At 41.0% G+C, this 71,292-nt stretch overlaps 2 protein-coding genes and 1 long non-coding RNA gene across 7 annotated transcripts in view; all 3 read right to left on the bottom strand.

Annotated features, from left to right (window-relative positions):
* Window positions 1-35,198: 35,198 nt before the first annotated feature.
* RPP21 (ribonuclease P/MRP subunit p21) lies at window positions 35,199-37,863 on the bottom strand. Its single transcript, XM_045500613.1, has 5 exons — window positions 36,776-37,863; window positions 36,603-36,703; window positions 36,425-36,507; window positions 35,489-35,614; window positions 35,199-35,342 (listed from the first exon to the last, which is right to left on the bottom strand). The coding sequence occupies exons 1-5, from the start codon at window positions 36,830-36,832 to the stop codon at window positions 35,245-35,247; spliced, it is 465 nt and encodes a 154-aa protein (XP_045356569.1). The 5' UTR covers window positions 36,833-37,863; the 3' UTR covers window positions 35,199-35,244.
* Window positions 37,864-37,989: 126 nt separating this feature from the next.
* Window positions 37,990-54,738, bottom strand: LOC123609548 (E3 ubiquitin-protein ligase TRIM39). 5 transcript variants are annotated; one of them, XM_045500612.1, is made up of 8 exons: window positions 51,263-51,357; window positions 48,791-49,250; window positions 47,514-47,609; window positions 42,637-42,867; window positions 41,428-41,450; window positions 40,730-40,845; window positions 39,829-40,013; window positions 37,990-39,530 (listed from the first exon to the last, which is right to left on the bottom strand). In XM_045500612.1, exons 2-8 carry the CDS (start codon window positions 49,241-49,243, stop codon window positions 39,459-39,461), a joined length of 1,176 nt encoding a protein of 391 aa, XP_045356568.1. In that variant the 5' UTR covers window positions 49,244-49,250; window positions 51,263-51,357; the 3' UTR covers window positions 37,990-39,458. The 5 variants fall into 5 exon arrangements, with proteins under 5 accessions (XP_045356568.1, XP_045356565.1, XP_045356564.1 ...); XM_045500609.1 differs by having other exon boundaries at window positions 37,990-40,013; window positions 50,806-54,738; XM_045500608.1 differs by having other exon boundaries at window positions 37,990-40,013.
* Window positions 54,739-67,506: 12,768 nt separating this feature from the next.
* The window catches only part of LOC123609550, an 11,351-nt gene continuing 7,565 nt past the window's right edge, over window positions 67,507-71,292 (bottom strand). Inside the window, exon 3 of the long non-coding RNA XR_006717820.1 lies at window positions 67,507-67,519. This is a non-coding gene — a long non-coding RNA (uncharacterized LOC123609550). The remainder of the gene's footprint in view (window positions 67,520-71,292) is intronic.

Below are 71,292 nucleotides of genomic sequence, written 5' to 3'. Positions count from 1 at the left end.
AAAGAGATATGATGGCAGAGTCAGAAGTCAAACTGATTTGATCATTGACTCCAAAGATGGAGGAAGGGGTCACCAGCCAAGAAATGCAGGAGGCCTCTGGAAACTGGAGAAGGCAAGGAAACAGATCATATCCTAGAGCCTGCAGACATCTTGATCTTGGCCCTGTAAAACTTATTTCAGAACTCCAGAACTCCAGAACTGTAAGATTATAAATTTATGTTGTTTCAGGATGCCAAATTAGTGGTAATTTGCAGGACAATAATACCAGTCACCATCAAAGTTCTGAGAAGCTGAAGTGGGAAGGCTAGGGAAGCATATCCTGAAGGTCTCAGCCTGAAGCACTAATAGGTGATTCTCAAAAGCTTTCTGGGAGATTGATATAATTCTTTAGAACCTGTGAGAAAGCTCCCACCCCTCATCTCAGACTGCACAACCAAAGCACGTGGGTCTCAAGCCTAGCAGAGAAGCTGCTGAGAATCTCGCATCTACCTACTCATCTGGGTTCAACCACTTGTGATGGATAGAGGGTTCTCCCTCTCTTCTGGACCCCAAGTCTCATGCAAGTCTCTCCCACTGGAAAACTTGAAGTAGAGATACACAAAGAAGGGGATTCTGGGAGATATTTTTCCTGGGTTCTTTTTTACAGAGGAGTTGCTAGAAGATAAGATATAATCCTGCACATTAAAATTTTTTTAATGTTTTTTTATTTATGAGAGAGAGAGAAAGAGAGAGAGAGACAGTGTGTGAGCAGGGGAGGGACAGAAAGAGAGGGAGACACAGAATCCAAAGCAGGCTCCAGGCTGTCAGCACAGAATTTGACGCAAGACTCCAACTCATGAACCGTGAGATCATGACCTGAGCCGAAGTTAGTCGCTCAACAAACTGAGCCACCCAGGTGGCCCTAGTCCTGCACGTTAGTTAATAATGGCAAGTGCAGGAGAGGTGGCTGACCCCTGGTCAGGAAACAAGGGTGCCATAAGCTAATGTAAACCAGTGGTGTATTTAGGGAAGTCATTTAAACTCAGCAAAAAAAATTTTTTGGTAGCATTGAAGCGTTGGGTGTTGTGCAAAGAGTGAACATATGGTTTGCTCAATTTGGTCTAGTAAAACTCAAGAATGGTTCTGGACGACCATTGTTTTAGCCAGAACAGGACCACATATTTAATTTGAAAAAGTTGTGTTCTCCAATTCCTAAGGGTTCACAGGATGCAGTCTAGGATAGACTAACTACAGCAATTCCTAGTTAAGCCAAAAGTTTGAAATGAGTTCAATGTTTAGGGACAAAATTCTGGTGAGAGGTACAAAACTGGAAAGTGAGTACTTTCCATGTTAATCAAACCAAAAAACATTTTTCCAAACATGTTTCTTTTTCTTTTAATTTAAGTAATATTTTAGAGATGCTGTGGAGAAAGGAGTATAATTGTGGAGCTGAGTTTTGTGAAGCATAAAGGTGGCTATGAAAGGGAAGGAGACAGCTCCAGCATCCCACATAGTCCACTAAGTGCTCTCATTCAAGATCCTGATAGCAACTGCTGCACTCAAGGAGAAAAAAAAGGGCATCTGAGGGGCAAATGGAACTATATCAAGAAAATGAGTATAGATAACACCCCAATGTTGCTATCTTGAGGTTAATAGAGAAACAGGGTAAGAAGAAAGTACCTAGGTATCAATAAACCTATGAATTAGAAACTTGAAAACCTTTTGAAGCCCACTCTCATACATCTGCCAATAGGCCAAGTCTTCAGTGGAAGTGGGTGACTGGGGTCCCAGTCAGTCCTATAGAGTTGGTGTAGCTCAAAAGAGAGAAATAAACACACACAAAACTTTGCCTTCATTGTTCCCACACTGTTATTGTTTGACTGTATTTTTGTGTATTTATGTATTTATTTATTTATGAGCTAGAGTGTATGAACAGAGAGGGGGGAAAGGATGAAAGAGAATTTCAAGCAGGCTCCACGTTCAGCATGGAGCTGATGCAAGGCTCAATTCCACAACGCTGGGATCACCTATCAGCTGCCTTTCACTTTTTCCCTTTTTGGTCTATATCGTGTGAGTCAAGGCAGAGCACTTTGCCTCTCTGGGTCTCCATTTCCTCATTTATTTTATATGAATTACTATGTGGACAAATAACGATCAAGTACAGAGTATGTTTAAGGGAAAAATAAGTAATCCAGTGTACCTGTCTTCATTGAGCCTGGTGTTTAGAAGAGAATATGGACAGAAATGCAGCTGACTGAAAGTCTAGACTTAAGAATTCCTACAGGAGGACCCAGAAACATCTGACAAGAAAGGGAAATGAGAAGCAACAAATGCTAGTGGCTGATGTGAGAAATGGAAATAGCGGGATATTTAAAGGTTTCCATAATTTACTCTTCAAAAATCATTGATTAATGCATCAACCATAAATTAAATCCCAAACATTTATTTGATTTCCTCTAGATACAATAATAGACTATGACAATATAGTGGCTCAAAGAGGCTTTGATTGCATCAGGGAGAACCATCCTTTAACTGTAACTGGGACTGTGGCCACAGAGAACCTTGAGGCAGTCTTCACTAGAGCATAGCCCCATGGATCCCACTGGAGCTGCCATTGTGCCCTCAACAATGAAGGGCATGCCCTTATCCTGATTTTAGTTCATGTATTCTGGGATTTGATATCGATATCTTTTGATTGAGTCATCTTTTTTTTTTTTTACTTCGTTAACTTTCTAGAATGTGTGTGTGTGTGTGTGTGTGTGTGTGTATAAAATTTGTTGTCAAGTTAGCTAACATACAGTGTCTACAGTGTACTCCTGGCTTCGGGAGTAGATTCCCGTGATTCATAACTTACATACAAGAGCTCATCCCAACAAGTGCCCTGCTAAATGTCCATCACCCATTTTCCTCGCACTCCCCTCCCCACCCCATCAAACCCTCAGTTTGTTCTCTGTATTTAAGAGTCTCTTATGGCTTGCCTCCCTCTCTGTGTGTACCTATTTTTTTCCTTTCCTTCCCCCATGGTCTTTGTTAAGTTTCTCAAATTCCACATATGAGTGAAAACATATGATATCTGTATTTTTCTGACTGACTTATTTCACCTAGCATTGTACTCTCCAGTTCCATCTACATTGTTGCAAATGGCAAGATTTCATTCTTTTTCATCACCGAGTAGTATTCCATTATATATATCCATTCCAATCCATTCTTTTTCATTGCTGAGTAGTATTCCATTATATATCCATTCCATTCTTTTTCATTGCTGAGTAGTATTCCATTATATATATGTGTATATATATATATATATATATATATATATATATATATATATATCCATTATATATATATCCATGTATCTTCTTTCTCCATTGATCAGTTGATGGACATTTGGGCTCTTTCCATAATTTGGCTATTATTGATAGTGCTGCTATAAACATTGGGGTACATGTGCCTCTGTGAATCAGCACTCCTGTGTCCTTTGAATAAATTCCTAGTAGTGCTATTGCTGGGTCGTAGGGTAGTTTTATTTTTAATTTTTTGAGGAACCTCCACACTGTTTTCCAGAGTGGCTGCACCAGTTTGCATCCCCACCAACAGTGCAAGAGGGTTTCCTTTTCTCCACATCCTACTCAACATCTGTTGTTGCCTGAGTTGTTAATTTTAGCCATTCTGACTGGTGTGAGGTGGTATCTCAATGTGGTTTTGATTTGTATTTCCCTGATGATGAACCATGTTTAGCATCTTTTCCTGTGTCTGTTAGTCATCTGGATGTCTTCTTTGGAAAAGTGTCTATTCATGTGTTCTGCCCATTTCTTTAATGGATTATTTGTTTTTTGTGTGTTGAGTTTAGTAAGTTCTTTATAGATTTGGAATGCTAACCCTTTATCTGATAAGTTATTTTCAAATGTCTGATTCCATTACAGTTGGTTGCCCTTTAGTTTTGTTGATTGTTTCCTTTGCTGTGCAAAGGATGAGGTCCCATAGTTTGCTTTTGCTTTTATTTCCTTTGCCTTCAGAGACATATCAAGTAAGAAGTTGTGCGGCTGAGGTCAAAGAGGTTGTTGCCTGTTTTTTACTCTAGGATTTTGATTGTTTCCTGTATCATATTTAGTTCTTTCATCCATTTTGAATTTATTTTTGTGTATGGTGTAAAAAAGTGGTCCAGTTTCATTCTTTTGTGTGTTGCTGTCCAGTTCTCCCAGAACCATTTGCTAAAGAGATTGTTTTTTTTCCATTGGATGCTCTTTCCTGCTTTATCAAAGATTAGTTGGCCATACATTTTTGGGTACATTTCTGGCTTCTCTATTCTATTCCATTGGTCTATGTGTCTGTTTTTGTGCCAGTACCATACTATCTTGATGATTACAGCTTTGTAATAGATCTTGAAGTCCAGGATTGTGATGCCTCCAGCTTCAGTTTTCTTATTAAGGATATCTTTGGCTATTTGGTGTTTTTTGTGGCTCCATGCAAATTTTAGGGTTGTTTGTTCTATCTCTGTGAAGAATGCTAGTGTTACTTTGATAGAGACTGCATTGAATATATAGATTACTTTGGGTAGTATTGACATTTTAACAATATTTGTTCTTCCAATCCAGGGGCATGGAATATTTTTCCATTTTTTTGTATCTTCTTCAATTTATTTCATAAGCTTTCTATAGCTTTCAGTGTATAGATTTTTCACCTCTTTGGTTAGGTTTATTCCTTAGGTATTTTATGGGTTTTGGTGCTCTTGTAAATGGGATCGATTGTTTGATTTCTCTTTCTGTTGCTTCATTATTATAGAAATGCAACCGATTTCTGTACATTGATTTTATATCCTGTGACTTTGCTGGATTCATGGATCAGTCCTAGAGGTTTTTGGTGGAATCTTTTGGGTTTTCCATATGGAGTATCATGTCATCTGTGAGGAGTGAACGTTTGACTTCCTCTTTGCTGATTTGGATGCATTTTATTCCTTTGTGTTGTCTGATTGCTGAGGCTAGGGCTTCCAATACTATATTGAATAACAGTGGTGAGAGTGGACATCCCCGTCGTGTTCCTGATCTCAGGGGGAAAGCTCTCAGTTTTTCTTCACTGAGGAGGATATTAGCTGTGGGCCTTTCATATACGGCTTTTATGATGTTAAGGTATGTTTCTTCTATCCCGACTTTCTTGAGGCTTTTTATTAATAAATGATGCTGTATTTTGTCAAATGCTTTTTCTGCATCTGTTGACAGGATCATATGGTTCTTATCCTTTCTTCTATTAATGTTATGTATCATATTGATTGATTTGCGAATATTGAACCAGACCTGCAGCCCAGGAATGAATCCCACATGATCATGGTGAATAATTCTTTTAATGTACTGTTGAATTCAATTTGCTAGTATCTTGTTGAGAATTTTTGCCTCCAGGTTCATCAGGGATATTGGCCTGTAATTCTCCTTTTTAGTGGGGTCTTGGTCTGGTTTGGGAATCAAAGTAATGCTGGCTTCTTAGGATGAGTCTGGAAGCTTTCCCTCCATTTCTATTTTTTGGAACAGTTTGAGAAGGTTAGGTATTAATTCTGCTTTAAATGTCTCCTAGAATTCCCCTGGGAACCCATTTGGCCCAGGACTCTTCTTTATTCCTTGGGAGATTTTTGACAACTGATTCAATTTCTTCACTGGTTATGGGTCTGTTAAAATTTTCTATTCCTGTTTGAGTTTTGGTAGTTGTGTGGGTGTCTAGGAATTTGTCTATTTTGTCCATATGGTCCAGTTTGTTTGCATATAATTTTTCATGGTAATCTCTAGTAATTGTTGCTATTTCTATGGTGTTTATTGTGATCTCTCCTCTTTCATTGGTGATGTTATCCATTTAGGTCCTCTCTCTCTTCTTTTTGAGAAGTCTGGCTAGGGGTTTATCAATTTGGTTATTCTTTTAAAAAACCAGCTCTTAGACTCATTGATCTGTTCTTGTGCTTTTTTGGATTCTATATTGTTCATTTCTGCTCTAATCTTTATTTCTCTTCTTCTGACGTCTTTGGGGTTTCTTTGCTGCTCTGTTTCTAATTCCTTTAGGTGTGAGGTTAGATTCTGTGTTTGGGATTTTTCTTGCTTCTTGATATAGGCCTGGATTGTGATGTATTTTCCTGTTAGGACTGCCTTTGCTGCATCCCAAACAGTTTGGACTGTCGTGTTTTCATTTTCATTTGCTTCCATATATCTTTTAAGTTCTTCTTTAATTTCCTGGTTGACTTATTCATTCTTTAGTAGGATGTTCTTAAACCTCCATGTACTTGGAGGCTTTCCAAAGTTTTTCTTATCGTTGATTTCAAGTTTCATAGTGTTGTGATCTGAAAATATGCTTGGTATGATCTCAATCCTTTTATATTTGTTGAGGGCTATTTTGTGACCCAGTATATGATCTATTTTGGAGAATGTTACATGTGCACTCAAGAAGAATGTATTCTGTTGCTTTTGGGTGAAAAGATCTGAATATATCTGTTAAGTCCATCTGGTCCAATGCGTAATTCAGAGCCATTGTTTCCTTACTGATTTTCTGCCTAGATGATCTGTCCATTGTTGTAAGTGGAGTATTAAAGTCTCCTACAATCATGGTATTGTTATCTATACATTTATTTATGTTTGTGATTAACTGATTCATATATTAGGGTGTTCCATGTTGGAGACATAAACATTTACAATTGTTAGCTGTTCTTGATGGATAGACCTCTTAATTATTATATAATGCCCTTCTTCATCTCTTGTTAGTCTTTGTTTTAAAATCTAGTTTGTCTGATATAAGTATGGCTACTCCGCTTTCTTTTGACATCCAGTAGCATGACAGATCATTTTCCATCCCCTCACTTTCAATCTGCAGGTGTCCTCAGGTCTAAAATGAGTCTTTTGTAGGCAGCATATAGATGGATCTTGTTTTGTTTTGTTTTGTTTTTTACCCATTCTGATACCTGTGTCTTTTGATTAGGGCATTTAGTCCATATACTAAATGAGTGATTATTGAAAGATATGGATTTAGTGTTGTTATGTTATCTGTAGGTTTCATGCTTGTGGTGATGTCTCTGGTCCCTTGTAGTCTTTGCTGCTTTCCACTGACAGAATCCCCCTTAGGATCTCCTGTAGGGTTGGTTTAGTGATCATGAACTCCTTTAGGCTTTGTCTGGGAAAGCCTTTATCTCTCCTTCTATTCTGAATGACAGTCATGCTGGATAAAGGATTCTTGGCTACATATTTTTCCTATTCAGCACATTGAAGATTTCCTGCCACTCCCTTCTGGCCTGCCAAGTTTCAGTGAACAGGTCTTCTATTCCCCTTATATGTCTACCTTTGTAGGTTAAGGCTCATGTGTCCCTAGCTGCTTTCAGAATTCTCTCTTTATCTTTGTATTTTGCCAGTTTCACTATGACATGGCATGGTGTTGACCTGTTTTTGTTTATTCTGAAGGGAGTTCTCTGTGCTTCCTGGACTTGGATGCCTTTTTCCTTCCCCAGATTAGGAAGTTCTTAGCTGTAATTTGTTCAAATAAACCTCTGCCCCTTTTTCTCTCTTCTTCTTCTGGAACTCCTATGATACAAATATTTCATTGCATTGAAACATTTAGGTTTCTGAATCTTCCCTTGTTGTCCAGTAATTTCCTTTCTCTCCTTTTCTCAGCTTCATCGTTTTCCATAATTTTAATCTTCTATTTCACCTATTCTCTCATCTGCTTCTTCTATCCTTGCTATCACTGCATCTAGTTTATTTTGTATCTCATTTACAACATTTCTTAATTCATTGTGTCTATTTCTGAGTCCTATGATCTCTGCAGCAATAGATTCTTTGCTGTCTTCTATGCTTTTCAACCCAGATATTAGTCTTATGACTATTATTCTAAATTCTTGATCAGATATATTGTTTATATATTTTTTGAACAATTCTATAGCTGTCATTTCTTCCTGGAATTAATTTTGAGGAGAGTCTTCCATTTCATCATTTTGGCCAGTTTTATGTCCTTTATGCGTCTTAATAGCTTGTTCTGTGTCCTGCACCTGTGAGTACTACAATATTAAAAAATGTCATACCTTGTCAAGGTCCTAACACCTCAGGAAGTGTTTTTATAGTGTGTTGCATGTACTCTGTTATTGTGTCTTTGGCTGCTTTATCTCATTACTTGTAGCAGTGGATTGGGCCTTCCATCAGGTGTGCTTTGATTTATTCATTTAAGTAACCCTGGAAAAAAAAGAAGGTTGGGGGAGGGGGAAGAAAACTTACCCCAAACAGAGAAATGACAAGGGCTGAACATAAGACCAGGCAGAGAATCAAAGAAACTATAGGGCTTATATGAGAAAGAGAGAAAGAAATAAAGAAGAAGAGATACAGAAAAGGTGTAAAAAGAATAGAGCAAAAATGTCTGATTAAATAAACAACCAGAAGAGATAAAAAAATAAAGAAAAAATATAATAAGAATTGACAAAAAATTAAATCGGAAACTATGAGGAAAACCACAGGATAGTTTTCTCTTGGTACCTTGGAACCAGTGGCTGTGCTGGTCTGGAGGAGAGGCCTTTCGTTTGGTCAGTTTCAATCTTCCTCCAGTAGATAAGCAGTTATCAGGCTTGGAGATCATGATCTGAGCTGAAATCAAGAATCTTATGCTTAAGTGACTGAGCCACCCAGGTACCCCAACACTACCTTCTCTTCTGACCCTTACTCTTCTGCCTTCTCTGATAAGAACCACTGTGATGACATTGGGCCCACTATGAAAATCTAGAAAATCCTCTTCTTAAGATCTTTAACTTCATCACATCTTCAAAGTCCTTTTTGCCACAATCACAGTTTTGAGGGATTAAGATATGATTAGAGGCCAATATCCAGACAACTATCAAGAGTAATTTGTAAGTAAAATTATGACAGAGAAGCAAATTATTTACATCCTAAAATTTACAGTGCAATGTTTTTTATTGTACATTTGACATGCATTTTCTGCAATTAAAGTGCTTTAAAGCACTACATATTGGTAGCTTTTGCTTTATTTGTACTCAAGACTTGGCATGCAATTTGGGGCTATGTTTTCTAGAAACATACGTAGTAACAGGGTATCTGAGTGGAATTTGTACAAGGAAAGAGATGAAGAAAATAAAAAAATGAAGCAAAAGCTAAGAACTCACTATATTTCTAGGTTTTTCCAACATCTTTTACAAATATAACTCATCCAAAGTTCAAAATTCTTAGGGGCGCCTGGGTGCACAGTCGGTTAAGCGTCCGACTTCAGCCAGGTCATGATCTCGCGGTCCGTGAGTTTGAGCCCCGCGTCGGGCTCTGGGCTGATGGCTCAGAGCCTGGAGCCTGTTTCCGATTCTGTGTCTCCCTCTCTCTCTGCCCCTCCCCCATTCATGCTCTGTCTCTCTCTGTCCCCCAAAAAAATAAATAAACGTTGAAAAAAAAAAAAAAACAAAGTTCAAAATTCTGATTAGGCATTTTCTTTAACAATGCAATAGAAAATTTGATTTTGGTACACTCTTACAGGATTCATTAAATTCTATCGAAAAAAGTACACATTACGACTTTCTCAAAATATTCACAAGATGACTGAAAATACCCTAATACTTAAGTTGGGTGAAGGAATATGGTGTTATTATGGGAAATTGCATTTCCTTATCTGACATACATTATGATTTATGTTTGGTCCATAAATTGGCAGTATGCTTCCTCCAATTCTTTCAGTTCCTTCCTTTCCCACTCCCCCACCTGTACTGGATCAATCCACCTCTTTAGGACTGAAGGAAATATGATATTGCAAGTCATGATGTCTGGCTTCCTACATGGTTGCTGAGAGGCTGGGGGTAGAATCAAGTTTCCTAGTAGCCACTAAGGGGTGAATGGCACAAGGAGAAATGGAATTTAGAAGGGATATGGACAAACCTATCCCTCCTTCTTTCTGTCTTTTGTGGACTATAGTGAGCTGCTCTTCCATCTTGCAGTCCTCCCAAACAATCCCTGTATGCAGAATAAATGGGTCAACTGAGCTCAGTTGTCATCTCAAGGCTTGTTCTGAGGCAGAGACAGAACAGTACTGCATTTCTTTGCATTGTGCCACATTTTCCCTTGACTTAATTCTCTCTTCTATCAGCCTTCACAGGCCTAGGCCTGTTATTCACAAACAATTATTAGTATCTTAAATTCTTGACTCAGTCTCTGCTCTCTAAAAGACCCAGGTTAAGACAACTGGCATTGTAAATAGTCCTAGAAAATGAATTCTTGGGTTGCCTGGGTAACTCAGTTGGTTAAGTGCCCGACTCTTGATTCCGGCTTATGTCATGATCTCATGTTTTTTGGGATCGAGCCCTGGGTCCCACTTTGTGCTGACAGAGCCTGATTGGGATTCTCTCTCTACCTCTGTCTCTGTCCCTCCCCCACTTGCACATGCGTGCTCTCTCTCTCTCTCTAAAAATAAATAAATAAACTTAAAAAAAAAAAAAAGAAAATGAACTCTCAGGCTAGGATTTTGGAGTAGATGGCTAAATTGTCTGCAAGCAATAAGAAACTCTTTGCTGGTGTTAAATGGAATAACTCTTGTCATGAAAAAGCAGTGTAATTAGTTATTCTTTTGCCTGTAGTTTATTATGATGAAGTAGAAGTGGAGAGCATGGTGGGTGGTCATATGTTTATGGCACTTAAGATGGAAATAATGTTACTAATGAAGATTTTGGAATAGTCAAATTATTAAAGCTTTTTGGAAATATGTCTTTTTTATTGTGGTAAAATATATACGACATAAAATTTACCATTTTAACTATTTTTAAGTGTACAGTTCTGTGGTTGTAAGCACATTCCCATTGTTGCATCCATCCATCACCACCATCCATCTCCAAAAACTTTTTGTTCTTTTTTTCTTTTTTCAAAAATTAAAAAAAAAAATCCAGTTAGTTAACATATAGTGTATTATTGTTTTCAGGAGTACAATTTAGTGATTCATCACTTACATATAACACCCAGTGCTCAATATAACAAGTGGCCTCTGTAGTACCCATCATCCATTTAGTCCATCCCCTAACCATCTCCTGCCATCAACCCTCAGTTTGTTCTCTATCATAAAGAGTCTCTTAAGGTTTGTTTCCCTCTCTTTCTCCCCCTACCCATAAGTTCACCTGTTTTGTTTCTTAAATTCCACATATAGTGAAATCATATGGTATATGTCTTTCTCTGACTAATTTCGCTTAACATACACTCTAACTCCATCCATGTCATTTCAAATGGCAAGATTTCATTCTTTTTGATGGCTGAGTAATATTCCATTGAATATATGTACCATGATTTTCTTATTCATTCGTCAGTCAATGGACATTTGGGCTGTTTCCATAGTTTGGGTATTGTTGATAATGCTGCTATAAACATTGGGGTGCATGTACCTCTTCGAATCTCTATTTTTATATCCTATGGGTAAATACATAGTAGTGAAATTGTTGGATCATAGGGAAGTTATATTTTTAACTTCTTGAGGAACCTCCTTACTCTTCTCCAGAATGGCTGTGCCAGTTTGCATTCCCACCAACAGTGCAAGAGTGTTCCTCTTTCTCTGCATCCTTGCCAACACCTGTTGCTTCTTGTGTTGTTAATTTTAGCCATTCTGACAGGCGTGACGTGCTATCTCATCATGGTTTTGATTTGTATTTCCCTGATGATGAGTGATGTTGAGCATCTTTTCATGCGTCTGTGAGCCATCTGGATCTCTTCTTTGGAAAAGTGTTTCTTTGCTGGATCTTTATAGATTTTGGCTACCAACCCTTTATCAGATATGTCATTTGTAAATGTCTTCTCCATTTCCATAGGCTGCCTTTTAGTTTTGCTGATTGTTTCTTTCACTGTGCAGCAGGTTTTATCTTGATGAAGTCCCAATAGTTCGTTTTTGCTTTTGTTTCCCTTGACTCCAGAGATGCGTCTAGTAAGAACTCGCTCTGGCTGAGGTCTGCCTGTTTTCTCCTCTAGGATTTTGATGGCTTTATGTCTCACATTTAGGTCTTTCATCCATTGTAAATTTATTTTTGTGTATAGTGTAAGAAAGTGTTCCAGTTTCATTTTTTTTACATGCTGCTGTCCAATTTTCCCAACATCATGTGTTGAGGAGACTGACTTTTTTTTTCCATGGATAAACTTTTCTGCTTTGTTGAAGATTAGTTGACCATATAGTTGTGGGTCTATTTCTGGGTTTTCTATTCTTTTCCATTGGTATGTACCTGTTTTTTTGTGCCAGTACTATACTGTCTTGATGACTACAGCTTTGTAGTATAGCTTGAAGCCTGGAATCGTCATGCCATCAGTGTTGCTTTTATTTTTCAGGATTGCTTTTGCTATTCGGAGTGTTTCTGTGAAAAATGCTGGTGGTATTTTGTAGCAGGATTCTTGCACAGTCATGACACCGAGGCTTTTTTTCCAGGAAGCAACTTTATTTCTGCTGGCACCACTCAGTTGAGTTTGTACCCAAAGAACTGAGCCCCGAATGCCACGTGGTGTAGTTTTTTAAATATATATTTTTTACTTCTTTGTCTCCCATATGTGGTAACAGACAAACATGTAGTCTTATTAAGTGGTCTCATGTTACAAGGTTGTGAGGGATGTTGTCACGTACTTGTATAGTCAGGTTGTCTTGAGGTTTTTTCTTTCCTTAGGGAGGGGTCCCTTCCACATTCCCCCCTTTGATGCTCAGACACCTTTATTTTGGGTCAAAGAGCATCATCTTGGTTTAAAGGTTTATATTTTTATAACATCATTACATGAGTGGCCATCTATTTATTTATTTATTTTAAATTATGGCCTCAATGAGAGTGGAGGCAGACCCTACAACCAGGGGAGCTAAGCAAGGTAGAATTAAGCAACCTATCAGAATTAGGAGGATAATTTTTATGAGAGTTTTGAATCCCCTGAAGGTTGAAAACCATCCTCCAAATAACTGCCCAGGGTTTTAACCATTCCAGGTCTGGATGGGGACACTAACAATCCTTTTCATTTGATTTGTGATCTCTTCTATGACTTTTTTTCTCCATTATCTTTCTGTAGGCAGCAGTTGCTTAGGTTAAACTTTTTACAAACTTTTCTCTCAGAAGCATGTAGGTAATCTAAGGCCAAACAATTTTGATAGATAGCATTGCACATTTTGGTTTGTTGCTTGACTAGTAAGTTAAGAGCTCTGGCAGTTTTATTGGTTATAATTTGTATAACTGATTGTAGTCTGATTATGTGGTTTAGCATGTAAATGGAGCGTGGTAGCCTCAGGACCCATCCTCTGCCCAGGTGGCAGGGCCATAATATTGGATTATACTTTTGGAAGGCCATTTATCATATTTTTTTATTTAACTTTATTTTTTATTTTTAAAAATTTACATCCAAATTAGTTAGTATATAGTAAAGCAATGATTTCAGTAGAATTCCTTAATGCTCCTTACCCATTTAGCCCATCCCCCCTCCCATAACCCCTCCAGCAACCCTCAGTTTGTTCTCCATATTTATGAGTCTCTTCTGTTTTGTCCCCCTCCTTGTTTTTATATTATTTTTGTTTCCCTTCCCTTATGTTCTTCTGTTTTGTCTCTTAAAATCCTCATATGAGTGAAGTCATATGATTTTTGTCTTTCTCTGACTGACTAATTTCACTTAGCATAATACATTCCAGTTCCATCCACGTTGTTGCAAATGGCAAGATTTCATTCTTTTTGATTGCTGAGTAATACTCCATTGTATGTATGTGGGTGTATATATATATATATATATATATATATATATATATATATATACCACATTTTCTTTATCCATTCATCCATTGATGGACATTTGGGTTCTTTCCATACTTTGGCTACTGTTGATAGTGCTGCTATAAACATGGGGGTGCATGTGTCCCTTCGAAACAGCACACTTGTATCCCATGGATAAATGCCTAGTAGTGCAATTGCTGGGTTGTAGGGTAGTTCTATTTTTAGTTTTTTGAAGAACCTCCATACTGTTTTCCAGAGTGGCTGCACCAGCTTGCACTGCCACCAACAATTCAAAAGAGATCCTCTTTCTCCTCATCCTCGCCAACATCTGTTGTTGCCTGAGTTGTTAATGTTAGCCATTCTGACAGGTGTAAGGTGGTATCTCATGGTGGTTTTGATTTGTATTTCCCTGATAATGAGTGATGTTGAGCATTTTTTCATGTGTCAGTTGGCCATCTGGATGTCTTCTTTGGAGAAGTGTCTATTCATGTTTTTTGCCCATTTCTTCACTGGATTATTTGTTTTTTGGGTGTTGAGTTTGATAAGTTCTTTGTAGATTTTGGATACTAACCCTTTATCTGATATGTCATTTACAAATATCTTCTCCCATTCTGTTGGTTGCCTTTTAGTTTTGCTGATTGTTTCCTTCACTGTGCAGAAGATTTTTATTTTGATGAGGTCCCAGTAGTTCATTTTTGCTTTTGTTTCCCTTGCCTCCAGAGACATGTTGAGTAAGAAATTGCTGTGGGCAAGATCAAAGAGGTTTTTGCCTGCTTTTTCCTCGAGGATTTTGATGGCTTCCTGTCTTATTATCATCTTTTTAATTGCCAATTTGTAAGGTACACTGCTTCCTTTGAGTGTCCGTGTCCCCACACACTTGGACTCCCAAATGTTTCCCTCTGGCAAATGGGAGCAGGAAGAAAGATGGATGAATAGTTTTTAACACATATGACCCTGACCAGATTGAGGGAAGGCTGTCCTTCCATATATCTAGTCTAGTCCACATGGGGCTTGCCACTTGATGGCTGCGTTAACATTGTCCCAGGCCTGCCTCTCAGAGATGAGAGAAATTAGACAAGGGGTGGGGATCTGGCTCAGGTGATCTGGGGTCCCCCACCGTTGGGTTTTCTGAGCAGTTGAGTTATAAAATCTTTGGCCTAGGCATGTTAAGTTTTTAACAGAGATGACGATGAACTTTTTCCCCAATAGGCAAGACAGTTTCTCCCAATAATTGAGCCTTTAAGAAGCCAAACCCTGGTAGTAGGACGGGTGTATTTTTTTTTTTTTTTACTATAAGGTTTGTGGGGATCTAATTTTTTAGTCTCTTATGGCCATTGTTTCCCCATGTTGGTACCAATGAAGTATCCTATCCACAAAAGGAAGGTGAGTTGTAACAGAAACCTCTCGCCACATTCCCAGCTGGCTGGGGTGGCCTCTGCCAATTCTATGGCAAAGAGTAGAGCAAGAATCACAATAATAGTGAGAAACAAGTGACAGTACATCACTGTAAGGAAACATACAGAAAATAAGGACAGTCTTTTGTTTCATTGGACCGTCGATTCCTCAAGCTTCTGCTGTGCATAGATTAGTCAGCTTCTGGAGTGACTAAAGCAGGGCTGCAGTCTCCCAGAGCCTCTGGAGATGCAGATTGCTTCTTCCATATGGTCAACTTGCACGGCGTTGGTGGATCAGGAATGCACTCCCAGTTTTGAGATGCCAGCTTCACTCTGCTGTAGTGAATCTAGGGACCCACTTCAGCTACCTTTACTGCAGTAGGGGTGGACAAAATGACAGTGAATAGGTCCCTCCAGAGAGGTTTTAGGGGTTGGACATTCCACTCCTTTATCCATATTGCATCTCCTGGTTTAAAGGGGTGAGTGTATGTGGTCAGATTCACAGGTAATCGCTCCCTGACCCAGTGGTGTAAGGTGGTTAGGGTAAAGTCAAGGGCCTGCATCTGCTGTCTTAGGGTTAAATTGCCTATCTCATTTAATTTCCCCCTTATGCCCTTGATAATGGGGTGGGGAGGGCACACATAAAGGGTTTTATAAAGGGTGAACCCCATCTGCCTCTTTAGCCTCCCACATGCAGCTGCAATTTGCCTCCGTGAAGGTCCCTTATCTCTCTCTGCCTAATGTTAACCCTTTTCCTATTTATATCTTCCCTGGAATAGGGCCTGTAACTGCTGTTAGGGTGCAGGGATGATGACTGTTCTGACTTCTTCAAGCCAGGTGTAGGGGTATAGCAGGGAACAGTGTAGGGGTATAGCAGTTAGAGTCTACCAAGGGTTGGTTGAGTGGCCCACAGTATGGTTTTACATGAAGGCTAGCAGGGATGAGGCAGGATAAACGTTAGCAGACACAAAGAGAAAAACACACTGATGGAGGAGCAGGAGCAGTAAGTAATCAATGGTGGCTCTATTTCCAAGAGTTTGGCCCTAATTTAATTAAAAAAATTAAAAGCATCTAATGCTTGTGAGGTGTTAGAGTTTTGCTGAGTATAAGCAGACAGTCTGCTTTATTTTGAGGTGTAAAACTTTTTCCAGAGCCTGGAGTTTTACTAGAGAAAGAGTCAAAGCAGCCATTTACCATTATTAATTTGCAAAATTTTAGGTAAGCCAAACCTGGGTATTATTTTATAAAGCAGAACTTTTATTACTTTTTGTGCCTTTTTTGTCTTTCAGGAGAAGGCCTTTACTCAATTAGTAAAAGTATCAATCCATACCAACAGATGTTGGGATTCCTGTGACCTTGGCATATGAGTGAAACCTAATTGTTAGTTTTTCCTGGATAGCCTCCAGTTCCTTGATTGCCTGGGAGAGCAAGTTTGTGGTTGAAAGGACTGTTTTTTAAGACATACTTCACAGGCTGATACTACTTGCAGAACTGTCCTTGACAAATTTTTTTCCAGCAAGCATCCTTTGGGCCATTTCATAAGTTTTGTCCCTCCCTAAATGAAAGGCCTGATGCTTTTAATGATCTTTTAGTTCTACGAGCTTGGTAATAACAATTGCCCTGCTCTGTTTGTAACCATTCCAAGGGCTGGAGACAGTGTCTATGAGTTAGGCCCCAGTTTATTTATTTATTTTTTGGAGGTGGGGGGAGAGTAGGTGGGATTGAGTCTCCTTTAATAATTGATATAGCAGGCAAACTGTTTTCCTGAACTCTGGTATCTACAGCCTACAATATCTAGTAATTTCCACAACTCATAATTGTTTATCTGTCCTGGAGTTAGTAGCAACAGAGTCTCTAATTTAGTTATAATGTCCCTTTCTAGCAAGGGAGTAAGGCTCTCTGGCATTATCAGGAAAGAATGAGAAAAAATTAGGTTTTCCCATATACATCCCAGGGGCTGAGAGGAAAATTTAGTTAGAAGTTTTCTGGAGATGTCTCTAGTCACCATGCTGTGTTTGGATAGTTGGCCTGGAGTGGAAAGGAGGACAGAAAATTTCACTCTGGTGTTAAGAAAGAAATCAACCAGTTTTCCTTATATATTTAGAGCTACCCGCGGGTCTGGGTTTCTGATAGATAGTTGGTTTGGGGAGCCACCGTGAAGAGCCCTGGGCCCTAGTCCCTTCCAGGACATTGGTTATCTGAGCCCTCACAGATAGAGATCCTGAGGGCATTGAGATCTCCAGTGATCGTCTCCACATAAGGGGTATGGCTTATGGGGTTTTCATTTTGGTTGTCCCCTCTGAAGATGTTCTCATTTTAGTGCTCTGAACGACCATATAAATGGCACTTGGTGCCAGGACCTCAGGAAGTCTGGTCTGACATAGTATGTAAGGCCACAACTAAGTCCTCAGACTTTTTTAAGCCTCCTTTTCTAAAAATTTTTTTAAATGTTTATTTATTTTTGAGAGAGACAGAGACCAAATGAGAGTGGGTTAGGGGCAGAGAGAGAGGGAGACACAGGATCCAAAGCAGGCTCCAGGCTCCGAGCTGTCAGCACAGAGCCCGACACGGGGCTTGAACTCACAAGTTGTGAGATCATGACCCAAGCCGAAGTCAGACGCTCAACTGACTGAGCCACCCAGCCGCCCCTAAACGTATTTTGTTGAGTGATTTTATCATGGATGGATATTGTATTTTGTCAAATGCTTTTTCTGTGTCTATGGAAATGATCATATGCTTCTTATCCTTTCTCTTATTAATGTGATGTATCACATTGATTGATTTTTGAATATCAAACTACACTTGCAACCCAGGAATAAATCTTGTTTGATCATGGTGAATGGTTTTTCTTAATGTATTGTTGAATTCATTTTACTAGTATTTTGTTGAGGATTTTTGCATCTATATTCATCTAGGATATCAGCCTGTAGTTCTCTTTTTCAGTCGTGTCTTTATCTGGTTTTGGTATCAGGGTAATGCTGGCCTCATAGAATGAATTTGGAAGTTTTCCTTCCTTTTGTATTTTTTTCGAATAGTTTGAGAAGAATAGGTATTAACTCTTCTTTAAATATTTGGTAGAATTTGCCTGTGAAGCCATCTGGCCCTGGACTTTTATTAGTTGGGAGTCTTTTGATTACTGATTCAATTTCTTTGCTGGTTATTGGCTTGTTCAAATTTTCTATTTCATCCTGTTTCAATTTGGGTAGTTTATATGTTTCTACGAAGTTACCCATTTCTTCTAGGCTGTCCAACTTATTGGCATATAGTTTTTCATAGTATTCTAATTGTTTGTATTTCTGTAGGATTAGTTTTTATTTCTCCTCTTTCATTTGTAACTTTATTTATTTGAGTTGCTTTTCTTTTTTTCTTGATTAGTGTGGCTAGAGGTTTATCAATTTTATTATTATTATTTTTAAAGAACCAGATCCTGTTTTCATTGATCTGTTGTTTTTGTTTTTTAAGTTTCTATGTGACTTATTTCTCCTCTAATCTTAAAAATTTTTTATTTATTTATTTTGAGCAAGTGAGAGAGAGCACGAGGTGGGGAGGGACAGAGAGAGAAGGAGAGAATCCCAAGCAAGCTGTGCATTGTCAGCCCCGATGCTGGTCCCATGAACTATGAGATCATGACTAGAGTTGAAATCAAGAGTCAGATGCTCAACTGTCTGAGACACCCAGGTGCCCCTCTTTTCTAATCTTTATTATTTCCCTCCTGCTGTTTTTAGGTTTTGTTTGCTGTTCTTTTTCTAGGTCCTTTAGGTGTAAGGTTAGGTTTTTCATTTGAGTGTTTTCTTGCTTCTTGAGGTGGACCTAAATTGCTATATACTTTCCTCTTAGGACAGCTTTAGCTGCATCCCAAGGGTTCAAATGATTGTGTTTTCATTTTCATTTGTTTTCATGTTCTTTTCTACTTCTTTTACTTCCTGGTTGACCCACTCATTGTTTAGTAGCATGTTATTTACCCTCTATGTATTTGTGGTCTTTCTAGGCTTTATCTTATGGTTGATAGCGTTGTGGTTTGAAAGAATGCATGGCATAACTTCAATCTTCTTGGGTTTGTTGAGGCTTGTTTGTGGCCTAATATGTGATTTATTCTGGAAAATGTCCCATATGCACTTGAAAAGAATGTGTATTGTGCAGTTTTAGGATGGAATGGTTTAAGTATATCAGTAAATCCATCTGTTCCAGTATGTCATTCAAAGCTACTGTTTCTTTGTTGATTTTGTTTAGATGATCTGTTCATTGATGTAAGTGAGGTGTTCAAGTCCCCTACTATTATTGTATAATTATCAATGAGTTCCTTTATATTTAACTGTTTAATGTACTTGGGTGCTTCTATGCTGTGTGTACAAATATTTACAATTGTTATAACTTCTTGTTGTATCGTCCCCTTTATTATGATATAATGTCCTTCTTTGTCTCTTGTTACTGTCTTTGTTTAAAGTCTAATTTGTCCAAAAGAAGTATTGCTATTCTGGCTTTCTTTTGACATACATTTACATGATTGATGTTTCTCCATCCCCTCACTTTCAATCTGCAGGTGTCTTTCTTTTTTTTTGTATTTTATTTATTTTTATATTTTAGTCAACATACAGTGCAATATTGGTTTCTGAAGTAGCATTCAATGATTCATCACTTACATGCAATACCCAGTGCTCATCACAACAGGTGCCCTCCTTAATACCCATCACCCATCTAGCCCATCTCCCGCCCACCTCCCTCCATCAACCCTTAGTTTGTTCTCTGTCATTAAGAGTCTCTTGTGGTTTGTTTTCCTTTCTTCTCTTCCTCCTTATTTCCCATTTGTTCATCTGTTCCACATATGAGTGAAATCATATATTTGTTTTTCTCTGATTGACTTATTTCTCTGCAGTTGTCTTTGGGTCTAAAATGAATCTCTTTGTAAGCAGCATATGGGTAGGTCTTTTTTTTTTTTTTTTTTTTTTATCCATGCTGTCACTCTATGTCTTTTGATTGGAGAGTTTAGTACATTTATGTTCAAAGTAATTATTGATAGATATGTATTTCTTGTCATTTTATTATTTGCTTTGTATTTGTTTCTGAAGATTTTGTCTGATCCTTTATTTTCTTTTTCTCATGGTTTGCTGATTTTCTTAGTGATATATTTGGATTTATTTCTTTTTATTCTTTGCATATTTATTAATGGCTTTTGATATGTGGTTGCTGCTAGGTTTTATATAATCTCTTCTGCATATAACAGTCTGTATTAGGTTGATGGTCATTTAAATTTGAGCCCATTCTTTACTCCTTCCCAAGTTTTAGATATATGTCATTATATTTTACATTCCTTTATGAGTTCCTTCACTGATTTTTTACAGAAATATTTATTTTCACTGACTTTGTGTTTCCTTTCCTTTATACTCTCAGTTTTGGTCTCTTTTTCCCAGAGTCCTCTTTAATATTTCTTGCAGGGCTGGCTTAATGGTCATGAGCTCCTTTAGGTTTTGTTTGTCTGAGAAACAATTGCTCCTTCTATTCTGAATGATAGCCTTCCTTGCTGGACAGAGTATTATTGGCTGCAGATTTTTCCTAATCAGCATTTTGAATATATCATGCCACTCCCTTCTGGCCTGCAATGTTTCTGCTGAAAAATCTCCTGATACACTTAAGGGATTTCCATTGTAAGTTCCTGCCTTCTTTTGTCTTGCTGTTTTTAGAACTTTTTTTTTTTGTCACTATATTTTGACAATTTTTTTGTTAAAAAAATTTTAAAATGTTTTATTTATTTTTGAGAGAGTGCAAGTGGGGTAGGGGCACAGAGAGAGGGAGACAGAGGATCTAAAGCAGGCTCTGTGCTGACAGCAGTGAGCCCAATACAGGGCTAACTCACAAACCATGAGATCACGACCTGAGTCAAAGTCGGACACTCAACTGACTGAACCACCCAGGTGCCCCTATATTTTGCCAATTTAGTTACAATATGTTTGGTGTAGCTCTGCTTTGTTGATTTTGATGAGGGTTCTCTGTGCCTCCTGGGTTTGGATGTCTGTTTTCTTTCCTAGATTAGGAAAGTTTTTAGCTACTATTTCTTCAAATAGTTTTTCTGCCCTCTTTTCCCTCTCTTCTTCTTTTGGGACTCCTATAATGTGAATGTTGTTATGTATGATTCACTCATTTCCTTAAATCTATTCTCATTTTGCATAATCTTGTTTTCTTTTGTTCAGCTTGATTACTTTCCATTTCTAGATCATGAATTAATTCCTCTGTTTCTTTCAGCCTGCTGTTCATTCCATCAAGTGTTCTTCTCATTTAATTTAATGAGTCTTATACCTCTATGTTAGTCCTTATCTCTATGTTAAGGGTCTCATTCATGTCTTTAAATTCTCCATTATGCATGTTACTTATATCTCTTTTGCTTAGATCTCTGGCCATGGTCTTCTCCTGTTATTTCATTTGGGATACATTTCTCTGTCCTGTCATTTTGTCTAAGTTTCTGTGCCTGTTTCTCTGTGTTAGGAAAGTCAGCTGTGTCTCTTGTTCTTGGGGGTAATGGCCTTATGAAGAAGAGTTCTGTAGTGCTCTATAGTGTAGTGTCCCCTCTTCCCCAGAGCTTGGCATTTCCAGGAGTGTCTCCAATGTTGTTGTGTGTGCTCTGCTGTTTTGTCCTGGCTGCTTTATCCTTCAGGCCAGTCATCTGCAGAGCCTTTCTTTGCCTATTGTGGGCAATTTTTTGCCCCTGGCCTGAATATGGCACATTTTAACTAGGTATGCTCTGGCCTCTTTGTGAAATGAGATCTGTCACCACTGCCACAGGAACCAAGGCTCCAGAAAATTCCCATGTGGGGAGATGTGGTCTGAGCAGGGCCAGTGTTCTGAGGCGGGGGGTGGGGGGGTGGGGTGTCACTGTGCTGGGACTGATGCAAGTGTGACTGGGAAGGGTAGTTCCACTGGAGCTAGGGGACAAGGCTAGATGTAAGCAAGTTAGATAGCAAGTGTTGGTGCTGCACTGGTTCCCGCAGGTGGCCCTTGCTTATGCTAGGGTGTGTATGGGGGGGGGGCGGGGGGGGGAGGATAGCATTGGCAGTTCCTTTGTTCCCAGAGGGATCTCCCTGTGAATGCTCTCTGGGATGTGCTCGTTGAGCAAATACCTCCCCACTGTGTATTCCAGACACCTTTCAGATCACTGTTTCCACACTGTATGTCTGAGGGCTGTTTGCCCTGCCTTTTCTCCAAGGGCAGCACAATGTCTTCTGAGCTCTATCCCAGCAAGTCTGCTGACCTTTAAAACTCCAGGTTTTAAGCTCCTTTCATTGCAAAAACTGATGAAATTCAGCCTCTCTCAGTTTCCAAACCACCTGCTTGGGTATTTGTTTTCCCTGTGTGCTGGTCTGTTTCTCACCCTTCTCCATGACTGTGGCCACAGGCATTTCTCTCCAAAACTGCATCTCTGCACTTCCTACCTTCTTCAATGTAGCCTCTTCTCTACCTTTAGTTGTAGAGTTTGTGCTGCCAGTCTTGAGGTCAATTTCTGGGGTATTTAGGATGATTTGTTAGTTATCTAGTTGTATTCATGGGATGAGATGAGCCTAAGGTCCTCCTACTCTGCTGCCATCTTTAATAGCTATGTTTTAAATTAGAGATACACAGCTATTTATTTATGGTTGAATTTGGATTTGCATAAAAAATACTGTGGTAGTGAGATGCCTCTTATGGTCCCTGCCTCCTGAGATTCATGCCCTTTTGTAATCCTTTCCTCTAGAGTATGGGCCAGACTTGATCATGCAATTCTGGTGAACAGAATACGACAAAAGTGACGGCATATTGCAAAAGACTGTGAAGCCATGGTGAGCATCCTCTGTTGACCCTCCCTCTATCTCTAATGAAAGCCAATTGCCATGTTGTAAATTGTCATATGGGGAGACCCACATGCCAAGGAACTAATGTGACCTGTCAATAGCCAGGAGGGACCTGAGGCTTCCTAACAGCCATGTGGATGATCTTGAAACCATATCCTCCCCTAGTGAAGCCCTTAGATGGCTGTAGCCCCAGCTGATATCTTGATTACAGACTTCTGAGGGACTCTGAGCCAGAAGATCCAGCTGAGCTATGCCCAGATTCCTGTTCCTTAGAAATTGATATAAAATTGACTTCAGAAGATGGCAGCGTAGGAGGATGCTGGGTTCACTGCGTCCTGCTGATCACTTAGATTCCACCTACACCTGCCTAAATAACCCAGAAAACCGCCAGAAGACTAGCAGAACAGATTCTTCAGAGCCAAGCGCAGACGAGAGGCCCACGGAAGAGGGTAGGAAGGGCGGAGAGGCGGTGCGCACTACACGGACTGGCGGGAGGGAGCCGGGGTGAAGGGGCGGCCCGCCGGCCAAGCAGAGCCCCTGAGTCTGGCTTGCAAAAGCAGAGGGGCTGGACGGAGTGTGTTTGGACAGCCAGCGGGACTTAACATCTGGAAGGTTATAAGTTAGCAGCTCTGCTCAGAGAGCGGGAAGGCTGGAGGACAACAGGAGGGAGAGTTGCTAAGCCCCGGGATGACAGAGCTCAGATAAGCGGGGAACAAAGGGGCTCGCCAGCGCCATCTCCCTTGCCCATCCCCCAGCCAAAATCCCAAAGGGAACCACTTCCTGCCAGGGAACTTACTTGCACCGCGCAAACACCCAACACTGTGCTTCTGCGGAGCCACCCCTCCGGTGGCAGGTCTGAGTCCCTCCCGCTGCTGCAGGGCCCCTCCCCAAGCGGTTCACCAAAGGAGAAGCAGGAGAAGCCAGCTGAGCCTGCCCCTCCCGCCCCCATGCACCTTGCCTATCCACCCCAGCTAATACGCCAGATCCCCAGCACCACAAGCCTGGCAGTGTGCAAGTAGCCCAGATGGGCTACACCACCCCACAGTGAATCCCGCCCCTAGGAGAGGGAAAGAGAAGGCACACACCAGTCTGACTATGGCCCAAGCGGTGGGCTGGGGGCAGACATCAGGTCTGACTGCGGCCCCACCCACCAATGCAAGTTATTCAAGACAGCACAGGGGAAGTGCCCTGCAGTTCCGCAACACTCCAGGAACTATCCAAAATGACCAAACGGAAGAATTCCCCTCAAAAGAATCTCCAGGAAATAACAACAGCTAATGAACTGATCAAAAAGGATGTAAATAATATAACAGAAAGTGAATGTAGAATAATAGTCATAAAATTAATCGCTGGGCTTGAAAACAGTATACAGGACAGCAGAGAATCTATTGCTACAGAGATCAAGGGACTAAGGAACAGTCAGGAGGAGCTAAAAAATGTGATAAACGAGCTGCAAAATAAAATGGAAACGACCACGGCTCGGATTGAAGAGGCAGAGGAGAGAATAGGTGAACTAGAAGATAAAATTATGGAAAAAGAAGCTGAGAAAAAGAGAGATAAAAAAATCCAGGAGTATGAGGGGAAAATTAGAGAACTAAGTGATGCACTAAAGAGAAATAATCTACACATAATTGGTATTCCAGAGGAGGAAGAGAGAGGGAAAGGTGTTGAAGGGGTACTTGAAGAAATAATAGCTGAGAACTTCCCTGATCTGGGGAAGGAAAAAGGCATTGAAATCCAAGAGGCACAGAGAACTCCCTTCAGATGTAACTTGAATTGATCTTCTGCATGACATATCATAGTGAAACTGGCAAAATGCAAGGATAAAGAGAAAATTCTGAAAGCAGTGAGGGATAAACGTGCTCTAACTTATAAAGGGAGACCTATAAGACTTGTGACCGATCTCTCTTCTGAAGCTTGGCAGGTCAGAAAGGAATGGCAGGAGATCTTCAATGTGATGAACAGGAAAATATGCAGCCGAGAATCCTTTATCCAGCAAGTCTGTCATTTAGAATAGAAGGAGAGATAAAGGTCCTCCCAAACAAAGAAAAACTGAAGGAATTCGTCACCACAAACCAGCCCTACAAGAGATCCTGAGGGGGATCCTGTGAGACAAAGTACCAGAGACCTCGCTACAAGCATAAAACATACAGACATCACAATGACTCTAAACCCATATCTTTCTTTCTTTTTTTTTTTTTTTTTATAAAATTTTAAACGTTTATTTATTTTTGAGAGACAGAGAGAGACACAGCATGAGCAGGGGAGGGGCAGAGAGCAGAGAGAGAGGGAGACACAGAATCTAAAGCAGGCTCCAAGCTCTGAGATGTCAGCATAGAGCCCGATGTGGGGCTCGAACTCACGGACCGTGAGATCATGACCAGAGCCGCAGTCGGACGCTCAACCGACTGAGCCACCCAGGTGCCCCTAAACCCATATCTTTCTATAACACTGAATGTAAATGGACTAAATGCGCCAACCAAAAGACATAGGGTATCAGAATGGATAAAAAACAAGACCCATCTATTTGCTGTCTACAAGAGACTCATTTTAGACTTGAGGACACCTTCAGATGGAGAGTGAGGGGATAGAGAACTATTTACTATGCTACTGGAAGTCAAAAGAAAGCTGGAGTAGCAATACTTATATCAGACAAACTAGACTTTAAATTAAAGGTTGTAACAAGAGATGAAGAAGGGCATTATATAATAATTACAGGGTCTATCCATCAGGAAGAGCTAACAATTATAAATGTCTACGTGCTGAATACGGGAACCCCCAAATATATAAAGCAATTACTCACAAACATAAGCAACCTTATTGATAAGAATGTGGTAATCGCAGGGGACTTTAACACTCCACTTACAGAAATGGAAAGATCATCTAGACACACGGTCAATAAAGAAACAAGGGCCCTGGGGGCGCCTGGGTGGCGCAGTCGGTTAAGCGCCCGACTTCAGCCAGGTCACGATCTCGCGGTCCGTGAGTTCGAGCCCCGCGTCGGGCTCTGGGCTGATGGCTCAGAGCCTGGAGCCTGTTTCCGATTCTGTGTCTCCCTCTCTCTCTGCCCCTCCCCTGTTCATGCTCTGTCTCTCTCTGTCCCAAAAATAAATAAACGTTGAAAAAAAAAATTAAAAAAAAAAAAAAAGAAACAAGGGCCCTGAATGATACATTGGATCAGATGGACTTGACAGATATATTTAGAACTCTGCATCCCAAAGCAACAGAATATACTTTCTTCTCAAGTGCACATGGAACATTCTCCAAGATAGATCACGTACTGGGTCACAAAACAGCCCTTCATAAGTATACAAGAATTGAGATCATACCATGCATGCTTTCAGACCACAATGCTATGAAGCTTGAAATCAACCACAGGAAAAAGTCAGGAAAACCTCCAGAGGAATGGAGGTTAAAGAACACCCTACTAAAGAATGAGTGGGTCAACCAGGCAATTAGAGAAGAAATTAAAAACTATATGGAAACAAACAAAAATGAAAATACAAATATCCAAACGCTTTGGGATGCAGCAAAGGCAGTCCTGAGAGGAAAATACATTGCAATCCAGGCCCATCTCAAGAAACAAGAAAAATCCCGGGGCGCCTGGGTGGCGCAGTCGGTTAAGCGTCCGACTTCAGCCAGGTCACGATCTCGCGGTCCGTGAGTTCGAGCCCCGTGTCGGGCTCTGGGCTGATGGCTCAGAGCCTGGAGCCTGTTTCCGATTCTGTGTCTCCCTCTCTCTCTGCCCCTCCCCCATTCATGCTCTGTCTCTCTCTGTCCCCCCCCAAAAAAAAATAAACGTTGAAAAAAAAATTAAAAAAAAAAAAAAAAAAAAAAAAAAAGAAACAAGAAAAATCCCGAATACAAAATCTAACAGCACACCTAAAGAAAATAGAAGCAGAAGAGCAAAGACAGCCTAAACCCAGCAGAAGAAGAGAAATAATAAAGATCAGAGCAGAAATAAACAATATAGAATCTAAAAAAACTGTAGAGCAGATCAACGAAACCAAGAGTTGGTTTTTTGAAAAAATAAACAAAATTAATAAACCTCTAGCTAGGCTTCTCAAAAAGAAAAGGGAGATGACCCAAATAGATAAAATCATGAATCAAAATGGAATTATTACAACCAATCCCTCAGAGATACAAGCAATTATCAGCGAATACTATGAAAAATTATATGCCAACAAACTGGACAACCTGGAAGAAATGTACAAATTCCTAAACACCCAAACCCTTCCAAAACTCAATCAGGAGGAAATAGAAAGCTTGAACAGACCCATAACCAGCGAAGAAATTGAATCCGTTATCAAAAATCTCCCAACAAATAAGAGTCCAGGACCAGATGGCTTCCCAGGGCAGTTCTACCAGACGTTTAAAGCAGAAATAATACCTATCCTTCTCAAGCTATTCCAAGAAATAGAAAGGGAAGGAAAACTTCCAGACTCATTCTATGAAGCCAGTATTACTTTGATTCCTAAACCAGACAGAGACCCAGTAAAAAAAGAGAACTACAGGCCAATATCCCTGATGAATATGGATGCAAAAATTCTCAAGAAGATACTAGCAAATCGAATTCAACAGCATATAAAAAGAATTATTCACCATGATCAAGTGGGGTTCATTCCTGGGATGCAGGGCTGGTTCAACATTCGCAAATCAATCAACGTGATACATGACATTAATAAAAGAAAAGATAAGAACCATATGATCCTATCAATCGATGCAGAAAAGGCATTTGACAAAATTCAGCAACACTTCTTAATAAAAACCCTCCAGAAAGTCGGGATAGAAGGAACATACTTAAAGATCATAAAAGCCATTTATGAAAAGCCCACAGCTAACATCATCCTCAATGAGGAAAAACTGAGAGCTTTTTCCCTGAGATCAGGAACATGACAGGGATGTCCACTCTCACCGCTGTTGTTTACCATAGTGTTGGAAGTGCTAGCATCAGCAATCAGACAACAAAAGGAAATCAAAGGCATCAAAATTGGCAAAGATGAAGTCAAACTTTCACTTTTTGCAGATGACATATTATACATGGAAAATCCGATAAACTCCACCAAAAGTCTGCTAGAACTGATACATTAATTCAGCAAAGTTTCAGGATACAAAATCAATGTACAGAAATCAGTTGCATTCTTACACACTAACAATGAAGCAACAGAAAGACAAATAAAGAAACTGATCCCATTCACAACTGCACCAAGAAGCATAAAATACCTGGGGATAAATCTAACCAAAGATGTAAAAGATCTGTATGCTGAAAACTATGGAAAGCTTATGAAGGAAATTGAAGAAGATATAAAGAAATGGAAAAACATTCCGTGCTCATGGACTGGAAGAATAAATATTGTCAAAATGTCAATACTACCCAAAGCTATCTACACATTCAATGCAATTCCAATCAGAACTGCACCAGCATTCTTCTCGAAACTAGAACAAGCAATCCTAAAATTCATATGGAACCACAAAAGGCCCCGAATAGCCAAAGTAATTTTGAAGAAGACCAAAGCAGGAGGCATCACAATCCCAGACTTTAGCCTCTACTACAAAGCTGTCATCATCAAGACAGCATGGTATCGGCACAAAAACAGACACATAGACCAATGGAATAGAATAGAAACCCCAGAACTAAACCCACAAACGTATGGCCAACTAATCTTTGACAAAGCAGGAAAGAACATCCAATGGAAAAAAGACAGTCTCTTTAACAAATGGTGCTGGGAGAACTGGACAGCAACATGCAGAAGGTTGAAACTAGACCACTTTCTTACACCATTCACAAAAATAAACTCAAAATGGATAAAGGACCTGAATGTGAGACAGGAAACCATCAAAACGCTAGAGGAGAAAGCAGGAAAAGACCTCTCTGACCTCAGCCATAGCAATTTCTTATTTGACACATCCCCAAAGGCAAGGGAATTAAAAGCAAAAATGAACTACTGGGACCTTATGAAGATAAAAAGCTTCTGCACAGCAAAGGAAACAACCAACAAAACTAAAAGGCAACCAACGGAATGGGAAAAGATATTTGCAAATGACATATCGGATAAACGGCTAGTATCCAAAATCTATAAAGAGCTCACCAAACTCCACACCCGAAAATCAAATAACCCAGTGAAGAAATGGGCAGAAAGCATGAATAGACACTTCTCTAAAGACATCCGGATGGCCAACAGGCACATGAAAAGAGGCTCAACATCGCTCCTCATCAGGGAAATACAAATCAAACCCACACTCAGATATCACCTCATGCCAGTCAGAGTGGTGAAAATGAACAAATCAGGAGACTATAGATGCTGGTGAGGATGTGGAGAAACGGGAACCCTCTTGCACTGTTGGTGGGAATGCAAATTGGTGCAGCCACTCTGGAAAACAGTGTGGAGGTTCCTCAGAAAATTAAAAATAGACCTACCCTATGACCCAGCAGTAGCACTGCTAGGAATTTACCCAAGGGATACAGGAGTACTGATGCATAGGGGCACTTGTACCCCAATGTTTATAGCAGCACTCTCAACAATAGCCAAATTATGGAAAGAGCCTAAATGCCCATCAACTGATGAATGGATAAAGAACTTGTGGTTTATATACACAATGGAGTACTACGTGGCAATGAGAAAGAATGAAATATGGCCCTTTGTAGCAACGTGGATGGAACTGGAGAGTGTGATGCTAAGTGAAATAAGCCATACAGAGAAAGACAGATACCATATGGTTTCACTCTTATGTGGATCCTGAGAAACTTAACAGAAACCCATGGGGGAGGGGGAGAAAAAAAAAAGAGGTTAGAGTGGGAGACAGCCAAAGCATAAGAGACTCTTAAAAACTGAGAACAAACTGAGGGTTGATGGGGGGTGAGAGGGAGGGGAGGGGGGTGATGGGTAGTTCGGAGGGCACCTTTTGGGATGAGCACTGGGTGTTGTATGGAAACCAATTTGACAATAAATTTCATATATTGAAAAAAAAAACTGACTTCAGTGAGCAAAACAGCACCCCCAAGTGGGGGCCAGAGACACTTACACCAACCCCTGCCTCTGGGTCCACCCCCGCACCCCCCCCCCCCCACAATGCAGGTGCATCTCCACTAGGGCAAGTCCACCTGAGAATCAGTGCAGCCCGCCCACCTCCCAGCAAACCAGCACAATACCTTTAACTACAACAAAGAGTGCTACAAAGCTTCAGCTCTACGGTGAATAGGATCTAGCTTCCCCCACCCAACCCCACCACCCCCAGGATACAGAACAAGCAATTTATATTTTTATTTATTTTAAAAGAAGTTTAGTTATTTATTTTTGGATCTAGCTTCTTTTGACAAACAGACAAAACCACAAAACACAGCCTCCCCCCCAACCCTTTTTTGAATTTACAACATGAGAAGATGGAGAAATTCACCCCAAAAGAAAAAACAGGAAGAAGGAATGGTCAGAGGTTTAATCAATACAGATATAAGTAAGATGTCTGAACTAGAATTTAAAACAATTATAGGGGGCCTGGGTGGCTCAGTCAGTTAAATGTCCAATTCAATTTTGGCTCAGGTCATAATCTTAAGGTTTATGGGTTCAAGCCCAGTGTTGGGCTTTACACTGTCAGTGTGAAGCCTGCTTGGGATTCTCCTGCTCTCCTTCCCTCTCTGCCCCTCCTCCACTTGTGTTTATGCATGCTCTCTCTCAAAAATAAATAAATAAACTGAAAAAAAAATAAAACAACAATTATAAGGATACTAGCTGGGTTTGAAAAAAGCATAGAAGTCACAAAAGAATCCCTTACTGCAGGGATAAAATAACTAAAGCTGAAATAAAATGCTGTAACTGTGAGCAAACCAAAACCAAAAATAAAAGGTCCAAATCATCAAGAAAGAAGTCACACTTTCACTATTTGCAGACAACATGATACTCTACGTAGAAAACCTGAAAGATTCTGCCAAAAAATTGCTAGAACTAATACATGAATTCAGCAAAGTTGCAGGATAAAAAATCAATGTACACAAATCGGTTGCATTTCTATACACCAATAACGAAGCAGCAGAAAGAGAAATGAAGGAATTGATCCCATTTACAACTGCACCAAAAACCAGAAGATACCTAGGAATAAACCTAATCAAAGAGGTAAAAGATCTGGACCCTAAAAAGTACAGAAAACATATGAAGAAAATTGAAGAGGACACAAAAAAATGGAAAACATTCCATGCTCATGGACTGGAAGAACAAACATTATTAAAATGTCTGTAATACCCAGGGGCGCCTGGGTGGCTCAGTTGATTGGGCGTCTGACTCTTGATTTTGGCTTGGGTCATGATCCTAGGGTCGTAGGATCCCATGAGCTCAGCATGGAGCCTGCTTGGGATTCATTCTCTCTCTCTCTCTCTCTCTCTCTCTCTCTGTCTCTCTCTCTCTTTCCCCCAACCCTGTCTGTAAAAAAAAAAAAAAAAAAAAAAAGTCTCTACTACCCAAAGCAATCTACACATTTTTTTAAGATAATTTTTTGGAAGTCAATTTATTTTTGAAAGAGAGAGAGAGAGAGAGCAAGTGAGGGAGGGGTAGAGAGAGAGGGAGACACAGGATCCAAAGCAGGCCCCAAGCTCTGAGCTGTCAGCACAAAGCCTGACACAGGGCTCAAACTCACGAACCGCGAGATCATGACCTGAGCTGAAGTCAATGCTCAACCGACTGAGCCACCCAGGTGCCCCACAATCTACACATTTAATGCAATCACTATCAAAATGATACCAGCATTCTTCACAGAGCTAGAACAAACAATCCTAAAATTTGCATGGAAACACAAAAGGCCCCAAATAGCCAAAGCAATCCTGAAAAAGAAAAGCAATGCTGAAAGCATCATAATTCCAGACTTCAAGCTATATTACAAAGCTGTAGTCATCAAGGCAGTATGGGTCAAAAACAGACACATGGATCAATGGAACAGAATAGAAAACCCAGAAATAGACCCACAACTATATGGTCGACTCATATTCAACTAAGCAGAAAAGAATATCCAATGGCATAAAGACTGTCTCTTCAAAATGGTGGTGGAAAAACTGGATTGCAAAATGCAGATGAAACTGAACCACTTTCTTACACCATACACAAAAATAAATTCAAAATGGATGAAAGACCTAATCATGAGATGGAAACCATCAAAATCCTAGAAGAGAACACAGGCAGCAACTTCTTCAAACTTGGCCATTGCATCTTCTTACTTGACACGTTGCCAGAGACAAGGGACACAAAAGCAAACATGAACTATTGGGACTTCATCAAGATAAAAAGCTGCACAGCAAAGGAAACAATCAACAAAACTAAAAGGCAACTTACAGAATGGAAGATCTTTGCAAAAGACCTATCTCATAAAGGGTTAGCATCCAAAATCTATAAAGAACTTACTAAACACCCAAAAAACAAACAATCCAGTTAAGAAATGGGCAGAAGACATGAATAGACATTTTTCCAAAGTAGACATCCATCTGGCCAGTAGACACATGAAAAGATGCTCAACATCACTCATCACTAGAGAAATACAAATCAAAACCACAATGAGATACCACATCACACCTGTCAGAATGGCTAAAAGTAACAACACAAGAAACAACAGGTGTTGGTGAGGATGTAGAGAAAGGGGAACCCTCTTGCACTTGGAATCCCTCTTGGTGGGAATGCAAACTGGTGCAGCCACTCTGGAGAACAGTATGTAGGTTTCCCAAAAAGTTAAAAATAGAACTACCCTACAATCCAGCAATTGCACTACTCAGTATTTACCAAAAGGATACAAAAATCCTGATTTGAAGGAGTACATGTACCCTGATGTTTATAGCAGCATTATCAACAATAGCCAAAAAAGAGCCCAAATGTCCATTTGATGAATGGATAAAGATGTGAGATACACACACACACACGTCAAAAGAAATGAAATCTTGACATTTGCAATGATGTGGATGGAGCTACAGTGTATTATAAGTGAAATAAGTCGGTCAGAGAAAGATATCATTTGATTTCATTCATGTGGAATTTAAGAAACAAAACAGACAAACATATGGGAAGGGAATAAAAAAGAGAGGGACCCAAACCATTAGAAACTCTGTAAAAAAATTTTTTTTAATGTTTATTTTTGAGAGACTGAGCACAAGTGGGGGAAGGACAGAGAGAGAGGGAGACACAGAATCTGAAGCAGGCTCCAGGCTCTGAACTGCCAGCACACAGCGTGATGCAGGGCTTGAACTCACAAACTGTGAGATCATGACCTGGGTTGAAGTTGGACACTTAATTGATTGAGCCACCCAAGCCACCCATAGAGACTTTTAATGATAGAGAACTGATGGCTGATGGAGGGAGTTGGGTTGGGGATGGGTAAATGTGTGATGGGTATTAAAGAGGGCACTTGTTATGATGAACCCTGGGTGTTGTATGTAAGTAATGAATCATTGAATTCTACTCCTGAAACCAATATTACACTGTGTTAAGCAACTAGAATTTAAATTAAAAAAAATTAGTAAACATGAAAAAGGACACAGTTTTGGAAGGAGGAATAGGACCATGACCTCTAGTTAGAGGAATCTATTCTGATGAAAACACAAAACAGATGAACGAACCACAAACACCTAAGTGAACCATATTCCACATGGTTTCATCTATTTCCCAACTGGAACATGATTTCCACAGTCTCCCCACACGAGGGATATCACTTAATGAACTCAGCCATAAAATCAAAACTCAAAGTTCCCTCATTATCCCACTATGGGCATGTTCAGTCATGTGCAATCAACAAAACACTCCAAACAAACTTAGCCAAAAATCAGACCCAGTGTAGAAGAATGAATAAGATCAGAAATGAGACTCACGGATGCAGCCAAGGAACAAGAACTGAAGATGAAAAGCGTCCAGGTCTACAGGAGGTGCATTTTCAGGCTACATGTTTATGTTGGTTGTTACAGTTGACCCAGGTAGACACTCTCTCCAGAAATAAACAGTTACAAAGTAACTGAGAAAGTTACTTGCACACTATTTACTATTTTTCATGCAAGTAACCTATTGACATACGGAGTCAATGGGAAAACTGAGTCAAGGATGAAGGCAAAATAAAGATGTGATAGATTGTTACACTGGTGGTCCCAGGGAACAAATGAACCTTCTGGTATACATGCTCCTTCCCTGCTGAATCTGGGCTTGGTTACTTGCTTTGTCAAGGGGACATCAGTCAGCAAGTGTGATGAGAACAGAGGCTTGATAAGTACTTGCACCTTGGAGCTTGACCTCTTAACTGCTTTCGGTGGAAGCCAGAGGGCACGTAAGAGGTCCAACCTCCTTGAGAGACCTATGCTGTGAGAACATCAAAACCAGCTATGTAGTAGGCCACACAGAAAAGCAAGGAGGTGGCAGACATGCATATGAATCTTCTGGGGTCTTCTAGACCAGGTACCACAGACAGCAGCTAAATGCAGCTGAGTCACTCCAGCTGATGCCATATGGAATAGAAGAAACTAGCCAGTTAAGCTCTCAGAAAGCATAGTCCACAAAATCATTGTTTGAAGCCACATCATGCAGTGATTTTTATGCAGCAATAAGTAAGTACAACACAGGATTTATAAGAGCAAGAGAAGAAAGAAAATTGTATTCTGGGAATCGTGAATTTTGTTTGTATATGTTTGAGGGAAATTGATTAGCTGGCACCCAGCAAGAGGTGAGTCTGAAATTCTGTCTTTGAGTAAGTTCCCTAGGGACATCAAATAAAACAATTTTTGTTGTTTACTCATTCTCAAGAAAATCCTGAGGGTTTATCTATGGGGCACAGTTGTGTACTGTCCACCAATGTCCTTTCGTTATCACCTTTGACCTTGTTCAGGTTTGTACCACTTCTCATATTAGAATTTTATAGAAGAAAACCAAGAGATTGGGAAAGATCAGCTTGGAGTGAGCCTGGAGGATCTGAAGCCACTCTGACCCCCTAAACTTTTTTTCCTTGTCTAAAAACGACATCAGTGGCATCAGCAGTCTGTTTAGCCCTTTAGTCAACAGTGAGGGCTACCTAAATAAAAAATATTCTATGAAGGCTCAAGCTCTTGCCAACAACCCTGGATCTTGAGTTCCAAATGTGGCATTGCACTAAGGAAGCAGGGATGAAGGAGCACTGGGGTCAGTATCCTGGAAATGGAAGCTGCTCAGTGGGCAAGTGGTTTATAGAAATCAGGATGTCCCCAAATTGTAGGAATATGAACATGGTAAAGACAGAGAGGTTAGCCAATGACAGAGAAATACAAACTGAAACAGAGGAAAATAGAATGAAGAGCTGAAATACTCACAGAATCACACAAAGTGAGACACCAATATACTTTATTTATTTCGAAGATAAGATGAATCCATCACTGGTGGCTGGAGCTTTCATGCTGCACTTTCTCCTCACAGAGGTGGGCTAGAATGGGGTGGGCTGTGTTTGGCAGGGGTTGTGGAGATTTGGGATCTGTGTAGATGAGAATTTGGGTTTTATAAGACTGTGGCACCTCTCCCAGCAACGTAGAATCCACCTGTGTAACCTCATCAGATCTATGCCCCCCATCACTCCTATCTTCCTGGAGTATCCTCAGTTTTCCTCTACAAACCTCTCACCTGCATGGCTCCGCAGCTGGGCCTCAGGCCGGTCTCCCCAGAGCAGATGATCAGGATCATTGAGGAAACGTTGGCTGCGCTGGCATGTTAGGCAGGTCTGTACTGTCCAGCGCTGTCCCCTGCATCCTGGGGTTTAAGCAGGGGTGGGGTGGGGAAAGAGTGCCCAGATTTAGGAGAAGAAAAGCTCTCCTTCATCCAATTTTGCCTCCACTGTTTTTCGGTACGAATTCCAACCCTCCCCAACTTTGAATACAAATTTGAGATGTCTTACCCCTGCTTAAAGTCCATCAATTTTTTTGTATCCTTTAAGATAAAGTCCAAAGTCCTTAGAAGTCTCTTTAAGATCTGCCCTGTTTCCTTCTCCAGCCTCATGCTTTAACCTTGCCCACCTCAAACTCCAGGCTCCTAAACTCTGGTCTCCTTGACAGCACCACAAGCTCTCTTGTCTCAGAGTCCTCACACATGCCTAGAATTTCCATCTCTTCACTCCTTTTGCTTATCATGAACCTCATCACTACTGGTATAAGTAATGTTACCTCCCCAATTAAAGCATTTTTCTACACTATTTTAATTGTTTCTTAGTCTATTCTATCAGACTATAATTTCAATGAGAATAATGTATCTCATACAATACTTGATACACCTTAGAAAAATCAATATTTGTTGAATGAATGAATGAACAGTGATGTGAATCCTGTCCTCCACAATGCAAAATAACACCTATTATTATGTATGGGTGGGTTACCTCTTATAGCAACATCATTTCCCTATTGTCCAGATCTTAGTTTGTCCCAGAGGAGTTACCAATTTAACCCAAAGCTGGAAAATGTCGGCTGCTGCAAATCCCACGCTAGACGCCCATCTAAAGCGAGGAAGGGGATCCCCTCCCCAACCCACTACTACACCTCAATCACCCCACGCGGTAGGAGCACTCACGTCTCTGACGCTGGGTGCAGGTGAGGCCAGGGATAAGAAGGGAAGAGCAGCCACGACAGAGGGTCCTCTTCACTGAGGGGTCCCTGTGGGCGGAGGGGGATGGTGATCCGAGCGCCTGCGCTCATTCTCCCCATTCTTCCCACGTCCCGCCCGCCACCAGGCTCCCGGAGCGTCTCACCGCCGCAAGACCAGCCGCTTTGCGATGGTCCTCTCCGTGTGGCAGTAAAACCTCGCCAGCGCCTGGTTCTTGGGGTCCTGCGCAAGGACACAGTGGGCGGCCTAGGGGAGGGAAACCGTCACTCGGTGGCCGGCCAAACCCAGTCGCCTCCCCAAACGCCCCGACGGACTTGCCTGGTACAGGAAGTTTAGCCTCTGGAAGGCCTCTCGGTCCTTTACTGGGCCAGCCATCGACGCTGCACTAGCGCCTCACAAGCGAGCGTCCGCAGGTCCTGCCCCTCCGATAGCTCCGTCTCGGGCGCCTGCACAAGGCCTCCTGGGAAGTGTAGTTCCTGGGCCTCTCTCAGGGAGATCCTTACTCTGGCGCCACCCTGTGGCCTCACAGACCCAGCTGTTTGTAAACCCATACTCATCCATGCAATCCAAGCCCAGGGCGCCTTTCTGAGTTTTGGCTTTCTTCTAGTCTTCCTCAAGCCCATGATCAACTGTACTAGGTAGGAAAGGCTAGTGGAACAGGAGATTATCTTAAACTAGGAAATATTTTCAGGACAGAATACTGGTCTCTTTATGTAGACAGGCTGGGGAGATGGTTATATGCAATTTATACCTGCTAGAACTTCTTCCCTACTCTCCACAAGCCAAAGGTAGATAGATGCCTGGAAGATCTACAGACTGAAGAAACAGAAGTTATACATTCAAAAAAAGCACTGGTACTGGTGGGAGTGAAATTGGAAAGGATCATGAGGGTGGTGGAGGGAGGGAAGTACAGCTTATTCCCATTCCTTTCCACTTACCCAAAAAACACTTCGTGTTATGCAGTGCTAGACACATAGTAGGTGATCCTAGCTAACTCCTAGTCTTAGGTACTGGAGCACAGAAATTTTGACAGTATCTCCTGTCTCTGAAACTCTCCCCTCCCCCAGACCCCTACCCAAGGCATATATTTAACATCCCTTACTCTGACCTCAGTCTCCTGTTTGTTCTGTTTGACATCCTGTGTTTACCTTTGTCTCATAGATAATGACCAGCATTTCCTGAAGTCAAGAGTAGAGGAATGTGGGGTGGAAGGGCATAACATGAATGAACCCTGAGACAGGGAGAGGGCAGAATTAAGTAAGGAGAGAATGAGGCCTCTCTCCCTTCTCAAACCCCATCAGGCCAGGCAGGGAACCAGCCCTTCAGCTCAGAAGAAATGGCCCAAACTTCCTCTGGGACTAATTTCCCAAAGTTCCCTAAATTCAAATGAGGAGTATGTTTAAAATGTAGAGGCCCAGCCCTACCCCAGACTTTGATCAATCACTGAGGATAGCCCCAAGAATATGCACTTTTAACATCAGTGATTCTTACATAACACAAGGCCATTGTCAAATTACCACACAACACAGAGATCACTTCAGTGGATCCTTTGTTCCATGTTATGTTTTACCAACCAAAGCATCTTGCCACAAAGAACCACAGTCAAGGCACAAAGGTAAGAGGAGAGTCTGGACAAAGTCCTGTTGAGGTGGTAGGAGGAAGTGAAACACTCTCAATAAACTGCAGTTTCTTGTCCCAATCTTCTGTGAATCCCTGATCACCCAAGTAGCAGATATTCCAAATCATTTTAGTTTGGTTTGGCATGCATCGCTTTAACCTTTTTTGACAACATATGTACCCTACAAGTTGTTTATTTTGGCCTAATGTTAAAATGATTTACATTCTCTGATAGGGGAAATGGCAAAAGGTGAAGGATGGCAACAAATATGCAAGAGACTGGCTCTTGTGAACACTAGTTCCAGGCCATATGAACATAGGCTAAAGGAGGTTGCCTATGTGACACTTTGCTCTACATACCCTGTCTTCTACCCTGTCCTCAGGGTGAGGAAGACTCCATTTTCCTTCTCCCTTTTTGGCTTGGACACCTTAGCCAAGTAACAAGGCTGACAACTTGGGAGCAGATACTTAGTAACATTCTTTAAGGCCAGGGCTTTGGATAGAAATACCTTTCTCTTTCCTCTAATACTTGACTGTCCTTTCCAGGTCCCCTTGGGAAAGCAGTGAAAGGGTAGACATGTCTTGAGGGGTCTCTGGCACCTCACCTCTGCAGGAGAAAGGTGACTGACCGATTCTTGGAGACAACCAACTCTAAGGAGACAGGCAATAAGCCAGCTTTGCTGAAGGCTGAGGCAGGGACTTGGGTTCTCCTCTCATTACTTCTCACCCTCTCCTCCCCACATTCCTACCTCTGGCCAATCCTACTCATAATGGCAACTTACTCTGGGAATAGAAGACCAAAGAAACCCTGTTAGGAATCTGTTCCTTTAGCCCCTTTCCCAACTTCCTTTCTAATCTTCTTGATGCCCAATCTCTGCTCTCAAAAACAAAAAACAAACAAACAAAAAAACTCCTTAACTTCTAGACCCACAAGAGCAACTATCATTCATCTTTATTTTAGTCTAGAGGTACACAGACCCCTCTGATCTTTCTCAACAAATAAGAACCCCTTAAAAGAACATACAGGGGTTTCTGTTTCCTCTTCTGGTTTTGAGCAAGTCAGACCCTCTCACAGACTTTTTGTTTCTGGAAAAGCCTCTCCTTCCTTCCTAACCTATCCATGTGCAATAGAAAACCTGATGGACTTCAGGGGAGATAACCCCTGGGAACTAATTCCCCACCCTGACGGTTAGGAGAGAGACAGCTGTGTGCTCATCCCAGACCAGTCCTACATACTCCTCCATATAAACCATTCTAGAAACCAAGGTGCTTCTCCTAAACAGTGCAGGACTGGAACCAGGCAGACACGAAGACGTTCCAGCAGGTCACAGGAAGGAAGGCCCATAGCTCTTGACCCTGACTCACCCCAATTATTCCCACATCCCTACCTGTCACTCCCAATCTGTTGGGGGCCTGATTGTAAGTGGTGCAGCATTCTTCCGACCAGCACGGATGCCTGGATAGAAGAGGGGCCAAAGTTTCTCAGTAAAAGTATCAGTAAAGGTGTAGATATGAGAGCGGTCTGTGACATTGTAAAAAGACAGTGTGCCGGCCTCATAGTCTAGGAATATGCCTACCCGTTTGGGTTTCACCTTGATGTGCAAAGGGGTAAAAGGCGTGGTGGTGGCTGCATATTTGTCCCCGTTCCACAGCCGCACCCGCCAGTAGCCAGTCTCAGGGAGTGGAGTCAGCTCGCCCTTTCGGCTTACGGAGTCCCGGCACACGCCCACTGCCCAGTGGGTCTTATCACCCACCTCCACCTCCCAGTAGTGTCGGCCTGAGGTGAAGCCCTCAGTAGCCAGGACACAAGGATAGAAGGTGAATCGCCGTGGTGTGTCAGGGAGATCCCGGAGTCTTGTCTCCACAAACTTGACGCTCTTACGATCTTCGGACAGGACTAGGTTAGGGTGAGCAGTCTCTGGGTCCAGGGTCACATCCGCTGGCGGGAGAAGCCAGAGTGGGGAGCTAGATGAGGATGGGAATAGCTAAATGCCCCTGCCTCACTCTCCCAGCCTGCCTTTACAAACTTGTTTCCTTAAAGGTCCCCAGAACACCATAGTTTGATTAACTTTCTCAATCCATGCTGTCACCTAAGGGAGAGGAGGGAACAACAGCTTCCCTTCTTACCCTGGCCCTAAAGTAAACAGATAATAATCTCAATTCTGCAAGGGCTGATGGTTTAGGCTCCTGCCTTATCCCTTTTTCATCCCCCTGTGACATCATCTCACTGAGTGATGAAGCACAGGTCACAGTCCAAGGGCCAGAAAGGACAGAAAATGTTAAGAAAGATACACAGCAAGACAGCAGTATGGTCCAGGGATAGGGTGACCACGTATCTGGTTTCCTGGAACAGTCCTGGTTTGTGACTATTTTCTCTGAGTAAATATTAATGGCACTCCCTCTCGTTCTCAAAAAGGGACAAGTTTAGGCATATTATTTAACTTCTATGGGTCCCTATTTAGAAAAGTGTGGGCCTAAGAGTAGATGACACCTAAGCTCTGTCACTCACAGTGAGATTGAAAGCCAGGTAAAGGGGTGGGTGTGGCCATGGGCACAAAATGACAGATGGTACAACTGAAGCCCAGATAAAGTGGGACTTAAAGACTTTCTTCTCTGCTGATTTCCTCTGCTAGTTTATTTTTGGGAACAACTCACCAATTAGCTGTTTAAGGATTTTCCTTAGGGCAAAGTACTGTCGGGGGAAATTGCTGAAGTTCTTTTCCAGCTCTATGGACACTGAAGTCACCTCCATGGTCTTCACCTTCTCACATCTAGGAGGGATAGGGAGATAGGGGAAGAAAGGGCAGGGTCAGGGGAAGCTCCAGCTGAGTGAGTATGCAGATATTGTCATATTTAGGGAGAAACTAAAATTCTCCATCCTCCCATTTTCTCCCTCCTCCCTGAAGACAAGTACTTACTGCTTTCTTTTGCCAATCTATGGAGAGCCATAGGGTCCCCTAGACAGAGTCTTATTTTAAGAATGAGTCTCAGAACTTTCTGGGGGTGTTGCTATATTTCATGCAAATGGGTAATCACCCTCCCCACTCTCCCAACCCCTTCCTTTGTCTGTCTTGTTTGGACACATTTCCACCCATGGACAAAGGTAGCATCTGGTTCTACATTACCTTGGTTTCTTCCTTACCAAGTTAGTCCTGATGCTCAATGGGGAAATGGTAATGTACTCTTACTCCCAATGATTTGCTCTCTAACAGCCTTCATGGACGCAATGAACCTTCTCCCACATCCTATCCAGACACTGTGTGACTTTCCCATCATTCTCCCCTACTCCTTACTGTACCCTTGGTTTCTAAGCCAAGACCTAACTCACTCAAAGAGATGCAAGAATCACTTACTTTTCCAGGGTACTTTTGACATCCTAGAGGGAAGGAGAAAAGAAAGCAATATTGGTCCTGGTAGTCAAGGGTCCTAAAGGCAAAGGTTCCCCCTCCTCCCCAAAATTCTACATCTATAAAATAGGAATAGGGCAATCTGAGGGTCAAAATGCAAAGGGAAGAGCTCCAGAGGGATCAGAGTACATCTTTCCCAATCTGATCTCTGTTTTCAACTTTTGGATAGCATCAAGCTTGGTAATTTATATCACTTCCAAATGGTTTCTTGTGTGTTTGTCTTGCTCCTCAAGGACACTGGGAGCTCAATGCAAGGGACAGGGATTGTGTCTGCTCTATACTCTGTCCCCCAAGTACCAACCACACACCTGTCTCCTTGAGGATCAGTACAGACTGGTGGCATTGGAATGAATCACTTTCCTGTTGTTGTTGTTGTTATCCCCATCTGGTACTGGTTAATAAACATTGATAATTGTGTGCCAATCCTGATTTTTGAATACTTGGGGTCCAGAAGACAAAGAAGACAAATCTTTGCCCCCCAAGGATTTCCCAGTTTAATGTGGAAGGCAGAACACACATACATGAAAGGACACAAGAATAAGTACCAAGCAATACATAACATGCAGATAAATGTACAATGAAGCCTCACTGATTCAAATGCTGGTAATCTGATCTCTAAAAAGAGATATGTTTCCTACAACCTTGCTAACACCATTCATCTGCTTAAAAGAACAAATTATTTCAAACATTTTAGAGTCATTATTTACATAGCAAAAGTTAATATATTATTTATACATAATTTCAAGTGTCCTTCAAACTAGGTTTCTATTTTTTGTTTGTTTGTTTGTTTTTAGCACTAGGTAAATCAAGTTCCAGGACCTAAAAGTAATGGCAACTGCATTCACATAATTTTTAATGTATAGTTTTTTCACTGATTCAGACTAGATTTCCCTCCTTTCAAAGGAGTGAATTTTTTCTTTGGTACAAATTAAGCACATATTGTTCACAAGACATAAGAACACAGAAATGATTAGAAGGGGATGGGAGAAATCAGAAGAAGACTTTCTGTAGAAAAAGATCCTTTGAGTATGTCTGGAAGAAAGAACTGGATTAGAGAAGCAGAGCAGGAGGGTGAGCATCCCAGGTTGACAGAATGGCCTGTGCAAAGCTATACTGCACTTGACCTGAGAGGCTATACAGGGGCAAAGGTCGAACCTTAAGCATCTCGAAGCCCGACTGTAAGCACTTGCCCTCCACCTCAGCAGCCAAGTGGGCCAGGTCCCGGCGCCTGTCTCCAAGGTGAGCAGCATTTTCTCGGAGGCGCTGTAGAATGTCCTGTTCCTCCTCCTCCAGGCGTGAAAGCAACATCTGCTGTTCTTCATCCAGCCGCCTATGAAGCTCTTCAAATTCTTTTAAGATCTGTTGTCGGCGACACTCCACTAGTCTCTAAGAAAACAGGAAAGCATTATACTTAACAGGGCCAGTGGGGCATAAGGGAGCCTTTCCCTACCCACCATGTGTATGAATTAACAGATTTCCAGTGTCATTGCAAATACTCTAACAGGACACTCATGTTTCTCTCCATTGAAATCTCCTCTAAGTAATGGCTCCATCCCCATTATCACCCCTACTGGTGACTTGGGAGTGAAGACTACTGGGGAGATTAAAAAAAAATCAGTGTTTAAAAAAATTTTAATTTTAGGGGTGCCTGAGTGGCTCAATCAGTTAAGCGTCCAACTCTTGACTTCAGCTCAGGTCATGATCTCATGGTTCATGAGTTCAAGCCCCACATAGGGCTCTGTGGCGGCAACACAGAGCCTGCTTGGGATTCTGTCCCCTGCTCTTTGTCCCTCCCCTGCTTGCTCTCTGTCTTTCTCTCAAATAAAAATAAGCTTTAAAAAATTATTTGAAAAAATATTTAATTTTCTTTATTAAATTAACTTCTAAAAAAGCTATACTTCTGGTTTGGTGAAAAAAATGCAAGATATAAGAACTCAATAATATAGAGACATCTATTATTACGGATACAAGATATTTTTGCTAGTTCCAATGCTAAAGTTATAGCTAATGAAATTTATCAAGAAAAGGAAAATAATAAATACTGGGAAGTTGGAGACCAGATGATCATCATTTGTATATTGCTAGACATCTACCAAAAACCAGAGACCAACTGGAAAAGTATCAGAATCAGTAAGATTTTAGTTATGAGTTGTTACCAAATATATACAGTTGACTGTTGAACAACATGAGTTTGAACTGTGAGAGTCCACTTATACACAGAATTGTTTGGTTCAATATGGTATAGTACCATAAAGGTATTTTCTTTTCCTTACGATTTTCTCAGTAAGTTTCCTTTCTCTAGCTCACTTTATTGTGAGAATATAGTATACAATACAAACATATAAAATAGGTATTAATCACTTTTTATGTCATCACTAATGCTTCTGGTCAACAGTAGGCTATTAAGAATTAAGTTTTTGGGGAGTTGAAAGTTATATGCTGATTTTTGACTGGACTGGGGTTGGCACCCCTAACTTTGTTGTTCAAGGGTCAACTGTATATAGATTTCAGGGAATAACATGTTAGTAGTTTCAAGTCACTTCAGACAACTGACAGTTCCCATCCCAGGAATAGGTTCCAGAAATTTGTTAGTGAATTATATATTGAAATTTGATGTTTTTCTCTCAGCTACCACACAGACTTAAACCTTTAACATTCCTGAAATTTGATAATATGGGACTAAAACACCAGCCATAATACTTTCTGAGGGTTATTAGCAAGCACATCCTTTCTTCTCTACCTCCACTGCAACAAGTGATCTGCTCAGACGTATTCTCCAAGTGTCATATGACTGATGGGGAGAAATAAACCCAACAGGGAAGCAAGAGAGAAGCAGAGATTGGGACTCTGGAAGTAAAATGCAGATAGAAACTGAAAGGTAGGGCTGAGGGTGAATACAGAGGGGCTGCAAAGCCTTACAAGCCTGGTGTTTCTGGATTTCAAGCTAATTCTCAGCAGAGGCTGGCTAGCTCCAGTTCTAGAGTTGCTGCTTCCCATTCTACTGCTGCCTTCTCAGGTACACACTGGAACAAAATATATTCTTAACACATTTACTCTGTGAAAATTAATAAAAGGAAACCTGGCTAAAATGGTCAGGTTGCCAGCAGGGGGAGCACTCACGCCCCACCACTGGTCAATTGTTCTCCCAACAGGTAGAGATGTACCTTATAGGTCCATACTACCTTACTACACCAGCAGGAGGAAGAAAGGTTTTCTTTTTGCAGTCAACAAGCCCAGCCAATGATAGACTGTCACAACCTAGCCAATAAAAAGTCACTATACTCTGAACTCCGAGTTTACTCCAAGGATTTTCTTCCCAATCCCCGCCTTTCCTATATAAAAGAGTGGTCCTCTCCTTTGTTCTCTGGACTTGCCTAGGGTTTTGCCTTAACTTGCTTGTCCTGAATTGCAGTTCTCTGCTATTCCTGAATAAACTCAATTATGCTGATAAAATAACTGAATTTTATTTCTAAGGTTACCAACCCTTGAAATACAACCTTTTTTCCTGTGTGTGTGTGTGTGTGTGTGTGTGTGTGTGTGTGTCTGTGTCTGTGTGTCTGTGTGTCTACATGTGTGTCTATGTTGAGAGGTGATGTATGGGTAGAATTTAGGATTAATAACTATGTTTAATAGGAAGCCAGAGGGGTCTCTCTTATATAATCCCATCATTCTTCTCTTTTTTTTTCCCACTCTATAGTTGTATGGCAGTGGTTCTTAATGAAGGTGTTACTTCCCACTAGGGATATTTTAGAAACAAGGGGCATCTTTTTGTTTGCCATAATAGGGGGTACTCTGGTGGGCTGCTAGCACTCCAATGTGTGAGATGACCCTGCAACATGCACAGTCCTGCATCATTTTCTATGTTCCGCTGGATATTCAAAAACATAGGCCTAGACTTAAATGCCATTTTATACATAAACAGAGTAATTCTTACCCAATTTTAATATACCTGATTTTTTCAGAAACAGCTGAATAAAACTAAGACTGTATTTTGTTTTTCTTAGAACTTTATCAAAAGTTACTTATCATTTTGAAAAATTATGTCACTAAGAGCTAAGCTGCTTATGGTGCTTGTCAACATTACTACGCAATTACCTTAGTCTGAATTTGTATTTGTTGCATTGTTGATGGTGTCACAGAGAGATGCAAGGATAAAACTACATTGTGGTGTCTTTCAGGATAGTAATGCCCAAATATTTACATACCAGATTTTATTATAAATCACTTTCCTCTATGTTGTGTGTGTGTGTGTGTGTGTGTGTGTGTTTGGGCATAATAATCTCTTTTTAAAATTATGCAGGTAAGTTATTTTATCTATAATTTCCACTTCAGCATGGTTAATTACAAATTATTTATTTTTAAAAGGGGCATTGGGTCTGATTCTGGAAATAGGGATGAGGGAGAGGTTTCGGAGAATTCAAATGGTTACAAAAGGAATGTTGGTGGTAGTTTCAGAGACCACTGAATTTTTAAAAATACCACAGTTCTGTTCAAGCATTTAAAAGGTTTTTAAAAATTTTTATTCCCCTCTTTATCCTTTACCTTTAAGAAGGTGATCAACAGGAACAGGAAAGTTAATGACTGGGAATAAGCTTCGTTTTCACATATTTTAAGTTTCTCAGGAGCCCTCCAAAAGAACAAAGAACTTTTTTTTAAAGTTCACCTTTGCAATCAAAATTAATTAAAATTTTAAAAGTTCAAAATCTTGTTTTATTCAAATATATAAAGGACTAAGGTAATACTTAGTAATACTTAATAATACTTGCTTTCTGTCAAAATGTTGTCATTGTTAAAAAATTAGTGTTCCTACTATTTTCAAAGTTGTGTTTAATCTCTGGTGATCCCTAAATCTCAACTCCAAAAGCGAATTATTTCTTCTGGAAGCTTTTAATGAGGTCAAATTTCTACGTTGTCTTCTTATGAATTTGCAACTGTGCTTTTTGTGCCATGTCATTATCTGTTTTCTCTACTTGACTGTAAGCTTAAGCAGGACAGGGACTGTGTGTTTGCTCATCATTGTTCCCCAGTGTCAAACACAGAATTTGGCCTATACTGGAAACTTAATACATATTTATAGATTCATGCAGAGCTAATATCCCTGATTTTGTCCCATATTGGCTATGTGATCTTGGACTAGAACTTATCCAAGTTGTTTCCTCCTGTGATAACTAGGGGTAATAATACTCACTTTACAAGAGATCTAAGTTCACCCTTGCTAAAGATGACCTTCAGGACTTCCTTCCCTTTGTCTGACAGCTCATCTAGGTCCTACTAAAACTTAACACAACCCTGTACATTTGGAATGTCATGGACACCCGATGAATTAACACACAGGACTCAATAAACAGTTATTACTGCCACTATTAGGAATTGTTCACTGTCCAATAAAATAAGACAGTTACCAAAATATCATGCTACAACTATGGTAATACATGAAAGAGAAGTAAAATTATATGAAAATTAAGAAAATCAATTTCTGAAGGGTCAAGAAAGGCTACATAGGAAGTGGCTTTTATCCTGCCTGAAGGACAGATAGGATCCTACAGATGTAGGGTAGACAGGGGAACAGTCTAGGAATGAACCAACATCATCTAGCATACCTGAGCTTACTTAAGAGAATGTAGTCCTAAAAGTCACTGGGCATTTTTGTGAGCTCTTGGTCAGTTGCTTCTTTCTTCCACCCCAGTAAGCCTTCCAAATTCTCCTCTCCTCAATCCCTCTAAGAAACTCCTATCCCTGCTCTCTCCCTGCCTCTCTTCCTGTTTTACAAGAAAAAAGACCAATGCGCATGAACTCCCTCAACTTGTCAGATGTAAAATATTCTGTCCATCCTTCCTTCACCTCTTACATCCTTCTCTACAATACTTAATTCATGACAAATACTTTAATGCAATGTTTAATGACAAAGAAGCCTAACAAAATACCATTGTTTTTAAGAGAAAAGCAGTTTTCCAATGAATCAGAACTGGCGGATTAAATAATGTATGGTTAATTGCCTGCAAAGCAGCCCAAATGGAATCACCTGCCTTTACCTTGAGCTCTCCAGGCTTCTTCTCCTCAGAGGACTTGCAGCGGGTGATCTCCTGCAATTTCTGCTCCAGGGGCTCCAGGCACTTCTGCAGTTTTTCCTGAGGGTGGGAAGTGGGAGAGGTGATATTTGGGGTGGCTGGCATATCCTACATTCAGAGGTTAACCCATTAGTTTGAAACCATTTGTTTGCTTCCTGTCTATCTCACCACCTCTTGATCCCACTTCTTTCTTTGTCTGTCATTTGGGGTGTCAACTTTTGGTCCCTCCTCCTGCAACCAGTCTGTCCCCATCATCTTCCTTGCTCACCAAGAACTTTCCTCTCACTGAATCTCACAGTTGTCCAGCTGTCACCAACTCTGTGTCCTTCCCCAATCCTGTCATTTTGTTACTCAAGTGACTGCCTATTATGGTCAAAGTGACTTTCTATATTCTGATAGCCTTCTTTAAACTTGTCCTCTCATCCAACTCTAACCACCTGCAAATAAATCTGTATTACTTACACTGTAGACTACTTTAAATCTTGCTTCCAAGATTTTATTAACATAATTAAGCAAAATACTTGATACAGTGCTAACATATTAAAATCTTTAGTTTCTACTACTTGAACATTTACCCTGTGTCCCAGCAGTACTTAAATCAGATGCCACATTATCCATTATCTGGGAAGATGCAAACATCTTAGTCTGGTGGGGATCAGTGTAAACTGATGTTATCTATTCCCAATACCAATGGGAAAATAAGGAACATTTTGAGCAGGGGGATAGAATGAAACCAGACTAGGGGAACCTGGGTGGCTCAGTTGGTTGAGTGTCCAACTTCGGCTCAGGTCATGCACTCACGGTCTGTGGGTTTGAGCCCCGCATCGGGCTCTGTGCTGACAGCTCAGAGCCTGGAGCCTGCTTCCGATCCTGTGTCTCCCTCTCTCTCTGCCTCTCCCCAACTCTCACTTTGTCTCACTCTGTCTCTCGAAAATAAATAAATGTAAAAAAAAAAAAAAAATGAAACCAGACTACTTTTCAGTTTTTCCTAAGTTTGATAATCTCCAAGTGGTTTCATTCATTTATACAATACATTACAACACCACACATATCCCCATGCTTGGGGATAACTGATTAGATGTACTCTGTGCCCTCTGTGTTTGTAGCTCTGAAGGGACTAGAGAGTAAAGACCAGTTATGGTCTTGCTGTTAGGAGCTTAGGATCCTTTACCTAGGGAGTCTCCCATCTTCTGTGCTCCTCCCTCATGCCCCATGTTGGCATCACGTGTGTGGTTCCCCACCTTGTACTCCTGTGTGGCATCATCCAGTGGCACGACGGTGTGGGCCCGGTGGGTGTGGGAAATTGCACATATCAAGCATACAGCCTCCTGGTCCTCATAGCAGAAAAGGCTGAGGGCCTCATGGTGCTGGGGGCAGAGGCTCTCATCTCGGATCTTCCGCTTGACAGCCTGGAGCTGCTTGGCAATTTCCACCATGCTGCCTAGCTGTCGATTAGGCCGGAGACTGCGGTAGCGAGATGTTTTTCGACAGACAGGACAAGGGAAGTCCCTCTCTAGGTCCTCCCACCAGCGGGTGATGCAAGCTTTGCAGAAGTTGTGCCCACACTCAATGATGACAGGCTCCTTCAGATACTCCAGGCAGACAGAGCAACTCGCCTCCACCTGTAAATTCTCCAGAGCTGCAGCTGTGGAGGCTGCAGAGGCTCCAGCCTCTAACAGACTTGTTTCTGCCATTATTTAACTTAGGGATGAAAAGGGGGCAGAGAAAGAAAAATATTAGTTGGAGGTTTAATTTTTTTGTGTCCCTGGACTGGCATTTACTCCCATGATAAATCCTAACTCCAGTTAGCCCCATCTTGGTATTTTACATTTTCTCTTCCACTAGATACAACCTCTCTTTTGTTTCTCTATTTCCAAACCTTGTGACTCCCAACCATCAATCTAATTTTTTTTCCTGTTCAGCAAACTGACACCCAACCACCAATCTCTTTTGTCTTTTACCTCTGCTTTCTCTTATTAGAGGCTTCTTTCAACTCTAGCCCAGCACACTTCTTCTGATCCAGGCTCAGTACACATGTATCTTAAAAGCAGACCATTGTATCCCTACTAGATATAGTTTTCTAATAGTGAGAAAGGATCTTGGGAAAGTGAAACATGCCATAAAAGTCCAAGTATTAAGATTTCTTAAGTATATTTTAAAGTTTAATGTTATAGAAGAGTTTTATTACAATAGCCCCCTGGAGCATAGGCTTCTCTGCCATTGTCCTCTGTTTCAAGGGTAATAAAAGGAATATTAGGCAAGGGTAACAACCTCTTCTTTTCAGGAAAACCTGAAATTATTCTTCCCTTTATTAGAGTAGTCTAGGGAAAGTGTGTCTTCTTCTTGGAATGACATTATTCACCCAACATCTCATTTATTTGAGTGCACTTAGACATTTAGGACTGCTGAAAAGTGACTAATATGTGGCAACTACACTAAAGAGTATATACTTCTTGAAAGTATATACTTCTTGAAAAGAAGGCTGACAAGTCTATCCTAAATATTCAGCAGTGACTGGAGTTTTGAAATAGCTACTGATAACTAATACCTTGGATGTACTGTGCCTCCAACTAGTAGGTTCTGGAGTGGCTGGGAATTAGAGAAAGAGGCAATTAAAGTCTCCCTCAAGTTAAGGCTCAAAATGTTGGAAATGCATCAAAGAGATTTATAAAGCTGGTCCCCCACTCCTTCCTTGAAAATCACCACTTTTATCGATGAAACCATGGATTTCTCTATCCACCCTCCCTTCCAACAGAAGAAAGGAAATTTAGTAGGTCTAAGTGCTAAGAAAGAAGTGGCCATGTGGTGAATAGGGTTAACAATGATTACTGTATATATTGTTGTTGGCACACATGAAAAGTGTTTAATTTGGAGTTGGAGCTGATAACTTATTTGGACCTGAATTCTTTTCTCAACTAGGAGAGAAGTTGAGTTAGATGATTTTTCTTTACCGAAGAGAATCCAACTAGTGAACCTGTCCCTTTTTTCTAGAAATTAGGTGGTCTCCTCACCTGGGGTAAGTTGAACTGTATGCAGAGTTAGGGACCAGGATGGATCTAGACTGGCAAAGAAGTGGTGTGAAAGAGAAATGGGGAAAAGGTTAGGGATGCATAGAGAGGACTTGGAGTTACAGCCATAGTGAGGCCTCGGGTGCCTCCAGGTTGGTAATTTCTTTCCCTCTATTCCTTGTGTCTCAGTAGAAGGGCAAACTTGAGGGACGTCCTCATTTTGTTTCTACCACTGTCCGGGGTCCCACCTTGCGACCCTCTCCTGAGCGTCGTCCACAACTCATGCCCACCCTCGTCTCCATCTTCTCTCGCCAGATCTGGCGTAGGGGGATTGGAGAAGGGGAGAGGAAACGTCGTGGTTGACAGGGAGGGAGGAATGCGTGTCCAGGTGAGGAGAAGGTGTGACGTGAAGGTGGGATGCCCGCCGCTATGACGCAGCCGAGGCCCGCGGTGACGGCGTCAGAGTTTCACCCGGGGAGGCGAGCGGCAGCGGGACGGGGGAACGGCGGGGTAGCCAAGCAACGCCGGACGCGCTGACGTCGCCGGGGCGGCAAAACGTCCGCCCGGGCCCGAGGCGGGCGGAGGCAGCTGTGGTTACGTGCGGGGGGCCGGTGACGCAGTCGCGGGGCGCTGGGACGCGGCGTGCCGAGCCGGCCGGCGGGGGCAGGCCCCAGGGCCCGGGCGCGGCAGCGGGACAGCACCTACCTTCCCGGCTTCAGGTCCGGGAGTGCGGGGCGCGGAGCCGCCGGAGCGCTGCCTCCCTCCTTCCTCCTCCCCCCGCCCCCGCCCCGCAGCGCGACACACAATACTCGCCGGAAGCGGAAGCCGCGCCGAGAGGCTCGTGTCAGTGGAAGCCTTGGTGTCGGCTGGCGGCCGCCGCAAGGCCTAGCAGTGCCTGCGGAGAAGGAGAAGGAGGGGGTCAGAGGTGAGAAACAGCTGGAGGAATCAAGAGCGAGAAGGGACCCGGAGGGGCAGGTGGCCGAAATGCGGTCGTTCAGGTGACCCGAGGAATCCTCAGGAGAAAGAGGGCCGCGCATGCGCCTGGTTGAGCGCTGAAGCCCCATTGCCCGCAGGGCGCCGATGGGTGCCAGAGACCGCTGCAGTCCCACTCGGGCTGCGGGCCCCGGCTCTGGCCACGCTTGCTGGTCCCGGGTGGGACTGGGAGCCGCTGGGGGCAGGGCAAGGGTGGTTGCGGACTTTGAGCTACACTTATCCTCTCTTCAGGCCAGTCCAGGGAGAAGGTGGCTAGCTGAGGCGGCGGCCAGTTACGTGGCGGACCTGCAAGTTTCAGCTGTCACGTCACTTCCGACTGGTTGAGTTTTAGCCTTTTAACATTACAGGATTAGGTAAATTGTCCCTGCCGTGGGCTTCAAATGCTCCTCGCATTCCTAGGCGGGCTTTAAAGACATTGTTTACCTCCCCCAGTGGAGTGGGAGCCCCGGGAGAGCTGCCATTCTGCTGCTCACCTTTCTATCCTAAGCTCTTCGCTCGCTGCCCAGCCTCTAGCAAGTGTGCGGTAAACACCTGTTAAGTGGGTGCGAGCCAAGTCCCATTTCTTTTCACTTTTCGGGCTATGACTTGAGATCTTCCCAAAGAGCAGATGATGCTTGTGTGGGAACTCCAGACTTTTGCATTATAGCCTTCCTGCTTTCCTCTTCTGTTACTGGAAGCTTTGCACGCCTGTGACTTTGGAGGAAGGCTCTGCTGATAGAGGTATGATGAGACTGGGGAGGAGGTCCTGAATAGAGGTGATGGAGCTGGGGAGGACCTAGTGCAGGGTAGAGGTGTGATGAGGCTGGGGAGGAGTTAGTGCTAGGAGTGTCTGATATTGTTCATAGAAAAGGCAGCTTGTCCCGCCTCTTCTCCCCCAACACTTGGTATGCAGAATGCTGACTGAAAGAGATGGGCAAATTTTGGTGTACCCTATAGGAGGAAATGGCCCAACGGCCTATCTTGTTCCTATGTAAGTTGTGATATTGTCTACAAACACAGTGCAAGATTTAACCTTTTACTCCAGGGCGCCAGAGACGATTTACTTGCAGAAAATATCAAATGTAGGGATTTAGGATCATGCATACTACATATAATTGGTCTACTTCCCCCACCCTTTTTTTCTTTTTCTGGTAGCCAGTGATTTGAAGAGTATTAAACTTGGGAAATTAACATTTACTTTTTTTTCTCCTTGCTGTTTGACCATTAGGAATTTTAGTGGCGGTAAAATTTAGTTTACACAACGCCTCAATTCTAAGATAGGGTAGTTTGAAAGCCACTAACTGGGGAGTTAACCTCTTTAGCTTCACCTTGGAGGGTGGCTGGTGGTGGTGAAGTTTGGTTTTGGTTTTGATTTGTTCATTTGTAACTTTTAAGGTGTTTCTAGCACTCCATTCTGGTTTTCTGTTTGTAGGTGATCAGGGATGTGGTTAGACTAAGGACATTCCCAGGAGGAAGTGCATTTCAAAGGTCTATGAAGAATGTGTTTGCTTGGAGAGTAATAGATAATTAACAAGACTTTATGCTGAATATGGAAGGAAAGGCTGGAGAATGTTTAGATAAAAGTATAAAATTATGTAGGGCATGTAATGTGACACAGAACATAGGGGTTGGCAAATCTTTCCTGTAAAGAACCAGATAAGCTGTACTTTTGGCCTTGAGGCTCATACTTGCCCCTGTCTTTGTAGTGTGAAAACAGCATTAAACAATACCAAACAAATGACCATTGCTGTGTTCCAGTAAAACTTTTTGTATGGACACTGAAAATTTAATTTCATATGTCATAAAATACATGTATTTTTTGATGGGAGCGGGGGGAGCACATGTGAGGAAAGGGAAGAGGGAGAGAGAGGGAGAGAGAGGGAGAGAGAGGGAGGGAGAGGGAGGGGGAGAGGGAGAGGAGGGGGAGGAGGGAGAGGAAGGAGAGGGAGAGGGAGAATCTTAAGCAGGCTCCATGCCCATCGTGCAGCCTGACATGGGGCTCAATATCATGACTGGGAGGTCATGACCTGAGCTAAAATCAAGAATCAGACTCTTAACTGACTGATCCACCCAGGTGCCCCTACTTTTCTTTTGATTTTACCCGCAGTCATTTAAAAATGTGAAAACCATTCTTAGCTTTCAGGCCATATAGACAGGTAGCAGACCATAGTTTATTGACCCCTGACATAGAACAATAATGAAGTGTACCCAGTATTTTTCAAGGGAGATTTGGGAAAGAGGGTGAACACAATGCTATGATTTTATTTCCATCGGTCTATGTAATAATCCAGAAAATAATAATGAAGGAAGCCTCAATCTTCCCCCACATTTGTTATTATGAGTTGTGAAACTTGGTAGGCTGAGATTTATGAATGTAGTAGGATACAAACACATTCTTTAGTCAAAGAAGTGTCTATTCCTTGTTCAGAATTGAAAGGGATTGTAGTTCAGGAGATGTGGAATAACACTGATTTGTAATGTTGATTTATACCAAGGGATTTCTACCACAGGAGTATGAAAAAATTATAGTAATGAGATAAAGGGTAATTAAAATTAAAAATATATACATTTTAATGCTGTTTTTATATCTGGAAAGGAGAAAAGATATCTTGAAGCCACTGAGTTTTATAGAGGAAATGAGTATAGTAGTAGCGCATGTAGAAAACTGGTTGAGGTCAGATATGGTAGGTTGGGGAGGGAGAGGGTTCACCTGTTCAGACATTTGAGATTCTTAGAAAAGGCAAAGCATCTAATTTTCCCCGATCACTTTTTTTTTTCAATTTCTCAAATTATGGAAAAATCACAAACAAATAGAGAGTGTTTTGTTTACATTTTATACTTCATAGTGGCTGTTTTTTCTTTCCAGTTCAGTGATACAGAGAGCTATCTCATTTTTTTTCAAGTTTGTGTTGTTACTTAGTTGTGTATATGTATCATTGTGTATATGTATCATATGTATCATTTATTCAACCATTTTATTAAGAGTAAAGATTTAGGGGGTTCCTGAGTAGCTCAGTCAGTTGTGTCTGACTTCAGCTCAGGCCATGATGTCACAGTTTTGTGGGTTTGAGCCCTGTGTCGGGCTCTGTGCTGACAGGTCAGAGCCTGGAGCCTACTTTGGATTCTGTGTCTCCCTCTCTCTCTGCTCCTCTCCTGCTTGCACTCTGTCTCTCTCTCAAAAATAAACATTAAAAAAATTAAAAAAAAAAAAGAAAGAATGAAATATGGCCTTTTGTAGCAATGTGGATGGAACTGGAGAGTGTTATGCTAAGTGAAATAAGTCATACAGAGAAAGACAGATACCATATGTTTTCACTCTTATGTGGATCCTGAGAAACTTAACAGAAGTCCATGGGGGAGGGGAAGAAAAAAAAAAAGAGGTTACAGAGGCAGAGAGCCAAAGCATAAGAGACTCTTAAAAACTGAGAACAAACTGAGGGTTGATGGGGGGGTGGGAGGGAGGGGGAGGGTGGGTGATGGGTATTGAGGAGGGTGCCTTTTGGGATGAGCACTGGGTGTTGTATGGAAACCAATCTGACAATAAATTTCATATTAAAAACAAACAAAAAAAGAGTAGACATTTACTTTCTTTCCAAGTCTTATTAAATAAAGGCTGTAGTGAAAATCTTAATCTTGTTTTCCTCTGTTTTATTTAGATGTATAAATAGACATATAACATTGTATTAGTTTAAGGTGTACAATGTATAATGATTTGATATATTTGCACATACATCATGCCATGTTTTAGTAGGACACATTTCTGGAAGTTGGGCTGCTAGGTCCAAATGCATGGGAATATAAAATTTTAATAGAGTCCTCTAGTTTCCTTCCCATAAAGTTGCACCTGTGTATACCCACACCAGCATATTATGAAATAGTCTGTTTCTCTACAATGGAGCCAGTGCTGAAAGTTTCATATTTAAAAATTTTTGCTAATGTTTTTCATTTAAGATTTGAATGATTGTATAACAGATTTTATTCTGCAGGTGCCATACATTTTTCAACTTTTTATTGGCAGATGGGAATTTATTTAGTTTCCTTTTTTTTTTTTTTGCTGTTACACTAACAGTGTTATGGTAAATATTCTCTGAAGATATGTCCTTATAGATTTATATGTGCTAATAGATTTATTACTGAGAAAAGTTTCTGGGGTTGTTTTATTTTTTTTTTTTTTAATTATTTTTTTTTTCAACGTTTATTTATTTTTGGGACAGAGAGAGACAGAGCATGAACGGGGGAGGGGCAGAGAGAGAGGGAGACACAGAGTCAGAAACAGGCTCCAGGCTCTGAGCCATCAGCCCAGAGCCTGACGCGGGGCTCGAACTCACGGGCCGCGAGATCGTGACCTGGCTGAAGTTGGACGCTTAACCACTGCGCCACCCAGGCGCCCCGTGGGGTTGTTTTAATTTAAAAAATTTTTTTAAATGTTTATTTTGGAGAGAGAGGGCATGAGCAGGGGAGGGCAGAGAGAGAGGGAGACACAGAATCTGAAGTAGGCTCCATGCTCTGAGCTGTCAGCACAGAGCCTGACGTGGAGCTCGAGATCAGAGATCAAGACCTGAGCCGAAGGCAGACACTTAACCAACTGAGCCACCCAAGTGCCCCTGAGGTTTTAATTTTAATGGATATTGGGGTATTGTTTTTTCACAAGGGTGTTATTCCTTACATTTCCCTGGCAGCAATGTATGCGGTGGCCTCCTTTCCACATCCCCAGTAGACATAAGTATGATCTGTGTTTGTATGTTTTTCTAGTCAGTAAAGAAATGTCTTAGTTACTTGAATTGCATATCCTCTTCCTTAGTAATTTTGGGTATCTTTTTGTTATTGTTTGTTTGTCAGTGGGATTTTTCTTTGTATTTCCAATCTTTGCCCATTTTTCCTGTATGATTCTTTGTCTTTTTTATTCAATTGCTACATATATATAAAATATATGCATGACATGTTGTCTTTATTACAATATCCATCCTGACCTCCAAATTCTTATTTACTTTCCTAGATTTTAAAAAAGTTTTTATTGAAATACCAGTTAACATACAGTATAATATTAGGTTCAGGTGTATGACATAGTGATTTGACACTTCCATACATCATCCAGTGCTTATTACAAGTGCACTCCTTAATCCCTATGACCTATTTAACCCATTTCCCCCCAACTGCCTCCCCACTGGTAACCATCAGTTTGTTCTCTATAGTTAAGAGTCTGTTTCTTGATTTGTCTCTCTGTCTCTCCCCCCACTCTCCCCTGCCCTATGTTCATTTGTTTTGTTTCTTAAGGTCCACATAGGAGTGAAATCATACAGTATCTGTCTTTCTCTGACTGACTTACTTCACTTAGCATAATACTCTCTGGCTCTATCCATGTTCTTGCAGATGGCAGGATTTCATTCTTTTTTTATGGCTGAGTAATATTCCAGTGTGTGTGTGTGTGTGTGTGTGTGTGTGTGTACATATCTTTATCCATTCATCAGTTGGTGGACATTTGGGTTCTTTCCATAATTTGGCTATTGTAGATAATGCTGCTATAAACATTGGGGTACATATGTCCCTTTGCTTAGTAATTTTAAATGGTTGTTTTTAAATGTTTTTTTTTTTTAAATTTATTTTTTGTTTTTTAAATTTACATCCAAGTTAGCATATAGTGCAACAGTGATTTCTGGAGTAGATTCCTTAATGCCCCTTACTCATTTAGCCCATCCCCCCTCCCATAACCCCTCCAGTAACCCTCTGTTTGTTCTCCATATTTAAGAGTCTTATGTTTTGTCCCCCTCCCTGTTATATTATTTTTGCTTCCCTTCCCTTGTGCTCATCTGTTCTGTGTCTTAAAGTCCTCATATGAGTGAAGTCATATGATATTTGTCTTTCTCTGACTGACTAATTTTGCTTAGCATAATACCCTCTAGTTCCATCCACGTAGTTGCAAATGGCAAGATTTCATTCTTTTTGATTGCTGAGTAATACTCCATTGTATATATATACCACATCTTCTTTATCTATTCATCCATCACTGGACATTTGGGCTCTTTCCATACTTTGGCTATTGTTGATGGTGCTGCTATAAACATTGGGGTGCATGTGCCCCTTCAAAACAGTATACCTGTACCCTTGGATAAATACCTAGTAGTGCAATTGCTGGGTTGTAGAGGTTTTTTTTTTTTTTTTTAGGTTTTTATTTGTTTTGAGAGATTGAGAACGAGCAGGGGAGAGGCAGAGAAAGAAGGGGACAGAGGATCTGAAGCAGGCTCTGTGCTGACCGCAGGGAGTCCAATGTGGGGCTCAAACTCATGAACCGTGAGATCATGACCTGAGCTGAAGTTGGATGCTTAACCAACTGAGCCACCCAGGTGCCCCAACTTCGATTAGTATTTTTGTGTTCTTTGGGTAAATACATACTAGTGCAGTTGCTGGATCATAGAATAGTTATATTTTTAACTTTTTGAGGAAACTCCACATTGTTTTCCAGAGTGACTGCACCAGTTTGCATTCTCACCAACAGTGCAAGAGAGTTCCCATTTCTCCACATCCTTGCCAATACCTGTTGTTTCTTGTGTTGTTGATTTTAACCATTTTGTAGTTATGATTTGTGTTTCCCTGATGATGAGTGATGTTGAGCATCTTCTCATGTATCTCATAGCCATCTGGATGTCTCCCTTGGAAAAATGTCTATTCATGTCTTCTGCCCATTTTTTAATTGGATTATTCATTTTGGGGGGGGGGGTTTGAGTTAAGTTTTGTAAGTCTTCATACATTTTGGATACTAACCCTCCATCAGGTATGTTGTTTGCAATGTCTTCTATTCCGTGGGTTGCCTTTTAGTTTTGTTGACTGTTTCCTTTGCTATACAGAAGCTTTTTATCTTGATGAGGTCCTAATGGTTCATTTTCGCTTTTGCTTCTCTTGTCTCGGGAGATGTGTCTAGTAAGAAGTTGCTACAGCCAAGGTTAAGGAAGTTACTGCCTGTGTTCTCCTCTAGGATTTTAATGGTTTCATGTCTCATATTTAGGTCTTTAATCCATTTTGAATTTATTTTTGTGTATGGTGAAAGAGAGCAGTCCAGTTTCATTTTTTGCATGTTGCTGTCCAGTTTTCCCAGCACCATTTGTTGAAGAGACTTTATCCCAATGGACTTTCCAGCTTTGTTGAAGATTAATTGACCCTATAGTTGTGGGTTCATTTCTGCAGTTCCTATTCTGTTGAGGTATATTTCCTATAACCCTACTTTGTTGAGGGTTTTTATCATGAATGGATGTTGTACTTTGTCTCATGCTTTTCCTGCATCTATTGAAATGATCATGTAGTTCCTATCCTTTCTTTTATTAATGTGGTGCATCATGTTGATTGATTTCAGAATATTGAACCCTTGCAGCCTAGGAATAATCCCACTTGATCATGGTGAATGATTCTTTTAATGTATTGTTGGATTTGGTTTGCTAGTATTTAATTGAGAATTTTAGAATCCATGTTTATCAGGGATAATGACCTGTAGTTCTCTTTTTTAGTGGAGTCTTTGTTTTTGGTGTTAGGGTAATGCTGGCCTTATAGAACGGATTTGGAAGTTTTCCCTTTTTTCCCCTAATTTTTGGAATAGTTTGGAATAGTTGAGGTATTAACTGTTCTTTAAACGTTTGGTAGAAACCATCTGTGAAGCCATCTGGCCCTGGACTTTTGTTTGTTGGGAGATTTTTTTATTACTAATTCAGTTTCTTTGCTGGCAGTCGTTCTGGTCAAGTTTTCTTCTTCCTGTTTCAGTTTTGGTAGTTCATATGTTCTTAGAAGGTTATCTGTTTCTTCCAGGTTATCCAGTTTGTTGGTATATAGTTTTCATAATATTCTCTTAATAATTGTTTGTATTTCTTTGGTGTTTGAGCCTTAGTATTTTTGATCTGTAAATAGTATATAACATGAGAGTGTCATAAAGACGATTTTCTTCAAAGGAATTGTTTAGATTTATGATATGAAAGTGTTATTTGTAGTTTGGTATTAATTTCTAAGATACTTGTCACCTCATGTATTTACATATACTTTATTTCATTTAGAGTTAACTGCAGCATCCAAAATGCATGATGATGAAATTGCAATTTGTCTGTGTCTGCGTTATTTCTGGAAAACAGGTTTGAATGCAAAGGCAGAACCAAAGAAGTCTAGAATGAGAGCCTCAACAAGTAGTTTATTTTATTATTTATTTATTTATTTATTTATTTATTTATTTATTTGGATGTATGTTTTCATTTTTTTAAATATGAAATTTATTGTCAAATTGATTTCCATACAACACCCAGTGCTCATCCCAACAGGTGCCCTCCTCAATGTCCATCATCCACTTTCCCCTCCCTCCCACCCCCACATCAACCCTCAGTTTATTCTCAGTTTTTAAGAGTCTCTTATGGTTTGGCTTGCTCCCTCTCTAACTTTTTTTTTTCCTTCCCCTCTCCCATGGTCTTCTGTTAAGTTTCTCAGGATCCACATAAGAGTGAAAACATATGGTATCTGTCTTTCTCTGTGTGACTTATTTCACTTAGCAAACACTCTCCAGTTCCAAGGGCTAGTATCCAAAATCTATAAAGAACTCACCAAACTCCACACCCGAAAAACAAATTATCCAGTGAAGAAATGGGCAGAAAACATGAATAGACACTTCTCTAAAGAAGACATCTAGATGGCCAACAGGCACATGAAAAGATGCTCAACATCACTCCTCATCAGGGAAATACAAATCAAAACCACACTGAGATATCACCTCACACCAGTCAGAGTGGCTAAAATGAACAAATCAGGAAACTATAGATGCTGGAGAGGATGTGGAGAAACGGGAACCCTCTTGCACTATTGGTGGGAATGCAAACTGGTGCAGCCACTCTGGAAAACAGTGTGGAGGTTCCTCAGAAAGTTAAAAGAATTACCCTACAAGGCTGCAGTAGCACTACTGAGAATTTATCCCAAGGATACAGGAGTGCTGATTTGTAAAGGCACAATTACAAATTGTCTAATATGGGGTTCTTTATAGATTTGGGATACTAACCCTTTATCCAATATGTCATTTGCAAATATCTCCTCCCATTCTGTCAGTGGCTGTTTAGTTTCATTGATTGTTTTCTTTGCTGTGCGGAAGCTTTTTATCTTGATGAGGTCCCAATAGTTCATTTTTGCTTTTATTTCCCTTCCCTTGGAGACATTTCAAGTAAGAATTTGCTGTGGTCGAGGTCTAAGAGTTTGCTGCATATTTTCTCCCATAGGATTTTGATGGTTTCCTAGTTCACATTTATTCTTTAATCCATTTTGAATTTGTTTTTGTGTATGGTGTAAGAATGTGGTCCAGTTTCATTCTTCTGCACGTCGCTGTCCAGTTCTCCCAGCACCATTTACTAAGGAGACTGTCTTTTTTCCATTGGATATTCTTTCCTGCTTTGTCAAAGATTAGTTGGCCATACATTTGTGCGTCCATTTCTGGGTTCTCCATTCTATTCCATTCATCTGTGTGTCTGTTTTTTGTGCCAGTACTATACTGTCTTGATGATTACAGCTTTGTAATAACAGCTTGAAGTCCAAGATTGTGATGCCTCCAGCTTTGGTTTTCTTGTTCAACATTACTTTGGCTATTCAGGGTCTTTTTTGGTTCCATACAAATTTTAGGATTGTTTGTTCTAGCTCTGTGAAGAATGTGGTGCTATTTTGATTGAGATTGTATCGAATGTGTAGTTTGCTTTGGGTAGTAAAGACATTTTGACAATATTTGTTTTTCTGATCCATGATCATGGAATATTTTTTCATTTCTTCGTGTCTTTGTTTCTTTACTAAGCTTTCTATAGTTTTCAGCGAACAGATCTTGGTATTTTACAATTTTGGTGCAATAGTAAATGGGATCAATTCCCTGATATCTCTTTCTATTGTTTCATTATTGGTGTATAGAAATGCAGTTGATTTCTATACATTGATTTTATATCGTGCGACTTTGCTGAATTCGTGTATCAGCTCTAGCAGTTTTTTGGTGGAGTCTTTTGGGTTTTCCACGTAGAGTATTGCGTCATCTGCAAAGAGTGAAAGTTTGACTTCTTCTTTGCCAATTCGGATGCCTTTTATTTCTTTTTGATATCTGACTGCTGCGGCTAGGACTTCCAACACTATGATAAAAAACAATGGTGAGAGTGAACATCCCTGTTGTGTTCCTGATCTCAGGGGGAAAGCTCTCAGTTTTACCCCATTAAGGATGATATTAGCTGTGAAACTTTTATGTATGGCTTTTATGATGTTAAGTTATGTTTCTTCTATCCCAATTTTCTTGAGGCTTTTTATTAATAAAGGATGCTGTATTTTGTCAAATGCTTTTTCTGCATCTTTTGACAGGATCATATGGTTCTTATCCTTTTTTCTATTAATGTGATGTATCATGTTGATTGATTTGCCAATATTGAACCAGCTCTGCGGCCCAGGAATGAATCTCACATGATCATGGTGAATAATTCTTTTAATGTACTGTTGAATTCGATCTGCTAGTATCTTGTTGAGAATTTTTGCCTCCAGGTTCGTCAGGGATATTGGCCTGTAATTCTCCTTTTTAGTGGGGTCTTGGTCTGGTTTGGGAATCAAAGTAATGCTGGCTTCATAGAATGAGTCCATTTCTATTTTTTGGAACAGTTTGAGCAGAGTAGGATTTAACTCTGCTTTAAATGCCTCCAGAATTCCCCTGGGAAGCCATCTGAGCCAGGACTCTTATTTGTTGGGAGATTTTTGATAACCAATTCAATTTCTTCACTGGTTTGGGTCTGTTCAGATTTTCTATTTCTTTCTGTTTGAGTTTTGGTGGTGTGGGGGTGTCTAGGAATTTGCTCATTTCTTCCAGATTGTCCAGTTTGTTGGCATATAATTTTTCATAGTAATCTCTAATAATTGTGTTTCTGTTGGTTGTACTCTTTCCTCTGTCATTTGCGATTTTATCTATTTGGGTCCTCTCTCTTTTCCTTTTGAGAAGTTTGACTAGGGTTTTATTAATTTTGTTTATTTTTTTAAACACCAGCTCTTAGACTCATTTATCTGTTCTACTGGTTTTTTTTTTTTTGGATTCTATATTGTTTATTTCTGCTCTAATCTTTATTATTTCCTTTCTTCTGTTGGCTTTGGGCTTTATTTGCTGCTCCTTTTCTAGCTCTTTTAGATCTAAGGTCAGGTTGTGTATTTGGGGCCTTTCTTGCTTCTTGAGTTAGGCCTGAAGTGCAGTGTATTTTCCTCTTAGGACTGCCTTTGCTGCATCCCAGAGGGTTTGGGCTGTCATGTTTTCATGTTCATTTGTTTCCATATATTTTAAAATTTCTTCTTTAATTTCCTGGTTGGCCCATTCATTCTTTAGTAGGATTTTCTTTCACCTCCATGTATTTGGGGGCTTTCCAGTTTTTTTCTTGTGGTTGATTTCAAGCTTTATAGTGTTGTGATCTGAAAATATGCATGGTATAATCTCAGTCCTTTTATATTTGTTGAGGGCTGTTTTGTGACCCAGTATGTGGTCTGTTTTGGAGAATGTTCCATGTGCACTTGAGAAGAATGTGTATGCTGCTGCTTTAAGATTAAAAGTTCTGAATATATCTGTTAAGTCCACCTGGTCCAATGCGTCAGTCAGAGCTATTGTTTCCTTATTGATTTTTTGCCTAGATGATCTGTTTATTGTTGTAAGTGGAACATTAAAGTCACCTACAATTGCAGTATTATTATCAATAAGTTTGCTTATGTTTGTGAATAATTGACTTGCATATTTAGCTGCTCTCATGTTGGGGGCATAAACATTTACAACTGTTAGCTGTTCTTGATGGATAGACCCCTTAATTATGACATAATGCCCTTTATCTCTTGTTAGTGTCTGTTTAAAATCCAGTTTGTCTGATACAAATATGGCTACTCTGGCTTTCTTTTGACATCCAGTGGCATGATGATGGTTCTCCATCCCCTCACTTTCAATCTGCAGGTCTCCTCAGGTCTAAAATGAGTCTCTTGTAGGCAGCATATAGATGGATCTTGTTTTTTTATCCATTCTTATATCCTGTGTCTTTTGATTGCAGCAGTTAGTCTGTTTATATTCAGTGTTTATTGAAAGATATGGATTCAGTGTCATTGTGTTATCTGTAGGTTTTGTGTTCATGGTGATGTCTCTTGTCCTTTGTAGTCTTTGTGGCTTTCCACTTAGAGTCCCCTTAGGATCTTCTGCAGGGCTGGTTTAGTGGTCATAAACTCCTTTAGTTTTTGTTTATCTGGAAAAGCCTTTATCTCTCCTATTCTGAATGTCTGCCTTGCTGGATAGAGGATTCTTGACTGCATATTTTTCCTATTCAGCACACTGAAGATTTCCTGCCACTCCCTTCTGGCCTGCCAGTTTTCAGTGGACAGGTCTGCTACTCCCCTTATGTGTCTACCCTTGTAGGTTAAGGCCCATTTGTTCCTAGCTGCTTTCAGAATTCTCCCTTTATCTTTGTATCTTGCCAGTTTTACTATATGTTGTGGTGTTGACCTGTTTTTGTTGATTTTGAAGGGAGTTCGTTCTCTGTGCCTCTTGGGCTTGTATGCCTGTTTCCTGCCTCCCCCACCCCCCAGATTAGGAAGTTCTCATCTATAATTTGTTCAAATAAACCTTCTGCCCCTTTCTCTCTTCTTCTGGAACTCCTGTGATAGGATATTGTTTTGTTTCACTGAATCACTTAGCTCTCTAACTGTCCCCTCATGGTCTAGTAATTCCCTTTCCCTCTTTTTTCAGCTCCATCATTTTCCATAATTTTATCTTCGATTTCACCTATTCTGTCCTCTGCCTCTTCCATCCTCATTGTCACTGTATCTAGTTTATTTTGCATCTCATTTATAGCATTCCATAATTCATTGTGACTATTTCTTAGGTCTTTGATCTCTACAGCAGTAGATTCTTTGCTGTCTTCTACGCTCTTTTTGAGCCCAGCTTTTAGTCTATGACTATATTTCTAAATTCTTGTTCAGATAATTTGTTTATATCTGTTTTGTGCAAATCTCTGGCTGTGGTTTCTTCCTGAATATTCTTTTGGGGGGGAATTCTTCCGTTTCATCTTTTTGGCTAGGTTTCTTTCCTTTATGTGTTTTTCTAGCTTGCTATGTGTCCTACACCTGCAAGTGCTACTATGTTAATAAGGGGCCACTTCAGGAAGTATTTTTGGAGCATGTTGCATGCATGGTTGTTGCATATTTGGCTGCTCTATCCCACTGCCTGTAGTGGTGGATTGTTTGGACCTTCAACCAGGTGTGCTTTGATTTGTTCGTTGAAGTAACCATATAAAACCATACATATATTTGGGTTCTTCCACGTTTGGAGCATAAATGTTTACCCTTGTTATATCTTCTTGGTGCTAGACACCTTAATTATGATATAATGCCCTTCATCTCTTATTACAGTCTTTATTTTAAAACCTAGATTGTTGATATAAGTATGGCTATTCCAGCTTTCTTTTGGCGACCATTAGCATGATAGATGGTTCTCCATCCCCTTACTTTCAATCTGAAGGTGACTTTAGGTCTAAAGTGGGTCTCTTGTAAACAATATATAGATGGAATTTGTTTTCTTATCCATTCTGTTACCTTATCTCTTTTGATTGGAGCATTTAGTCCATTGATGTTTAGAGTGAGTACTGAAATATATGAATTTATTGACATTATGTTGCCTGTAGAATTGGAGTTTCTGGTGGTGTTCTCTGGTCTTTTCTAGTCTTTGTTGCTTTTGGTCTTTTGTTTTTTGTGGGGTTTTTTTTTTCGTCTTTTCTCCCTTCAGGGAGTCCCCCTTAAAATTTCTTGTAGGGCTGGTTTAGTGGTCATGAACTTCTTTAATTTTTGTTTGAGAAACTTTTAATCTCTCCTTCTGTTTTGAATGACAGCCTTGCTGGATAAAGAATTCTTGGCTGCATATTTTTCTGATTCAGCACATTGAATATATCCTGCCACTCCTTTCTGGCCTGCCAAGTTTGTTGTGGATAGGTCTGCTGCAAACCTGATGTGTCTTCCCTTGTAGGTTAAGGACTTTTTTTTTTCCCTTGCTGCTTTCATGATTCTTTCCTTGCCTGAGTATTTAGTGAATTTGACTATGATATGCCTTGTTGGTGGTCAGTTTTTGTTGAATCTTAGGGGAGTCCTCTGTGCTTCCTGGGTTTTGATGTCTGTGTCTTTCCCCAGATTAGGAAAGTTTTCCACTGTGATTTGCTCACATAAACCTTCTACCCATTTTTTCCTCTCTTCCTCTTCTGGGACCCCTATGATTCTGATGTTGTTCCTTTTTAATGAGTCACTGGGGCGCCTGGGTGGCGCAGTCGGTTAAGTGTCCGACTTCAGCCAGGTCACGATCTCGCGGTACGTGAGTTCGAGCCCCGCGTCGGGCTCTGGGCTGATGGCTCAGAGCCTGGAGCCTGTTTCCGATTCTGTGTCTCCCTCTCTCTCTGCCCCTCCCCCGTTCATGCTCTCTCTCTCTCTCTGTCCCAAAAATAAATAAACGTTGAAAAAAAAATTAATGAGTCACTGATTTCTCTAATTCTTAAATCATGCTCTTTTGCCTTAGTTTCCCTTTTTTTTGTGCTTCAATGTTCTCCATAAGTTTGTCCTCTATATCACTGATTCTCTGTTCTGTTTCATCCATCCTTGCCACCATGGCATCTGTTCGAGATTGCAGCTCAGTTATAGCATTTTTTATTTTATCCTGAATAGCTTTTACTTTTTTTTTTTATCTCCACAGAAAGGGATTCTAATCTATTTTTTACCCCAGCTACTATTCATATTATTGTGGTTCTAAATTCTGGTTTAGACATCTTGCTTGTATCTGTGTTAAGTCCCTGGCTGTCATTTCTTCCTGTTCTTTCTTTTGGGCTTAATTCCTTTGTTTTGTCATTTTGAAGGAAGAAAAGGAATTAATAAGGTAAAATGTTAAAGTTAAAAAACTTAGGGGCGCCTGGGTGGCTCAGTCGGTTAAGCGTCCGACTTTGGCTCAGGTCATGATCTCCCGGTCCGTGGGTTCGAGCCCCGTGTCGGGCTCTGTGCTGACAGCTCAGAGCCTGGAGCCTGTTTCAGATTCTGTGTCTCCCTCTTTCTCTGACCTTCCCCTGTTCACGCTCTGTCTCTCTCTGTCTCAAAAAATAAATGTTGGGGCGCCTGGGTGGCGCAGTCGGTTAAGCGTCCGACTTCAGCCAGGTCACGATCTCGCGGTCCGTGAGTTCGAGCCCCGCGTCGGGCTCTGGGCTGATGGCTCGGAGCCTGGAGCCTGTTTCCGATTCTGTGTCTCCCTCTCTCTCTGCCCCTCCCCTGTTCATGCTCTGTCTCTCTCTGTCCCAAAAATAAATAAACGTTGAAAAAAAAAATGTTAAAAAAAAATTTTAAAAAAATTAAAAAATTTAAAACAACACAAAAAATCAAAGGCTGCTAGATCTTAGGTGTCTTTTGGTCTGGTTATTGAGAGTAGCTTGGTAGGTTAGAGAAAAAAGGGAAAATAAGAAAAAAAAGAAAGAAAACATTTGAAAATTTGAAAAAATGAATACACCCACATAGAATAAAATGAAATTATGGAAGTAAAATTGTATTTAAGAAATTCACAAAAAAGTAATAAAATAGTAAAAAATTAAAAATCTTTTTAATAAAAATGGAAAATGAAAGTAAATTTTTTTCCTTCTGTATTCAAGAATAAGAAAAAGAAAAAAAAAATTGAATAGATGGACCAGCAAACAGACTGAAATATGATTGAAATTACATCAGTTTCCCCTAGAAGTCAAACTATGAAGTACTTTATAGTCCTTAAACTAAGCAGGCGGAGAGACTTGCGGTGTTTCTGAAGAGTGAGGTTGGCCCAGTTAGGCAGGGTTGAGTGTAATGGCTCCATTCTCCTCTAGATGGTGCTGCTTAACTTACTGGGGTGGATTGTTGTAGAGGGTGTAGGCATGTATGCGCATGTGCAGGAGGGGTGAAAATGGTGTCACCCAGCTACCCAGTCTCTCCTATCAGAAATCTGTGCTCTCCCGACTGACAGTCTAGCACCCCTCTTTGTCTCTGGTTTCTGTCCACTCCCCACTTTTACACTATCCGTGACCAAGCCATCCCGCTGCCAGGTAGCACCTCCCTCCTGAGTTTTATCCTAGATGCAGCTGTGTTTCCCAACCCCTCACTTTGTGGCTCAGAATGGATCAAAGGGGGAGGGTCTCACTGAGTAATGGCCAGGTGCCCACCTGCCCCCAGGAACGTTCACAGGATCATGCTGCTGCTGATGCTCAGAGACCACAGTTGGGTGCCCCGCCCCAGAAAAAGTTCACATGATCGTGTAGCAGCAGCATTTCAGGAATTATGGTAAATCCCACACACATCTGGCACCAGCCTTCTCCCTTAATGTCCTTGTTCCAGCACCAGTGAATATGGTTGTTCTCCAGGGTCTGCTGGGACCTTTGACTGGGACCTCCACAGCCTCTACCAAATATCCTCCCAGCAGGGGAACTGCCTCTCCCCATGTGGCCTGAGGACCCCTTGGACCTTGCTGTCTGCTCCTGGGGATTTGCCCTTTCCACCAGAGCACTGCTAGGTATTGAGCTGCAGAGTTTCAGACTCTGCACTGCCCCTGTTTATAGAGTCTTAATGGAATTTAAACCCTCTCCTTTCTCCTTTCTCCCTTTTTTGTCCAGTCCCTTGTGTGCTCTTTCTTTTCTCTCCAGCTGCTTTGCAGGGGGAGGCAGGGGGATGCTTTCCCATATTCCCCCTGTCTCTGTTCTCTCTCCACAAGCAAAAAAGCTCCTTGCCGTCCCCGGCTTCTCTCTCCCCCCAGTTCACCTCTCCACACCATGTTTCTGCCAAGTTCTGTGGTTTAGGTTGTGCAGATTGTTGTGCTAATCCTCAAAACAGTTTTCTAGGGGTGCAAGATGGTTTAGCATTGATATGGTTGCATTTCAGGATTGAGAGATGCAAAAAAACCCTTACATGCTGTTCTGCCATCTTCACCCCACCCCCTGCCTTTTAATTTTTTTTTTTTTTTAATTTCTGAGAGAGAGAGACAGAGCCTGAGTGGGGGACGGGTTGTGAGAGGGAGACACAGAACTTGAAGCAGACTCGTCTTCACACTGTCAGCACAGAGCCTGATGCGGGTTTTGAACCCACCTACTGTGATGAGATCATGACCTGAGTTGAAGTCAGATGCTTAACCACCGAGTCACTCAGGTGCCTCCCAGCTAGTATTATTTAATCATGGTTCTAAATTTTAGTTTAGACATCATACTTCTATTTGTATTGATTAAATCCCTGGCTGTCATTTCTCCATGTTCTTTCTTGTAGGGTGAATTCCTCCTTTTCATTTTGGAGGAAGAAAAAAATTAATAAAGTAAAGAGTTGAAATTAAAATATTAAAACAAAGCCAAATCAAGTAAAAGAATCTAGATTCTAGATGTGTTTCAGTCTGCTTGTTGAGAGAAGCTTGATAGAAAAGAGGAAAAGAAGACAAGAAAAAAGTTTTAAAAAATTTAAAAATTTAAAAATTTTTAAATAATAAAATAGGAAAAATAAAATAAATATAAAAATTTGCTTCTCTGTAACCAAGAACGAAAAAGAAGAGAAAGAAAAAATTAACATAAAAACAGAAGCAATGAAATCTAACCAATGAACAAGCAAACAAAATGAAACCCAAATGAAGCTAGCTCCAGTTTCCCTAGAACTGAAATTTTGTAGTACACAAAAGTCTGTATTTGTGTTGGTCTCCTAAGGAATGTGCCTGGATGGCACAGATGGGTGGGGTTTGGTTTAACAGTTCTGTTTTCCACTTGGTGCTGCTTAGCTCCCTGGGGTCAATTAGTATGGGTATGCTAGAGGTGAAAATGTCTTTGCCCTGCTCTCTAGTCACCAGTTCAGGAATTTCGAGCTTTCACAGATGCACAATCAAGCACCCCTTCTTTGTCTCAGGTTTCCATCTGCTCCTTGTCTTTACCCTGTAATTGCCTAAGCTGTCTGCCTGCCAGGCGGTGCCTCCCTCCTGAGTTTTATCTCGAATGGGCCTGTGTTTCAAAACTACGCACTTCAGAGATGAACCCCCCCCCCCCCCCCACCACCACATTTGGCTGGGACCTACACTGATTCTCTGGGGGAAGGTCTGACTGAGCAATGGCCAGGTACCAACTCGTCCCAGAAAATGTTCTCATGATCCTGCAGCAACAGAGGCTGACAGTTCATAGTAAATCACAACCCACAGATGGCACACAACAGGTTTTGCTGCACTTAGCTGGCATCTTTGTCCCAATATCCGGTAATGTGGCAGCCCTCCGAGGTCTGTTTGGACTTTTGCCTGCTGGGAGGCCGTATTGCTTTTACCAAATGCACTCAACCAGGGGAACCTCTTCTCCCTGTATGGCACAGGGAATTCTCAGACCTCACTGCCTGTTCCCAGGGATTTCACTCTGCTTCCTTGCTGGAGTACCGCCAGGCACTGAGCTCTGAAACTTCAGACTCTGTGCTCCACTGTGTATAGAAACTGGAGGTGTTGAAACTCCCTCCTTTCTCCCCATCAATGATTTTGAGGAACAGGTTTCTTGTCCAGTCCCCTGTTAGTGTTTTCACTCTCTTTCTCTCCAGCTACTTTCAGGGGCAATATTTTTATTGTGCGATCCTGATGTACTGCACTCTGTACTCTTTTCTCTTTCTCTGTCCTCTCTCTGAAAACAGCTCCCTACCCTCTGGAGCACCACAGGTTTTTTCCCAGTTCACCTCTCCACACCATGTGCCTGCCAAGTTCTCTTGCTCAAATTATGCAGATTGTTGCATTAGTCCTCAGGTCAATTTCCTAGATGTTCAAAATGGTTTGATGTTGATCTAGCTGTGTTTCAGAGATGAGACAAGCTCAGGGTCCCCATTCTACTCTGCCCTGTGCTACTTCATTATTATTGTGTGGAAATGTAACATTTTCTGTATGTTGATTTTATATCCTACAACTTTACTGAACTCATGTACTCTGATAGTTAGGTTTTTCTATATATGGTATCATGTCATCTGCAAATAGTGACAGTTTTACTTCTTCCTTACCAATTTGTATACCTCTTATTTCTTTTTCTTGTCTAAATGCTGTGGCTAGGTCTTCCAGTAGTTGTTGAATAAAGGTGCCTTGTTCCTGATCTTAGGTGAAAACCTCTCGGTTTTTCACCATTCAGTATGTTAGATGTGCGTTTGTCACATATGGCATTTATTATATTGAGGTATGTTCCCTCTGTACCCACTTCGTTGACATTGGGGTGAATTCCTCCATCTTGTCATATTGTCAAGGTAAAAAAAAAAAAAAAAAAAAAAAAAAAGGAACCTAGATTCTAGGTGTGTTTTAGTCTGCTTGTTAAAAAAAAGCCAAGTCTAAAAAAACCCACAATTTTAAAATATGTAAAAATTGCCTTTTCTGATTCCCAAGGGACAAAACAAACAAAACAAAAAAAGAGAAGCTAGATCTATTTCTCCTAGAGCTGAAGCTTTGCAGCACTCTATGATCTGTTTGGTGTGTGGGAATGGTTTGTGCTGGTCGTCTGGTTGTGGGCCTGCTATGCTGATTCTCAGGCAGTCTTGCTCTAGTGGAGATGGCCCCTGTAGGGTGCAGGTGGCCTCAGTGTCCACTTGGTGGTGGTCTTTTGCTCATTGAAGTAGGTCAGTGCTGTTGGGCTGGGTGAAAATGTCCTTGCCCTGTTCTCATGACCCAGAAGCAGAAAGCTGGTGCCCACCACTCTTCAGAAAGCGCTCACAGAAGAGCAAACAATCACCTCTCTTATTTCCCCAGCTTCTGCCAAATC

This window comes from Leopardus geoffroyi, chromosome B2 (genome assembly GCF_018350155.1).
Source record: "Leopardus geoffroyi isolate Oge1 chromosome B2, O.geoffroyi_Oge1_pat1.0, whole genome shotgun sequence".
NCBI lineage: Eukaryota > Metazoa > Chordata > Mammalia > Carnivora > Felidae > Leopardus > Leopardus geoffroyi.
The sequence above is the reverse complement of the archived record's forward strand: the minus strand, read 5'-3'. Positions and strand labels throughout refer to the sequence as shown.

Coding starts and splice junctions, on each gene's coding strand:
- RPP21 (XM_045500613.1), bottom strand. CDS start 36,832: ATGGCTGGCCCAGTAAAGGACCGAGAGGCCTTCCAGAGGCTAAACTTC. Junction 36,508..36,602: donor AAGCGGCTGGTCTTGCGGCG/GTGAGACGCTCC, acceptor CTCCGCCCACAG/GGACCCCTCAGTGAAGAGGA. Junction 35,615..36,424: donor CTGCACCCAGCGTCAGAGAC/GTGAGTGCTCCT, acceptor CTTAAACCCCAG/GATGCAGGGGACAGCGCTGG.
- LOC123609548 (XM_045500609.1), bottom strand. CDS start 49,243: ATGGCAGAAACAAGTCTGTTAGAGGCTGGAGCCTCTGCAGCCTCCACA. Junction 47,610..48,790: donor ATGCCACACAGGAGTACAAG/GTGGGGAACCAC, acceptor TCCCACCCTCAG/GAAAAACTGCAGAAGTGCCT. Junction 40,846..41,427: donor GTCAAAAGTACCCTGGAAAA/GTAAGTGATTCT, acceptor TATCCCTCCTAG/ATGTGAGAAGGTGAAGACCA.